Consider the following 72,089-nt stretch of genomic DNA (forward strand, 5'->3'; position numbering starts at 1 on the left):
CCCCTCAGGCCCAATAAGGCCCATTACTTCCCCGGGGGGGTCCGGTAACCCCTCCGGCACTCCGGTTTTATCCGAAATCACCCGGAACAATTCCGGTGTCCGAATATAGTCGTCCAATATATCGATCTTTATGTCTCGACCATTTCGAGACTCCTCGTCATGTCCATGATCACATCCGGGACTCCGAACAACCTTCGGTGCATCAAAATACATAAACTCATAATAACTATCATCGTAACGTTAAGCGTGCGGACCCTACGGTTCGAGAACAATGTAGACATGACCGAGATACGTCTCCAGTCAATAACCAATAGCGGGACCTGGATGCCCATATTGGCTCCTACATATTCTACAAAGATCTTTATCGGTCAGACCGCATAACAACATACGTTGTTCCCTTTGTCATCGGTATGTTACTTGCCCGAGATTCGATCGTCGGTATCCAATACCTAGTTCAATCTCGTTATCGGCAAGTCTCTTTACTCGTTCCGTAATACATCATCTCACAACTAACACATTAGTTGTAATGCTTGCAAGGCTTATGTGATGTGCATTACCGAGAGGGCCCAGAGATACCTCTCCGACATTCGGAGTGACAAATCCTAATCTCGAAATACGCCAACCCAAGAAGTACCTTTGGAGACACCTGTAGAGTACCTTTATAATCACCCAGTTACGTTGTGACGTTTGGTAGCACACAAAGTGTTCCTCCGGTAAACGGGAGTTGCATAATCTCATAGTCATAGGAACATGTATAAGTCATGAAGAAAGCAATAGCAACATACTAAACGATCGGGTGCTAAGCTAATGGAATGGGTCATGTCAATCAGATCATTCAACTAATGATGTGACCTCGTTAATCAAATAACAACTCTTTGTTCATGATTAGGAAACATAACCATCTTTGATTAACGAGCTAGTCAAGTAGAGGCATACTAGTGACACTCTGTTTGTTTATATATTCACACATGTATTATGTTTCCGGTTAATACAATTCTAGCATGAATGATACACATTTATCATGATATATGAGGAAATAAATAATAACTTTATTATTGCCTCTAGGGCATATTTCCTTCAGTCGCAATTGCATGCATTATAACTTGGTTGCAACTCGAGTTTCATTTTTTGCTATATGAGGAGAGGGGCCAGTTGCATGTCCCATACTAGGACACGAAAAAGCATATCTTCTTACTTGGTCACAACTGGGGGACCTTTGTTTTTGTCGGAGGGGGTAGCGTCGAGAGAGATGGGCCTAGTTGCATGTCCCACAATAGGCACGCAATTGCATGTCTTCTAACTTAGTTGCAACTGGGTGGGCCTTTGTTTTTTGTCGGAGGGGGCGGCGTTGAGAGAGAGGGGCCAGTTGCATGTCCCACATAGGCACGCAAGTGCATCTCTTGTAACATGGTCGCAACTAGGGACCTTTGATTTGTCGGAGGGGCGGTGTCGAGAGAGAGGGGTCCAGTCGCATGCCCCACACTAGCCACGCAATTGCATGTCTTTCAGCATGGTCGCAACTGCATGTCTTATAACTTGGTTGCAACTCGGTTTCAATTTTTGTTGTACGGGGAGAGGCACCAATTACTTGTCCCACAACAGGCACGCAACTTCATGTCTTCGAACTTGGTCGCAACTGGGGACATTTGTTTTGTCGGAAGAGGCGGCGTCGAGAGAGGGGGGCCAGTTGCATGTCTTATAACTTGGTCGCAACTCGGCTTCCATTTTTCTTGTACGGGGAAAGGGTCTAGTTGCATGTCCCACAATAGGACACGCAACTGCAGTCTTCTAACTTTGTCGCAACTAGGGACCTTTGTTTTGTCGGAGGAGGCAACTTCAAGAGAGAGGGGGCCAGTTGCATGTCCCACACTAGGCACGCAACTGCATGTCTTCTAACTTGGTCGCAACTGGGGACCTTTATTTTGTTGGAGGGAGAGGCGTCGAGAGAGAGAGAGGGCCAGTTGCATGTCCCACACTAGGCACACAATTGCATGTCTTCTAATTCCGGCATCGTCGCAATTGCATGTCTTATAACTTGGTCGCAACTTGACTTCTATTTTTTGTTGTACGGGGAGAGGGGCCAGTTGCATGTCCCACACTAGGCACGCAACTGCATGGGTTCTAACTTGGTCACAATTGGAGACCTTTATTTTGTCGGAGGGGGCTAGTTGCATGTCCCGCACTAGGCACATAATTGCATGTCTTCTAACTTGGTCGCAATTGGGGGGCCTTTGTTTTTGTCAGAAGGGGCGGCATTGAGAGAGATGGGGCCAGTTGCATGTCCCACTACAGGCACGCAACTGCATGTCTTCTAACTTGGACGCAGCTGGGGGACCTTTGTTTTGTCGTAGGAGGCGGCGTCGAGAGAGGGGCCCGTGTTCAGTGATGCCAACAAATGGTGCAAATGGCATATTCTAACAGTTCGTCTGGTATGTCGTGCCAAAACTCAAACAATCACCATATAACTCATACATTTTTCTCGAGTAGCCATCTGCCCAGGATAAGCACAACACCTTGTTGATGTCCTCATCAGCAACTTTGAATGCATAGTAGAAATTTGTGTATAACACAAGCTGGAAGCTGCAGAGTTTTATAGATGGCCATGGTTATAACATATCAGAATAGAAGATGCATAAGAGATCATCAAAGTTTCACCTGTTCTTGTTGTCCTGTTTTTATAACACAAGCATCAGTGAAGTTTGTGTATTCCTGAAGTAGAGTTGAGAACATTCATGAAGTAAAGTTTGTGTTTTTGATAAAAGGAACTAAAACTGTCTGATGATTTGTGCTAGTGGCTATAATGTTTGTCCAGTTCATATCCTTAGTTTTTTCTGCCTTTTTGTATTTTTTGTTTTTTAGTCCCCTTGTTCACAACACTAATGTCACATATACATTTTGTGAATACAGCAGCACACGAGCACTGACACAGATGAGAAAGGAAGCGACCCTGAAAATAAAACAGACAACTGAAATGCAGAAGGCAAAAAGCAGTGTCTTGGAGATCCAGCGTTAGAAGAGAAAGGATATCATGAAGAAATCACTGACACGGAAGCATGAGAGGGTTCGCTTTTTGAAGAAGTTGCTACAATGGTTAGTAACCTTTTTCTATAAATATTCATGATTTTTTTAGTTTTATTTAGTTGAAACAGTGGGTTAACTAGGTAACACAGGATGTTAACTAGCTGTGTCGCCGTGTCTCCATACTCATGCTAAAGTTTAAACTAGCTAATACATGAACTTTTGTTAACTAGCTACTTAATGCAGGGAAGTTAACCAGCCGTGTCAACATGTCTATGTACTCTTGTTGAAACTAGGAAGAGGAGCATCTGCAAGCTGCTAGTCAACTTTAGTACTAAAAAACATCTATAAGTTGCTCTGATCAATTCCATGAACAATAGACAGCACGGTTCTGTTTAGCTAGCTCTGAACAGCAACTCCCCTCCTCGTATGTACATTCATAATTTTTTTGTATCGATATTGGTTGGGCCTGGCCTCCAACTTTTTTGTTCAATAACTTTTTTCGGATGTGTGTACAAACAAACAAACAAATCATAACCCAGCCCATCCCAAAGTAGCAAACAAACAAACAGGAAAAAGAAAATAAGCCCAGTTTCTAGCCGGATACAACCCAGCAGTACAAGAGCTAGTAAACAGGCCTAATCTACTCGTGATGACGTCAGCTGACTGAGACTTCGCGAAGTCTCAGTCGACTCAGACCTAGACAGATCCCTGTAAAAATCCTAAAATTTGAGTTGTTTGAAACGATCGTTCAAATTCGGTTTATTCGGCGTAACTGGTTTGATTTATTAGATTTTAAAAATATCAGTTTTTACAGAATGCTAACCAAAATATGGTACCTAAAAAATCAAGCAAAAAAAATAAAATAGACCGACCTACTTCGGTTTGGTTAATTCGGTATTTCGGTGCACGGGAGTAAATCAGATTTCGGAAAAGTAGAGTACATCCAAGCAAGAAGTTGTATGGTAGTTGCTCATAAGGCAAACACAGATTAGATCAGTGTCTTCGGGCTAATCGGTTGTTTAGCGACTGGAACTGAAGTAACAATCGAACACCAAAGTTCACTTAAACAAAAACAAAACAAAAGAGAAAGATCGGAAAAATGAAACTATTTGATTTATTCGGTTCGGTTCAGTTTCCGGTTGAAAGTGCCCACCCCTACTTCATGTAAAAAAAGGCATGCATGCAAAATTGTGAAATGAAAATAAATAATAAAGAACAAAAATTTAAATAATGAAAATAAGACAGAAAATAATGAAAATGGTTTAAATTCATTTGTAATAAACAAAAGAATTTAAATTTAAAGTTGGGGATGGAATTGTTTGAAATGTTAAAATGAAAATAATTAATGGAAACCATCAATTTAAATAATGAAAAAAGACAGAAAAGAAGAATCTAAAATAAAAAATATAAAGAAAATATTTAAAAAAGGAAAAATAAATAATTTAAAGTTGGGGCTGGAATTGTTTGAAATGTTAAAATGAAAATAATGAATGAAAACATCAATTTAACTAAACAAAATAGACAGAAAATAAGGGTAAGAGGCTGCAAAAAAATATAAAGAAAAAAATTAAAAAGTTTAGATGTAAATAATTGTTGAAGAATAAAATTGAAGTAATGAAAATATGACATAAAAGTTTTATAAGGACTTACATTTATTTGTAGTAATGAAAACAATTTCAGTTTCGGTTGGAATGACAATTCAAAAGTATCTGAAAAAACAATATAATGAAAAGAATTAAAAATAATAAGCCCACCCTAGTCACTAGGCTTCGCGTGGCATAGTCGGCCCATCCCGAATCAAGCACACACGGGCGATAATGACAAGCCTTTCTGCCGGCAGATGGCCCAGTGATTGGGGCCCAACATGCCAGCGACGGCGAGAGGAACGTCAGTTAGTTAAGAGGAGCTCGACGGCATAGGTGGGACTAAACTCGGCGAGGTGGGACTAAACTCCCACCCCTGTGCGGGGGGAGCAACTAGTTAATGGGCGCTCCTTCGGCTGCCTCGCAACGATCAGTTTCATTTGGCGCGCTTTCAGCCATTCGTCACATATCGCGCTTTGGACGCTTCTTCCAGATTTTTTTTTATTTTTTCGCACGCGTTTTCGATCTTTTAAACGGTTTTTTCGATGTTTTGGTTTTCCACCGGTCTTCCTTAGCTTTTCGATCAAAGAAAAAACTTTAGGAAAAAAAAATTTGCACGAAAAATACATGTTTTTTTTCTTTCACGAAAGTCACTGTTTTTTGTGCGAGAGGCACGGTTGTGCTTTATCGAGAGTCACGACCGTGCCTTTCGGAAACGGAAAAAACGTGTTTTCTATTTTTTTTTCTTTTGCGAGAGTCACGGTTTTGCTTCCGCGAGACGCACGGTTGTGCTTTCGCGAGATTCACGGCCGTGCCTCTCGGAAAGGGATAAACAAAACGCGTTTTCTGCTTTTTCTTTCTTTCGGGAGAGTCACGGTTTTGCTTCCGCGAGAGGCACGGTTGTGCGTTCGCGAAAGTCACGGCCGTGCCTCTTAGAAAGGAAAAAAATATGTGTTTTCTGTTTTTCCTGTTTCGCGAGAGTTACGGTTTTGCTTTCGCGAGAGGCACGGTTGTGCTCTCGCGAGAGTCATGGCCGTGCCTCTCGGAAACGGAAAAAATGCGTTTTTTGTTTTTTTTCCTTCTACGAGAGTCACGGTTTTGCTTCCACGAGAGGCACGGGTGTGATTTCGCGAGAGGCACGAGCGTGCCTCTTTCGGAGAGGAAAAAAACCATGCTCCCGGTTCGTTTTTTCGCTCGGTTTTTTCGTCCGGTTTTTTCGTAAAAAAAAGTTCGTGAAAAACTATCAACATGGGATCTAGTTTTGAAGATCTCAACGCGAAGAATCCAATGGTGAAAACGGTTCGAGATTTGGACGCACGGTTTAAAAGATAAAACGTTTTGAATAAACGGATCTACGAAAAAAGGAAAAATTAACAGGTTGCGATAAGTGGCGCGCTGCATGTGCGCCACTTATCGCGACCTGGAAAAGTGAAGTGTTCTTTGCAACAAGTACTTCTTAATTAGTGATTTCGCCGTGCGGGCGAGCTGAGCCTTGGTGCGCACTTGGGCCGGCCCAATAGCCGCCGAGGCAGGCGAGCAGTTGTGCACGCGTTGGGCCAATGCCATAGGCCTTTTTTTTTCTAGAATTCTTTTATTTTTGAAAAATTAACTCAAAATGTGCTGACTTAGAATTTTGCTTCTACTTTTTAATATATGTTGATTCATATTTATTTATTTATATTTATATTTATTCCTGTTTATTTTTTCATATTTTTTCACGTTTATTCATATATATGTATATTTATTCATGTTTATTCATATTTATTTTATTTTCAAATTAAAATTTGAAATTGTTTGAAAACCAATTTAAAGATTGGAAATTCATAACTTCAGTTATAGAACTTCAAATCAAAAGTATTTGGCATGGAGCCATGACTTGGTCATACTGTGATATGAAAAAAAGATGGGGCCATTTCTAGCTTGGCGGAAAAATGATATTGTCACCCCGTCTGGCCTATGTTTGTCACCATGTTCGCAACCAGTGCTTTTTTGGACTTTGCATAAATGATCGCATCTTTTCAGAACAGGCAGGCATGGCCATTTTAGGCAAGCATGCCTGATGGTAACGACATTGGACACCGTTGGCATGTTGTGACACGTGTAAGCTTTTATCGCCCTTTTTGACCGAAATAATTCAAAAATATGGATAACTTGTGGTAAGTGAAAACCAACTTGGATGGATGCTTGACTTGGTTATACCAGCAGATGGAAAAAACATGGGGTCATTTCTCACAAGTCGAAAATATCACGTGCGCACCGATTGTGAACTCCTGCTGCGCGGCGGCGGCGGCGGCCTACGCAGATGCCTCATCCCTCGCATCCGCGGCGTGCCTCCGGCCCTTCCTCTTGGCCGACTCCCTTACCCGCTGTTTGGTCGTCAGCGCCTTCTTCGGCTTGGTCGTCGCGGCGGTCTTGCGCGGGGCACGAGGCTTGCCTTTCCGGGGGGGAGGGGGCGACGGCGCCGAACGAGGCGAGGGAGGCGAGGCCGGCGGCGGCGTCGAGGTCGATGGCGTCCTCCATGGCTAGTTGAGGGGTCGGGGCGCGCGCGGGCGGGAGCGTTTTTGGAGAAAATGTGGGGAAATGGTGGTGGCTGCCACCGACAGGCGGGCTCGGGGAGAGGAGTAGGCGCGCGCGCGTCCGTCTCGTGTCCGCACCGATGCAAATCCGGCACAAAATTAGACCTGAAATGGTTCGCCCGCGGACGAAAAACGGACGCGCGTCCGTTTGGATCGGCGCGTTGGGCCGCTATTTTTGTCCGCGTCGACCCAAACGGACCGGGCGTACAAAATGGGTCATCCCATTGGAGTTGCTCTAAGCTCCAAGGAAGAAGATGATTCCGACACTGGACTATATCTCTGAATGCGATGCTACTTCACACAGATTGATTTTCATGACATCTATAATTCGATAGCTACATGAAAGAAATTGTACTGACATGTACAGATGGTAAGAATTATAAGGACAAAAAATCTACCATTTGTAAAAATGGTGAAAAAAATAAGGAGAAAAAAACAATTTTTGAGTTCATGAAGCTTTTTAAAATTCAGAGAAGCTTTTTAAAATTTTCTAGATTTTTGGAACACATGAACAATATTTTTTAACCGGCGATTATTTGTTGAAATTTGGGAAGAATTTTTGTAATTCAAGAACATTTTTGAGTTCATGAATAATTTTCAAATATGTGATTTGTTTTTAAATTTGATAACTTTTTGAGAAAATTTGCTGAACTTTTTTTGAATATTGTGAACATTTTCTACAAATTCACAAACATTTTGAGAAACTGCGAACATCTTTCTGAACTGGCAAACCATTTTACTGAAACTTGTGAACATTTTTCTCATTTTTTTGAAACATTAAAAAAAGATGAACATGAACAGTGTTTGAATACACATACATATTTTTGGAATATTCGAACATTTTTTCCTCAACATTTTTTATGAAATCGTGAACAGTGTTTGAATACGCGTACATATTTTCTAATTCATGATTTTTCGAATTCATGAACTACTTTTGAATTTCTTGAACAATTTAGAACTATGTTAACATTTTTTGAAATCACGAATTTTTTTAATCCATTAACATTTAAGATTGCTTGAACATTTTTTCATAATTCACAATTTTTAAAAATTTGAGAAGCTATTTAATCCTGAATTATTTTAACAAAGAATAAAACGAAAACAGAAAAAAATGGAAAAATGAAAAGAAAAATAGGGCACGTAGGGGCCCGCAACTGGGCCAACCCAAACATGTGCGCCGGGGGGAAGGGAGAGTGCACGTTTTGCACAATCCTTGACCGGCACCGCACCAAATTAATAGTGTGTCCCGCCATTGGCATGGGCCTCTCCTCACGCGCCCCCTCCCCAATCTCAAGGGGGCTGGTCGCAGCGAGAGTTCCCGTGCCCAAGAAAGCAAGTGCTCGGCGACAAGCCCCCGAGTCCTCCTAAGTCCGCTCAATGGATCTTTGATCATGATGGCACCAAGTCTGCTTCTCCGTGTACCCGGGGACCCCGTCTCCATTCCCGCCGACAGAAAGATTCCAACAAGTGATGTATATATGGATGTTGTCCAGATGAATTTTTCCTTTTTATCCAACCCACAGATGAAAATTAATAGACATATTTATGGAGCTTTAAGCTATAATTTGTTTTCTAAACGTTTTTGAAGGTTAAAGCGACAATTCTCCAATCGATGGAGATGAATGGCTTCGTAGAGCTCAGTGCCCCACTCACTGGTGACTGGTCGCCCTAATTTTCTAAACGTTTTCAAAGGTTAAAGTGACAATTTTCCAATCCATGAAATGACAGGCATATTTGTAGGTAGATGTATATAGGATTAGGGGAGTAATATTTTTTCCAAACGTTTTTTGAAGCTTGAAGCGACAGTTTTGAATCCATGGAGCTAAATAAAATGGCTTGGTAGAGCTCACTATCCCACTCACTCGTCACTCCCGCTGCCCCGAACCCCAACCCTAACCCTCGATCCCCTTCTTCCAGCCCCGCCGCCATGGCCGCGCCGCCGCTGCCGACCATTCCCGACGAGTTCCTGGAGGAGATCTTCATCCGCCTGCCCACCCCAGACGCGCTCGCCCGCGCCTCCGCCGCCTGCACCTCCTTCCGCCGGGTCATCAAAGGCCGCGCCTTTCGCCGCCGCTTCCGCACGCTGCATCGCCCTCCCTTCCTCGGCTTCATGGACGCGGGCGGATTCCACCCCGCCCAGGCGCCGCACCCCTCCGCCCCGCTCGCCGGCGCCCTCGCCCCCTCCTCCGCCGATTTCTCCTTCGTCCCGGCCGTCGTTTCTTCTTCGTCCTACTACGTCCCTCCGGGCGCCCAAGAAGACGACGGGGAAGGCCCCCGCTGGCGCCCCCGCGATGTCCGCGACGGCCGCGTCCTCCTCGATTGGAGATCCTTCTACCCCCGTTCCGTCCACATGTGGAGCTACCGCGAAGACTGTGCCCGCCGTCAGGTAAGCATCCTCATGGACTCCAGTGAGCTCGGTGACGAAGAACGCTGTGCCCGCCCGACGTGGACCAAACGGGAGCGGTGCAACGCTGCCGACTTCCACCTCGCCGTCTGTGACCCGTTGTCCAGCAGATACGTCTTGCTTCCAACCATACCCGAGGACCTCGCCGCCCAACCGCAGGATCGCCTCCATGGATTCGAGCCCGTGCTTGCTCCCAACACCAGGGACGACGGCGAGGAAGAGCCCTTCAAGGTGATATGCATAGCAAGATACATGACGAAGCTTGTCCTCTTTGTGCTCCCGGCCACAACTATGCGATGGTCTATGCTCGAGCCTCCCATTTCACCTTCGTTGGAACGCATGTCCTGTTTTGACTGCGCGTGTGGCTGCTTCTACTGGACAGAGCCTTATGGCTATAGTGACCATTTGATGGTGCTGGACACGCGCACTTTGAGGTTTTCCACTGTCGACCTTCTCACCGGCTGCCATCTGGAGCTCAGCGATCTGCCTGACGAGTGCTTTGCCCATCGTCACGCAAATGCCGTTGTGATGGGCCGAGAAGGAGTCCTTGAGATGTTTTCCCTTGTCGGTCAACATGGATCCTTTGCATAGTTTTAAATAGCGCGCTAAGCATCTTAGCGGCGGACCTCTTCCAAATGCTATAGCGTGCTATAGCGGAGCTATAGCGCGCTATTTAAAATGTTTGTTCATTTGTTTGGATCAAAGTCTCTTAGCGCAAGACCTTTTGTAAACGCTATAGCGTGCTATAGCGGAGCTATAGCGGGCTATTTAAAACAGTGATCCTTTGCCCTCTACCATACCTCTCTGAAGAATAGTTCACAGCAGTGGAAGCTAGAGAAGATCATACAGCTTCCTGGGCAGTATCATTCCATTTGCACAATGCGTGCAGCCGAGGGATTCTTGTTCTTCCGAGGCGCTCCAGAAGGTATTCATGTTGGGAATGTGGATTGCTACTCAATGGAGGTCAAGACTTATGAAATTACCAAAGTCTGCACAAAGATGGAGAATACCTTCAATCCCACACGTGCCCTCCCATACTTTAGCTTCCCACTGCTGTTATCAGAACCAACTATCTGATCAACTGGTAAGCCTAAATATTGCCATTGGGTTCATGCATTGCTTGTTCTGCTCACATGATTATGTTGAAAATTAGTTATTGTTCTATTGGGCCTGGCTACCTTGTGAAACTAGCTAGGAGAGGTACCTAATTGATGGTTTTAAGCTGATGTCTTAGTACTCTTTATTTACCTTGTTCTGTTTTCCAGAGCAGAGTTAACATGTTATGGTCTTCACTGCAATAAGATGGCTATAGGATTCTTGGGAAGCACGAATAAGCTTTTGCTCCTTTGTTCTTAAGCTATATTTTACTCTGTAATTTTGCAAATAGGAAAGATTCCCATGGTTATATAGAAAGTTAATTATTGTTCTATTGGGCTTGACTACCTTGTTTTTTTACGGAGGCTTGACTACCTTGTCAAACTAGCTAGGACAAGTAGTCAATTCATGGTTTTTTTATTGTCTATCTGCATGCATGTTTAACTCCCATGTATGTGATTGAGAATGCTAGCTGAGAAGAAAAATTACAGACTAGCTTCGACAGCTGGTTTTTATTGCTCCATATCTTTGGAGAGAAGATGGCTTTCGCACTTGCATCTTTATGTAGGAGTACATCGTTAGTCATACTTAGCACTTACTCCCTCCGTTCCGAATTACTTGTCTTAGATTTGTTTAGATACGGATGTATATAGCACTAAAATGAGTCTAGATACATTCGTATCTAGACAAATCCAAGACAAGTAATTTAGAACGGAGGGAGTACTACACATTGTTCATTCAGTTGAATGAAGATATTCAAAACAAGAATGTTGCATAACCTGTAAGTTGATGTTTGAAGGCTCTGAACCTTATTTGCCATGTTCTGTTTCCAAGAACAGATAGGGTTCACCTTGTTATGGTCTGCCAATTTTTGTGTATATTGCTTCCAAACTGCAAAATGAGCAGCGGGTGCACCTTTCTTCTTAAGCTATGTTGTACTCTGTGGTTTAGCACATGCGCCCTTCCTAAGAAATTGGGATAGGGAAATTTCCCATTGCATCAACTGCAGTTGCTTCAGTTTTCTAACTAAATGCATTTATGCAGATCTGAGCTTGCTTGCTAGTCGTTTTGGTCTTGCTTGGGCGATCTATACCTGGGGTTGGATGGCGGATGTTCAAGATTGTGCTGATGTGGTTTGATATGTCTGCATTAGTATGATTGTAAGCAGGATATGCTGTCAGCAAGTTGAGTTTGACCAACAGTGAGGTCTAAGACTCCGGTTTATATTATGTACTGATGTTTGTGCTGGAAGACTTCGGTTTATGTCCCCCCTTTTAATCCATCTCCTTAGTCTAGAACTCTAGATGAACACTGAATGTAAGCAGGATATGCTGTCAGCAAGTTGATGCTTTTATCTGCATGAGTGAATGAATTTGTTAATTTCTCTGATTAGGATGCTTCTGGTGAGTTCATCTGTAACCCTGCAATTTCTGGATGTTTTGCGCAAATGATGGCTGGCTGTAATAGAGATGGATATCATACAAGCATCAATTTTCCGAGCTCCAGGTTTCTCACAAAGTTGTTGTCAAATTTGAGTTGAGAGCATCAGGTCCTCTATGAATATTCTTGGAAATTCTAGAAACCTTCCTTTCCATGTTCAAAAGGCTGAAAACAGGAGCCATAAAAAGGCGCCTGATACACCCATGAATTTACCAGCTATTCTACCTTGACCACCATTACAATACGCCCACAAATTTGCCAGCTATTCTAATTTTTTCCAGACTTTTGTAGCAACTTATACAAACTTATCTACTAGCACCTAGCTCACCAGATGTGGTTCCTGGTTCCTATTGTGTGCCATCATTGGTCCGCAAAAATATTCATACTGACCCACAAAGTCCAAAGTATAATGTGCACAGAGTATTCACAGCTTTCAGCCTTAAATAGATCATAGAGGATTCACAAAGCTTAAATAGATCATAGAGCATTCACAGCTGCTGTGTTCAATGAAGTTATTTTTTCCACAACTATTATCCACACCACATGGAGGAGGAAAGACTATTCTTCCCTCGATGTGGCTCCCAAGTTTGAAACTTCAATCTAGTACTCTGATTCCCCTCCTAGGATGGGATGCAGGACACACACTGGTTTTTTTTTTTTTTGCCCAGACACAAATTTTCCAACAAAAGGTATGTTGCAAAGATTTGTTATCCACCTTGTATATACTACTCCCTCCGTCCCATAATGTGAGACGTTTTCCCTCTGTCCCATAATGTGAGACGTTTTCCCTCTGTCCCATAATGTGAGACGTTTTCATAATGTAAACGTTTTACATTATGGGACGGAGGGAGTAGCTAATTGTCTATGGCATGCAACGGCGACATACATATTCTAGTGGTTCAACATCGACCGTGTCCGACATATACCTCACACCCATCTTATTCTAGATTTTGGTAAGATTTTCTTTGATTTGAGCGTGGATAAGGGAAGGCAAAGAAATTTGGATTTATTAGTTTTTGGTAACATTTGATTTGATTTGTGCAATAATCCTAGATGCACAGAGCAACATACATTTTGATTTTATTTGGTCTGCTTGCTGCCACCATCATCACCTCCATCTTGATAATTCTTCGTCCCTCTTGGAGGCATGGGTTCTGCAGCTAAGTTAGTATTTGTATGTGGATAGATGTAGTATAAGTTGGGAACTTATGACTAGTACATGAAAATTTCCAGGGGTATTGTTGTGAGGTGGATGTGGAGTACCAAAATGAGTTGGTCAATTTCTGAGCACATACGGATGTCCTGTATTTGCGAGTTCGGCGCAATTTTTGCTTATCTACTCCTAATCTGGTACCCAAGCAAGTAACTTTTCCCAAGTGTGGTTTCTGAATCTCTGAATCTAAACTGTCCTGTAATCCCTTCCTTCCAGTTTCGGTTGCTTTTCATCAAAATACTGACAAATTATGTTTGAGGCTTGGCAATGGTATTGTTGATGGCCTGATAGGCATCGGGGAAGGTACCTTTACAAGCTTATTTGATGGTATCGATCTATTGTAAGTCTGTCAGTGACATATTCATGGTATGGGAATTGCTGTGAAGTGGACGAGCATGCTATTTTGTGGAGTAACAAAACGAGTTAGTGCTGTCCATTCACTCGAGCTCAATGCATTTATGTTTACCTATTCGAAAATCTTGTACGGTAGCGAGTAACTTTTCCCAAGTTTATAGAGAACTAGATCATACCCCGTGCGTTGCTGCGGGATTAGATGAATGAAATGGAAATATGACTTCAATGTTGATCAAATTTTTTTTTTGAAAAGGAGGACGACCCCCGGTCTCTGCATCTGGGCGATGCATACGGCCATTTTATTAATTATTGACACAAGACCGTACAGAGTCATACAACAATAAGTCTAAAGCCACCAAAACAAGCAACAACTGTCGCTATCCCTATCCAGTTGATGTAGGGGCGCTGAAAGTCTGGGCCTAATACCAAACAGACCACGCAGCCAAACCTAAACATCTAAAGACTTGAGGTCCCACCCAAGACGCCTGCCTGGTATGGGCACCCACCAGTCCGGCGTGCTTCTCAACCAGGACCCCTGCCGGGTATGAGGCTGCCGCAGCCGCCTGCCACCAATCCATCTTCAGAGCTGTACTGCTGCACCGACCTTGCCAAGCCTATCTGCCATCGACGCCATCATGACGCCAGACAGCTTCCACCTCCTGCACGAGTCCATCTCCGCGCATCAGACGCCGAGTCTCCACAGCGCCACGCCGCTGAGATCCGCCACCATCAATGTGTAAGATGAGGCACCGCTCCACCAAAGTCGCCGTCCTCTAGTCCCTCGAGCCCGTGTGCATCTCCAAGAATGACGCCCCCAGGGGGGAAACGACATCAGAGAGCCGCCGTCATCCGATCTACTGATCTAGGGTTTCCCCCGGAGGTAGCAGAGAGTGGCCTTGAACTTCTCCACGACGATGCCTTTAGGAAGGGAACGACGCAGACAGCGTCGCCATCGCCGGCCTTGGCAATAGCCAATAGCAGGTTTTCACCCGGATCTGGTCGAAGACCTCCATCCCTCGTGCACGGGTCGCCGCCATCCTTGCCGGGATCTGGATGATCCCGCTGCTAGATCTCAGCAAGGAGAAGCCCCCCACCGAGACCCGCCGGCCGAGGAGGGGAAGCCGTGACCGCGCCCGCAGGATCAGATCCGCGATGGATCCATGCCCGCTCCGCCGCCCCGGAATCAGCCCCGCGCGCAGCCGCCACCGCCTGCCGAGGCTCGCCGCCGCGTGCCCCGCGCCCCGCCACCGCTCGCCGAGGCCTGCCACCTCGCGCCAAACCGCGAGCGCCGCAGGACACCGCCGCCTACCGCCTAGATCCGCTGCCCGCGGAGGAAGGGGAGTCGGGAGAGGGAGTCCCCCCGCCGCCGCCGTCTGCCACGCGGGTTTCACCCGGCGGCGTCACCCGGCGGCGGCGCGAGGAGGGGAGAAGGAGAGGACGGCGGCGGCTCTAGGGTTGGAGAGCCCCCGAGTCGCCCAGGGCGGGGGCGACGCAAGGGACGCGAGTACCAAGTAGCATGATTAAATGCATTTAAGTTTGTGGTGTTGATGATGTTAGATATCCAATGGGATATTCATATTTACATTGACAATGTTGAACAAATAGACATGTGCACACACATAAAGAGATTTATCACTGATGTGTAGGGATTCCGTTCTTCAGTATTTAGGTTGGCTTGCAAGAGCACTGAAATAATTATCCTCTACGTACTCATAGGTTACAGCAGGTTGTTTAAGGCTCTTATATTTTTTTTTCATATGCACTGTAGTTTATATCAATAACTGAACCAAGATATGTTGTACTCAGGTTTCTGCTGAAACTTCAATCACAACTTATAATTAATTAAATACTGAAGTGATCTAGGAAATGAACTGAATGGTGTTTATTTACCAAATTATTTATCAAAAAAAAGTACTACACCTCAGATCGATGACACAGAAAAAATATCAAAAGCTCCAACATTTCCAACAGCTAGAAAATCAAGAGCGAACTATGCCACAGAAGCAAATATGGTAGCGGTGACGAACAGGGAGCTGCTGAATCCTTCTTTTAGGCCGATGGTGACAGCCTATATATATATATATATACCTAAATTGCCATCTTATCACTTTGAATTGTAGCATGCTTAATTTGGACATCTACCACACAATCGAGAAAGTTCAAGGGGCTGATAAAAATATCCTTTGATGGAAAGTATATGTCTCACATTGAACTGCTTTCTTCAGAACTACATATCAAACTCTTATGGCCATTGTGTTAAAAAATAAATCTTATGGTCATTATATGTTTACCCCATAAGGTACCATGTTCCTGGTTCGTCTGAATTTGACAGACTGGTGTAAGCACATTATTCCCCGCTTTTCACACCTACAGAAAACTACAAATATGATGTCAATGTTGGCCCATAATGCACCTTGAGGTAATGAGATGGCTTGTGCCGGGGATTTGGTGTTCTTCTCCCCTTTACAATTGAGGGGGGAAAAGGGAATTGGTGTTGGAGCTAGCTATCCTGAGAGACTACTTTAGTAATCTAAACACTCTTATATTTCTTTACAGAGGGAGTATAAAATATGCAAGTAGCTGTCAAGACATGCTATACCACAAAAATCTATTGCAAATTTTCCTTCTTCCAGGCGTGTTGTTGTACTATATGAAATCCTCATGTTCGCTTAAATGTCGATGTGTTGCAGACCATTGTTTTCGCCGTTGATCAGTAGCATTGAAATACAGTCCCCCAAATGATTAATGAGTAACTTGTCCAAGTCAACAAATAAGTCACTATGCAATGGTTCATCTAAACTGTCCTATCCTAAATCCCTTCCTTCTTGTATCGATTGCTTTTCGTTGGAATATTCATTGGCTACTGACTAACTAAATATGTTTATTGCAATATCAATGAATTACAAATACAAAAAATCATTTAAGTGAAAAAGAATACTATGCAATAATCTACTAAAAATGGATATTCTCAAATAATACTAAGAAAATAGTATTGATTTCTATTTATTTTAATATGTGCGCCTTTGTTTAGAGGATTCTATGTCTAATTATTCAAAAGTCCTTGGTGCAGTTGCGAAATCCACACAATTCCCTCTTCACGTATGGTTACCCGATGCTATGGAAGGACCCACTCCTATTTCGGCTCTTATACACGCAACAATTATGGTTGCTGCGGGAATTTTTCTTCTAGCTCGACTTCTTCCTCTTTTCATATCTTTACCTTTGATAATGAGTTTTGTGCCCAGGCAACGGCATCTGTGGTGGGCATGGTGAAGGCGAAGCATTGGACGATATATAAGATGGTTTATTCGTTGCTGGTTGCTATGCCCCGGTGACTGAAAAGACCATTGGAATAAGATTATTTTCTCCTGAAGAACCTTGATGCTATCCGTGGATATATAGTTATGCTGGTTCACTACTTCAGATTGCCAAGCTGCACTAGTTTTCCTTGATGATTGTTATTTATTTATTTATTTATTTTCTTCTCATTCATGTAAGTATTACTAGCTCTTCCTGTGATTGGTACACAGTAACTGTATACACATGATCTTCTCATTCTTTTTCTTTGCTACACATGTTCGATTCACACAGATTGGAAGAGAATAGTATATATTCCCTTCGTTCTATATTACTTGTCGCTGATTTAGTACAAAATCAGTGACGAGTAATATGGAACGGAGGGAGTATTTCTAAACGCAATGCTACTTCACACAGATTGATTTTCATGACATTAGATTCGCTACCTGCATGCAAGAAATCCGCTGTACATGTACAACAATGGTAAAAAAAATCTACTATATGTAAAGACGGTAAAAAAGAATAAAGAGAAATAAAAAATGGGGGCATTCCGAGAATTGAACTCGGGACCTCTCGCACCCTAAGCGAGAATCATACCACTAGACCAAATGCCCTTAGATGTTTAATTTTCCTAACGATCCCTCTTGATCCTACTCTAATTTTGTTTTCCCTTTTTGGATGGATCGGCTCGCTCGTCACGCAGGAGCTTAAACAAGTGGAGTAACAACTAGCGGCTGTTGTTGATTAATCAAGTAGCGATCTGAATCTGAGATTAAGCCACACCCACATCGATCCATCTCTGCCGTCAAGCAGCAGCTAGCTAGCTGCATGAGTCGATCCATCAGCATTGCTTGATTGATCTGGCATCCATGGACGACCGATCCTGATTTTGAGCCAGACTGTGCAGCGCACGTCCCGGCCGTCGTCCAATCATCAACCCATCTGTATGTTATCTGCACACCTGAACTGAACTTCATCTTGCTGCTTCTGAAGCTGAGTTGAGCTGAAGCTAAATTGTATGCGCAGAAGAAGAGATCAACGAGAGCTACACGGTTTCACGTACGATGAGCAGCAGGGCTAGGGACGAGGGGCTGCACGCACGATGAGCAGCATGGCTTAGCTTGTCTTTGTCAGTTTGTTATACTGCCTCAACTCTGAAATTTTTCAATAAGGGCCTCAACTCTGAAATGAACCGATGCTTCAAAATTTTGATCAAAGGAAGCCATGGAGATAGGGAGCTCTGATGGAGGCTTAAAGGATGGGATGTGTTGCAGGAAGACTGAAAACTATAGGGTGTGGTGCTCGGTGGCGGCTGCGAGGGTTTGTAATGGAGACCGACAGTGCACGACGATGGATATAACAACCCAAGTACACAACAACACTGGCAGCCAGGAAACACGAAGGGTCGGATTTATTAGATGAATTTAAACGAGTCAAATAAAGCAGCCATTCAGTGACAAATATTGGTCATTTTTTGTCTCTAGGACACAATATCACAGGCGGGTCATTTTTAGACTGCTCTGTAATGAGAATTCTGCCAAGCCACAAATTTTGTATCATTGATGCGCCTGAGTCGGACGGTCAGTGATAATGCTCATCACTAACGCGTGGTCAGTGGCCCATCAATGATGAGTGGTCAGAGCTTTCGAATCTATAGTAGTGAGAAGTTGTGTCGGCTCGGCATCTTGGAAGTACTCATATGGGTAAAGTGTGTGAGTGTATGTGTGTGTTGTTGGATATCTCGCACCTTCACTATCAAAGTCAGCCTTTTGTATTTGTTTACTATGTTCTTTTGTAGCGGACAAAGCATGGCAACTTATCTTGTTTTGTTTATCTCATCTTAGTCAATCACAACTGATCAAACATGGAAACTTTTTGATAGATGAAATGGATTCTTTCTTTTTCATGTACTTTTCGGCCTTGTTTTTTTGTTATCCGGTTCATGAAAGACTTTCAAAATCATAGTAATACAAGAGTTTGTGCAATAGGACAACAGTGCAACATTCACGGGCTCAATACGGGGCTTTTACATTGTCACTCTCTGAGTTGGCAGGGGTTGATTGGATTAAGGGGGGATATTGGGCCCCACACCCACCTGAAAATCAGGAGGCAGGTTTATTAAATGGAAGCAGCCCATAAAAGCATGTAAACAGCCGTGCGCTTAGCATTTTTGGGATTTGAGCCTGTTTCCTTCCAGCGATGTGGTTTTTGTTCAAGTATTTCTTTACTAGTTTGGTACAAAATTAGTGTATTTATGGGCCTCACCGATAGGAGCAAGGCTTGTGTCCGGCCCATTCATTTGGATGGCTTGATGGGCTTTGAAGGATGGCATTGCGAAGCGTGAAGCTTAACATCATGGGGAAATCATCAGCACGGTATGACATGTCTCGCTCCCGTGATATCGGGAGCGATATCGGAGGAACGTCATGCGCTATCGCGCCCAATTTGGTAGGTTTAAATGGACGCCAAATTTATAGATGGGCACAATTAAAGTCGGGTCAAAGATTTGCTAGATATTCGATCGCGTTCACAAGTACTAAATAAGGCAATCTTCTTCGTACCTGCCACAGTAAACTCTTACCAAATCACGGTAACCCCTCCACTATAAATCCACCCCTCCTCCCTCACCGAAACCAGCAACTTTCTTTTCCTTCGCTGGTTTTATCCTCTTGCTAGCAATGCCTCGCAAAGTGACCCTCCAGTACATCCCCCATGACTCGACCCGGCGTGATAGATTCAAGAAGCGCCTCAAGGGCCTGATGAAGAAGGCGGATGAACTAGCCATCCTGTGCGATGCCAAGACCTGCGTACTGGTGTACGAAGAGGGCAAGGCGGCGCCAGAGGTGTTCCCTTCCCACGCCGAGGCAATGGATATCCTGAATCAATTCAAAAGCCTGCCAGAGCTCGAGCCGTGCAAGGAGGCGATGAACCAGGAGAGCTTCATCACCAAGCGCATTGAGAAGCTCCAGGACCAGGTCGACAAGACGCGCCACGAGTGCGAGGACAGCGAGATCAGGTACCTCCTTTACAAAATCATGCATGGTGACCCCTCGGTCCTCGTTGGCCTCAACATCGAGCAACTCACCAAAGTTGGCTACAAAGTGGGCGTGCTTCTCAAGAGCATCACCGAACGCATGGCAAAAATCCATTCCCAGGCGCCACCGCCAGCTTCATGTGTCACCACCCGCAACATAGACATGGGGTCTCCCGGTGTTGTATCCGGCACCACCTCAGTAGCAGGAGTGCTGACTTGACATGGTGAGCTTCGGAGGGTGCCTTGACACCCTGGTCTAGAGTGGCTACCCCGGCACCAGCTTCTCTTGCAGCGATATGATGATGAAGATGCAGTTCTTTGATATGGGGTTCGGTTCGATTCGTTTCGCTCCCATGTACCAGGAGGCCAGCTACATGCGCCGATCTCATCTTTTTTTATTTGGCTTTGGTGGTTAGTATGAGACATCCAGTTAATTTCTTGAAATTGTTTTATCCGTCTATGTGCGTCGTTGTAATCATCGTGTTCTTTGAGCCAAATCATATTTAATTCCGATGTAATCATTGAAATTGTTATTCAGTTGATCTCTTCCCTAGGTTGTTTGTTTGATCTCTATTGTTTAGTTGGTCGTAAATCTTGAGTTGCACCTATTTTTTGTGTCAGCGCCATGTTTTCTTAGGCATAGTTGCACCAGCTACGTTGGGGCCTTTAGTTTCATGCTATTTTTGGTGTATGCTTTTTTGTGATAGGAACAAGTCGAAGATTTGTTCTCCTAGAGCAAGCTAAATGTGATGGATGACTAATTTTTGCCTGGATAGATATTTGTGAATTAATTATCTTTTGTGACTTAATTACATGGTGACAGCTCGCCAAACGCAAACATCAGAAATAGCGATGATCCACATTGTGCTCTTGTTAGTTGTAGTCTTGTTCTCTATTCTTCAGACCATCCTCTGTTGTTCTCTCCTTAGTTGGAGTCATGTTCTCTGTTATTCAGACCAACCTTCATTCTAGAGTCGCACAGGAGGACAACATTTGCTGGTCAAGACGATATCATGGCTGATCCAAGGTGACAAGGAGACATGCACTAATAGAAAAAGGGCCTTAGTCCCGGTTCAATCCAGAACCGGGACTAAAGGGCGTGGCCACGTGGAGCTCCACATTTAGTCCCGGTTGGTAACACCAACCGGGACTAAAGGAAATTTTATGATTTTTTTTTGAAATTTTTTTTGAATTTTTTTTTTCAAATTTCTGAATTATTTTAACCTCTAGTCTGTAATCACCACCCCTCATCACTTCTCAATTTATCCTCTAATCACCCCTCATCATTCCAAATCATCTAACTTCCCGAACGGTCACCCATCCTCCCACTCCCCCAGCCTGAGCACGCTTAACTTCCGGGTTCTATTCTCCCTCGTTCCAAGTCTGCACTTGTTGTTTTCCTGACAATACTAAGATGTCAATCCTATTAACCTTCAGGAATTTTGCTTGAGCATGAAGTGACACATTTCATAGTTTTATTTTGAAACTATTGTTTTAAAAAACAATAATTATTTAGTAACACTAATATTTCTTGAATAATTAGTTTGACATTGTTTGACCACAGTTTGACCAGATTTGACCAAAATTGAAATAATAGAAATAATTATTTAGTAACACTAATATTCTAGAATAATTAGTTTGACCATTGTTTGACCACAGTTTGCCCACTGTTTGAATTTATTTCGATTTTTTTCACTCTAGATCTTAAAAGCCCCGTAACTTTTTTTCTATTAGGTTTTTGAGGATTTTAAAAATGTTTAACGGGGTTCCCCCGTTTAAATTCGGATGTAACTTTTCAAGTAGATGATTTTTCATATAAAAAACTTTTTCATCCGAGTTAGTATGCAAAAGTTATGCCCATTTTTACAAATTTCAGAGAGATTTTGCAAATAAAGTGAAAATTCACATTTGCAAATTTTCTCAACAACTAGACCACATATCACATGGAAAACTTATTTTCTTTTATTTTTTTGACATTTCCATCATTTTCTTTTATTTTTTTAAAACTGAAAAGGCGATGGGGGGGTAGAGTTTGAAAATGGGACCTTTAGTACCGGTTCGTGGCACGAACCGGGACTAAAGGTCTCAACCCCATTAGTCCCGGTTCGTGCCTCAAACCGGGACTAAAGGTCTAATCTTTAGTCCCGGTTTGAGGCACGAACCGGGACCAATGGTTGTGGGCCAGGAGCGAGGCCCATTGGTCCCGGTTCATTCCACCAACCGGGACCAAAAGGTCCAGATGAACCGGGACCAATGGCCCACGTGGCCCGGCCGGCCCCCTGGGCTCACGAACCGGACCAATGCCCCCATTGGTTCCGGTTCTGTACTGAACCGGGACATAATGGGCTGACCCGGCCTGGACCAAAACCCTGTTTTCTACTAGTGATGGTGGCCTCTCACTCGCCTTCATGCAATCATGCTGGTGGTAGCCGAAATCTTGACTCGTTGTCGGCGCCATCCTGTGGCTTCCCTGAGGCTCTCATAGCACCTATGGCTAGGAGTTTCTCTGCACCTCTCCTTCCCATCAGTCCTCATCGTCTCACTTACCTGACCTCCTTGAGCATGTTAGTATGAGATTATGAGCTATTCCCATGATGTGTTGTGGTGTGAACAAGGTTATTTTCTCTCTCAAGATTTTCGAAATAGACCGATTACCGTATTTCCACTACTTCCCGAGAAAAATTGTTACCTGCTAATTTGACTGAAATTGAACATGAAAAAGGGTCAAATAACATCCATATGTTACTTCTAACTTGTAGCATCCCATTGTGCAGGGGTGGACCCAGAGAGGAAATGATCAGGTGTCCTAGCATATAATCACCCATAAATTCCATTTGAAGATGGGGTGTCACACACTAAACTTTGCAAGGAACTTACAAAAAAAAAGTTTTGCACCCGGTGTCCTGTGCACCCGGGTAGTTAAACATGGGTACGCCCCTGCCATTGTGTGGTGTTATCAATCCTTCGTGTGTGTGTGTGTGTGTGTGTGTCATGGTGTTATTATCGAATCCCGTCCACCTCATGTTTTTGCGTGCTCTCCCTCTCTCTCGTATGGGTCCTTATGGTTTTAAAAAAGCAAAAAAGGAACTTACAAAGAAAAAGTTTTGCACCGGGTAGTTAAACATGGGTACGCCCCTCCCTTTGTGTGGTGTTATCAATCCTTCGAAGACTTTTCGGAAAGCAGCCCTTCCGTCCCTACCGACAGAAAAGAAGGGCACCCAAAAACAATCGGTGGTACATAGCAGTTCCATATTAAGGTGGAAAGCCGAGTTTGAACCAAGTAGAACGTCAAATGTGATAGACTCACTCAACCGGCACTATATAAGATTATTTGATGCTCTTTTTCCACCAGCCTCGTCTCTTTGTAGAGAAGGGTATATATATCTCCGAATGCAATGTTGTTTGACGGATATTAATTTTCATGGCATCTGATTGGCTTAGCTATACGAACAAATTCTACTACTATATACATGTACAAAAGGAAAAAAAATCTACCATATGTAAAAAAGGTTAAAAAAAGAGAAAATAAGAGGGGCATTCCGAGAATTGAACTCAGGACCTCTCGCACCCTAAGCGAGAATCATACCACTAGACCAAATGCCCTCTGATGCTAAATTTTCCGAAAGAAATTATTTAGACACGGGCGAGGGTCAATAATCTGGATCGAGTCAGCCCGCATCCACCAACAAGCGCTAACTCGATCGATGAACTGAGGTACACACATGGTCTCATCGATCCCATCAACTACGGCCGGTGCGAGATGCCGATCGATGGATCGATCCACCAATGGCAGATAGCATCCAGGACGAGGACGAGTTTGTTTTGGGATGCATGGATCAGCTCGCGCGTCACGCAGGAGCTTAAACAACTGGATAAGTTGTGATTAATCAAGTACAGTAGCGATTTGAATCTGGGACGGCGTACGTTCAGTTCATCTCTTCCCTAGGTTGTTTGTTTGATTTCTGCTATTTAGTTGGTTGTAAATCTTGAGTTGCACCTTTTTTTTCTTGTGTCAGCAGACTTGGCACCATGTTTTCTTGGGCATAGTTGCACCAGCTATGTGTTAGACAATTGTTCGATTGCTGATATAATTGAAAAAAGAACCTTAGTCGTGTGTTGGGAGATCAAAGGTTGGGGCCTTTAATTTCATGTTATTTTTGGTGTACGCTTTTTTGGGATAGAAACGAGTTGAAGATCCGTTCTCCTAGAGCCAGCTAAATGTGATGGATGGTTAATATTTGCCTACATAAATATTTGTAAATTAATCTCCTTTTGTGACTTACTTACATGGTGACAACTCACCACACGCAAATACCAGAAAATAGTGATGTTCTACATTGTGCTCTCCTTAGTTGTAGTCATGTTCTCTATTCTTTAGATCGCTCTTCTTTGTGCTCTCCTTCGTTGGAGTCATGTTCTCTGTTCTTCATACCATCCTTCATTCATCAGACGCACAAGAGGACAACATTTGCTCATCAAGATGACATCGTGGCCGATCCAAGGTGACAAACAGACATGGTGGCCTCACTCACCTTCATGCTGGTGATAGCCGAAATCTTGACTCGTTGTCGGCGCCATCTAGTGGCTTCCCCGAGGCTCTCGGAGCGCCTATGGCCAGGAGTTTCTCTCCACCTCTCCTTCCCATCAGTCCTCATCATCCCACTTGTTGGAAATATGCCCTAGAGGAAATAATAAAATGGTTATTATTATATTTCTTTGTTCATGATAATTGTCTATTGTTCATGCTATAATTGTGTTATCCGGAAATCGTAATACATGTGTACATAGACCACAACACGTCCCTAGTAAGCCTCTAGTTGACTAGCTCGTTGATCAAAAGATAGTCATGGTTTCCTGACTATGGACATTGGATGTCATTGATAACGGGATCACATCATTAGGAGAATGATGTGATGGACAAGACCCAATCCTAAGCATAGCTCAAAGATCGTGTAGTTCGTTTGCTATAGCTTTTCCGAATGTCAAGTATCATTTCCTTAGACCATGAGATTGTGCAACTCCCGGATACCGTAGGAGTGCCTTTGGGTGTGCCAAACGTCACAACGTAACTGGGTGACTATAAAGGTACACTACAGGTATCTCCGAAAGTGTCTGTTGGGTTGGCACGAATCGAGACTGGGATTTGTCACTCCGTATGACGGAGAGGTATCTCTGGGCCCACTCGGTAATGCATCATCATAATGAGCTCAATGTGACCAAGTGGTTGATCACGGGATCATGCATTACGGTACGAGTAAAGTGACTTGCCAGTAACGAGATTGAACGAGGTATTGGGATACCGACGATCGAAGTCTCGAAATATGCCCTAGAGGCAATAATAAAGTTATTATTTATTTCCTTATAATCATGATAAATGTTTATTATTCATGCTAGAATTGTATTAACCGGAAACATAATACATGTGTGAATACATAGACAAACAAAGTGTCACTAGTATGCCTCTACTTGACTAGCTCATTAATCAAAGATGGTTATGTTTCCTGACCATGAACAATGAGTTGTTATTTGATTAACGAGGTCACATCATTAGTTGAATGATCTGATTGACATGACCCATTCCATTAGCTTAGCACCCGATCGTTTAGTATGTTGCTATTGCTTTCTTCATGACTTATACATGTTCCTATGACTATGAGATTATGCAACTCCCGTTTGCCGGAGGAACACTTTGGGTGCTACCAAACGTCACAACGTAACTGGGTGATTATAAAGGAGCATTACAGGTGTCTCCAAAGGTAGATGTTGGGTTGGCGTATTTCGAGATTAGGATTTGTCACTCCGATTGTCGGAGAGGTATCTCTGGGCCCTCTCGGTAATACACATCACATAAGCCTTGCAAGCATTACAACTAATATGTTAGTTGTGAGATGCAAACGTCACAACGTAACTTGGGTGATTATAAAGGAGCATTACAGGTGTCTCCAAAGGTAGATGTTGGGTTGGCGTATTTCGAGATTAGGATTTGTCACTCCGATTGTCGGAGAGGTATCTCTGGGCCCTCTCGGTAATACACATCACATAAGCTTGCAAGCATTACAACTAATATGTTAGTTGTGAGATGATGTATTACGGAACGAGTAAAGAGACTTGCCGGTAACGAGATTGAACTAGGTATTGGATACCGACGATCGAATCTCGGGCAAGTAACATACCGATGACAAAGGGAACAACGTATGTTGTTATGCGGTCTGACCGATAAAGATCTTCGTAGAATATGTAGGAGCCAATATGGGCATCCAGGTCCCGCTATTGGTTATTGACCGGAGACATGTCTCGGTCATGTCTACATTGTTCTCAAACCCGTAGGGTCCGCACGCTTAAGGTTACGATGAAGTTATATTATGAGTTTATGCATTTTGATGTACTGAAGGTTGTTCGGAGTCCCGGATGTGATCACGGACATGACGAGGAGTCTCGAAATGGTCGAGACGTAAAGATTGATATATTGGAAGCCTATGTTTGGATATCGGAAGTGTTCCGGGTGAAATCGGGATTTTACCGGTTACCGGGAGGTTACCGGAACCCCCCGGGAGCATATGGGCCTTATGGGCCTTAGTGGAAAGGTGAAAGGGCTGCCCATAAGGGCTGCGCGCCTCCCCCCTCCCCTAGTCCTATTAGGACTAGGAGAGGTGGCCGGCCACCCCTCTCCCTCTTTCCCCCTTGGGAATCCTAGTTGGAATAGGATTGGGGGGGGGAGTCCTACTCCCGGAAGGAGTAGGACTCCTCCTGCGCCCTCCTCTGGCCGGCGCCCCCCTCCCCCTTGGCTCCTTTATATACTGAGGCAGAGGCACCCCAGAAACACACAAGTTGATCCACGTGATCTATTCCTTAGCCGTGTGCGGTGCCCCCTGCCACCATATTCCTCGATAATACTGTAGCGGAGTTTAGGCGAAGCCCTGCTGTTGTAGTACATCAAGATCGTCACCACGCCATCGTGCTGACGGAACTCTTCCCCGCCACTTTGTTGGTTCGGAGTCATCGAGCTGAACGTGTGCTCGAACTCGGAGGTGCCGTAGTTTCGGTGCTTGATCGGTTGGATCGTGAAGACGTACGACTACTTCCTCTACGTCGTGTCAACGCTTCCGCAGTCGGTCTGCGTTGGGTACGTAGACAACACTCTCCCTCTCGTTGCTATGCATCACATGATCTTGCGTGTGCGTAGAATTTTTTTGAAATTACTACGAAACCCAACAGTGGCATCCGAGCCTAGGTTATTTATGTTGATGTTATATGCACGAGTAGAACACAAGTGAGTTGTGGACGATACAAGTCATACTGCCTACCAGCATGTCATACTTTGGTTCGGCGGTATTGTTGGACGAGACGACCCGGACCGACATTACGCGTACGCTTACGCGAGACCGGTTCTCCCGACGTGCTTTGCACATAGGTGGCTTGCGCGACTGTCTCTCCACTTAGTTGAACCAAGTATGGCTACGCCCGGGTCCTTGCGAAGGTTAAAACGGAGTCAATTTGACAAACTATCGTTGTTGGTTTTGATGGCGTAGGAGATTGTTCTTACTTAAGCCGTAGCCACGTAAAACTTGCAACAACAAAGTAGAGACGTCTAACTTGTTTTTTGCAGGGCATGTTGGTGATGTGATATGGTCAAGACATGATGCTGAAATTTTATTGTATGAGATGATCATGTTTTGTACCGAGTTATCGGCAACTGCAGGAAGCCATATGGTTGTCGCTTTATTGTATGCAATGCAATCGCGATGTAATGCTTTACTTTACTAAACGGTAGTGATAGTCGTGGAAGCACAAACTTGGCGAGACGACAACGACGCTACGATGGAGATCAAGGTGTCACGCCGGTAACGACGGTGATCACGACGATGCTTCGGAGATGGAGATCACAAGCACAAGATGATGATGGCCATATCATATCACTTATATTGATTGCATTGATGTTTATCTTTTTTTATGCATCTTATCTGCTTTGATTGATGGTAGCATTAAAGATGAATCTCTCACTAAATATCAGAGTGTTCTCCCTGAGTATGCACCGTTTTGCCAAAGGTTCGTTCGTGGCCCAGACACCACGTGATGATCGGGTGTGATAAGCTCTACGTTCCATCTACAACGGGTGCAAGCCAGTTTTTTGCACACGCAGAATACTCAGGTTAACTTGACGAGCTGCATATGCAGATATGGCTCGGAATACGAGACCGAAAAGGTCGAGCGTGAATCATATAGTAGATATGATCAACATAACGATGTTCACCATTGAAAACTACTCCATATCACGTGATGATCGGTTATGATTTAGTTGATTTGGATCACGTGATCACTTAGAGGATTAGAGGGATGTCTATCTAAGTGGAGTCTTAAGTAATTTGATTAAATTGAACTTAAATTTATCATGAACTTAGTACCTGATAGTATCTTGCTTGTTTATGTTGATTGTAGATAGATGGCTCGTGCTGTTGTTCCGTTGAATTTTAATGCGTTCCTTGAGAAAGCAAAGTTGAAAGATGATGGTAGCAATTACACGGACTGGGTCCGTAACTTGAGGATTATCCTCATTGCTGCACAGAAGAATTACGTCCTGGAAGCACCGCTGGGCGCGAGGCCTGCTGCAGGAGAAACACTCGATAGTTCAGTGTGCCATGCTTTACGGCTTAGAACCGGGACTTCAACGACGTTTTGAACGTCATGGGGCATATGAGATGTTCCAGGAGTTGAAGTTAATATTCCAACAGAATGCCCGGATTGAGAGATATGAAGTCTCCAGTAAGTTCTATAGCTGCAAGATGGAGGAGAATAGTTCTGTCAGTGAGCATATACTCAAAATGTCTAGGTATTGTAATCACTTGATTCAACTGGGAGTTAATCTTCCGGATGATTGCGTCATTGACAGAATTCTCCAATCACTGCCACCAAGCTACAAGAGCTTCGTGATGAACTATAATATGCAAGGGATGAATAAGACTATTCCCGAGCTCTTCACAATGCTGAAAGCTGCGGAGGTAGAAATCAAGAAGGAGCATCAAGTGTTGATGGTCAACAAGACAACTAGTTTCAAGAAAAAGGGCAAAGGGAAGAAGAAGGGGAAACTTCAAGAAGAACAGCAAGCAAGTTGCTGCTCAAGAGAAGAAACCCAAGTCTGGACCTAAGCCTTAAACTGAGTGCTTCTACTGCAAGCAGACTGGTCACTGGAAGCGGAACTGCCCCAAGTATTTGGCGGATAAGAAGGATGGCAAGGTGAACAAAGGTATATGTGATATACATGTTATTGATGTGTACCTTACTAATGCTCGCAGTAGCACCTGGGTATTTGATACTGGTTCCGTTGCTAATATTTGCAACTCGAAACAGGGACTACGGATTAAGCGAAGATTGGCTAAGGACGAGGTGACGATGCGCGTGTGAAACGGTTCCAAAGTCGATGTGATCGCGTCGGCACGCTACCTCTACATCTACCTTCGGGATATATTAGACCTAAATAATTGTTATTTGGTGCCAGCGTTGAGCATGAACATTATATCTATCTTGTTTAATGCGAGACGGTTATTCATTTAAATCAGAGAATAATGGTTGTTCTATTTATATGAGTAATATCTTTTATGGTCATGCACCCTTGAAGAGTGGTCTATTTTATTGAATCTCGATATAGTAATACACATATTCATAATGTTGAAGCCAAAAGATGCAGAGTTGATAATGATAGTGCAACTTATTTGTGGCACTGCCGTTTAGGTCATATCGGTGTAAAGCGCATGAAGAAACTCCATACTGATGGACTTTTGGAACCACTTGATTATGAATCACTTGGTACTTGCGAACCGTGCCTCATGGGCAAGATGACTAAAACACCGTTCTCCGGTACTATGGAGAGAGCAACAGATTTGTTGGAAATCATACATACAGATTGTATGTGGTCCGATGAATATTGAGGCTCGTGGCGGATATCGTTATTTTCTCACCTTCACAGATGATTTAAGCAAATATGGGTGTATCAACTTAATGAAACATAAGTCTAAAATGTTTGAAAAGTTCGAAGAAATTTAGAGTGAATTTGAAAATCATCGTAACAAGAAAATAAAGTTTCTACGATCTAATCATGGAGGAGAATATTTGAGTTACGAGCTTGGTCTAATTTGAAACAATGCGGAATAGTTTCGCAACTCACGCCACCCGGAACACCACAGCGTAATGGTGTGTCTGAACGTCGTAATCGTACTTTACTAGGCATGGTGTGATCTATGATGTCTCTTACAGATTTACCGCTATCGTTTTGGGGTTATGCTTTAGAGACGGACGCATTCACGTTAAATAGGGCACCATCGAAATCCGTTGAGACGACACCTTACGAACTGTGGTTTGGCAAGAAACCAAAGTTGTCGTTTCTAAAAGTTTGGGGCTGTGATGCTTATGTGAAAAAGCTTCAACCTGATAAGCTCGAACCCAAATCGAAGAAATGTGTCTTCATAGGATACCTAAAGGAGACTGTTGGGTACACCTTCTATCACAGGAGAATGTATACCCGAAGGCAAGACATTCGTTGCTAAGAATGGATCCTTTCTAGAGAAGGAGTTTCTCTCGAAAGAAGTGAGTGGGAGGAAAGTAAACTTGACGAGATAACTATACCGGCTCCCTTACTGGAAAGTAGTACATCACAGAAAACTGTTTCAGTGACACCTACACCAGTTAGTGAGGAAGCTAATGATAATGATCATGAAACTTCAGATCAAGATATGCTACTAAACCTCGTAGATCAACCAGAGTAAGATCCGCACCAGAGTGGTACGGTAAACCTGTTCTAGAAGTCATGCTACTAGATCATGATGAACCTATGAACTATGAAGAAGCGACGGTGAGCCCAGATTCCCCAAAATGCCTAGAAGCCATGAAATCTGAGATGGGATCCATGTATGAGAACAAAGTATGGACTTTGGTTGACTTGCCCGATGATCGGCAAGCAATTGAGAATAAATGGATCTTCAAGAAGAAGACTGACGCTGACGGTAATATTACTGTCTACAAAGCTCGACTTGTTGCAAAAGTTTTTCGACAAGTTCAAGGGATTGACTACGATGAGACCTTCTCACCCGTAGCGATGCTTAAGTCTGTCCGAATCATGTTAGCGATTGCCGCATTTTATGATTATGAAATTTGGCAGATGGATGTCAAAACTGCATTCCTGAATGGATTTCTGGAAGAAGAGTTGTATATGATGCAACCGGAAGGTTTTGTCGATCCAAAGGGAGCTAACAAAGTGTGCAAGCTCCAGCGATCCATTTATGGACTGGTGCAAGCCTCTCGGAGTTGGAATAAACGTTTTGATAGTGTGATCAAAGCATTTGGTTTTATACAGACTTTCGGAGAAGCCTGTATTTACAAGAAAGTGAGTGGGAGCTCTGTAGCATTTCTGATATTATATGTGGATGACCTATTGGAAATGATATAGAATTTCTGGATAGCATAAAGGGATACTTGAATAAAAGTTTTTCAATGAAAGACCTCGGTGAAGCTGCTTACATATTAGGCATTAAGATCTATAGAGATAGATCAAGACGCTTAATTGGACTTTCACAAAGCACATACCTTGACAAAATTTTGAAGAAGTTCAAAATGGATCAAGCAAAGAAAGGGTTCTTGCCTGTGTTACAAGGTGTGAAGTTGAGTAAGACTCAATGCCCGACCACTGCAGAAGATAGAGAGAATATGAAAGATGTTCCCTATGCATCAGCCATAGGATCTATCATGTATGCAATGCTGTGTACCAGACCTGATGTGTGCCTTGCTATAAGTTTAGCAGGGAGGTACCAAAGTAATCCAGGAGTGGATCACTGGACAGCGGTCAAGAACATCCTGAAATACCTGAAAAGGACTAAGGATATGTTTCTCGTATATGGAGGTGACAAAGAGCTCACCGTAAAAGGTTACGTTGATGCAAGCTTTGACACTGATCCGGACGATTCTAAATCGCAAACCGGATACGTGTTTACATTAAACGGTGGAGCTGTCAGTTGGTGCAGTTCTAAACAAAGCGTCGTAGCGGGATCTACATGTGAAGCGGAGTACATAGCTGCTTCGGAAGCAGCGAATGAAGGAGTCTGGATGAAGGAGTTCATATCCGATCTAGGTGTCATACCTAGTGCATCGGGTCCAATGAAAATCTTTTGTGACAATACTGGTGCAATTGCCTTGGCAAAGGAATCCAGATTTCACAAGAGAACCAAGCACATCAAGAGACGCTTCAATTCCATCCGGGATCTAGTCCAGGTGGGAGACATAGAGATTTGCAAGATACATACGGATCTGAATGTTGCAGACCCGTTGACTAAGCCTCTTCCACGAGGAAGACATGATTAGCACCAAGGCTCCATGGGTGTTAGAATCATTACAGTGTAATCTAGATTATTGACTCTAGTACAAGTGGGAGACTGAAGGAAATATGCCCTAGAGGCAATAATAAAGTTATTATTTATTTCCTTATAATCATGATAAATGTTTATTATTCATGCTAGAATGGTATTAACCGGAAACATAATACATGTGTGAATACATAGACAAACAAAGTGTCACTAGTATGCCTCTACTTGACTAGCTCGTTGATCCAAGATGGTTATGTTTCCTAACCATGAACAATCAGTTGTTAATTGATTAACGAGGTCACATCATTAGTTGAATGATCTAATTGACATGACCCATTCCATTAGCTTAGCACCCGATCGTTTAGTATGTTGCTATTGCTTTCTTCATGACTTATACATGTTCCTATAACTATGAGATTATGCAACTCCCGTTTACCGGAGGAACACTTTGGGTACTACCAAACGTCACAACGGAACTGGGTGATTATAAAGGAGTACTACAGGTGTCTCCAATGGTACATGTTGGGTTGGCGTATTTCGAGATTAGGTTTTGTCACTCCGATTGTTGGAGAGGTATCTCTGGGCCCTCTCCGTAAGCTCATCACATAATCCTTGCAAGCATTACAACTAATAATGTTAGTTGTGAGATGATGTATTACGGAACGAGTAAAGAGACTTGCCGGTAACGAGATTGAACTAGGTATTGGATACCGACGATCGAATCTCGGGCAAGTAACATACCGATGACAAAGGGAACAACGTATGTTGTTATGCGGTCTGACCGATAAAGATCTTCGTAGAATATGTGGGAGCCAATATGAGCATCCAGGTTCCGCTATTGGTTATTGACCGGAGATGTCTCGGTCATGTCTACATTGTTCTCGAACCCGTAGGGTCCGCACGCTTAACGTTACGATGACAGTTTTATGAGTTTATGCATTTTGATGTACCGAAGGTTGTTCGGAGTCCCGGATGTGATCACGACATGACGAGGAGTCTCGAAATGGTCGAGACGTAAAGATTGATATATTGGAAGCCTATGTTTGGATATCGGAAGTGTTCCGGGTGAAATCGGGATTTTACCGGAGTACCGGGAGGTTACCGGAACCCCCGGGGCATATGGGCCTTAGTGGGCCTTAGTGGAAAGGGAAGGGCTGCCCAAAGGGCTGCGCCTCCCCCCTCCCTAGTCCTATTAGGACTAGGAGAGGTGGCCGGCCCCCTCTCCCTCTTTCCCCCTTGAATCCTAGTTGGAATAGGATTGGGGGGGAGTCCTACTCCCGGAAGGAGTAGGACTCCTCCTGCGCCCTCCTCCTGGCCGGCGCCCCTCCCCCTTGGCTCCTTTATATACTGAGGCAGAGGCACCCCAGAAAGACACAAGTTGATCCACGTGATCTATTCCTTAGCCGTGTGCGGTGCCCCTGCCACCATATACCTCGATAATACTGTAGCCTTCACAGATGACTTAAGCAGATATGGTATATCTACTTAATGAAACACAAGTCTGAAACATTTGAAAAGTTCAAAGAATTTCAGAGTGAAGTTGAAAATCATCGTAACAAGAAAATAAAGTTTCTACGATCTGATCGTGGGAGATATATTTGAGTTACGAGTTTGGTGTTACATTTGAAACAATGCGGAATAGTTTCGCAACTCACGCCACCCGGAACACCACAGCATAATGGTGTGTCCGAACGTCGCAATCGTACTTTACTTAGATATGGTGCGATCTATGATGTATCTTACTGATTTACCGCTATCGTTTTGGGGATACGCTCTAGAGACGGCCGCATTCACGTTAAATAGGGCACCATCAAAATCCGTTGAGACGACGCCTTATGAACTGTGGTTTGGCAAGAAACCAAAGTTGTCGTTTCTGAAAGTTTGGGGCTGCGATGCTTATGTGAAAAAGCTTCAACCTGATAAGCTCGAACCCAAATCGGAGAAATGTGTCTTCATAGGATATCCAAAGGAAACTATTGGATACACCTTCTATCACAGATCCGAAGGCAAGACTTTTGTTGCTAAATTCGGAAACTTTCTGGAGAAGGAGTTTCTCTCGAAAGAAGTGAGTGGGAGGAAAGTAGAACTTGACGAGGTAACTGTACCTGCTCCCTTATTGGAAAGTAGTGCATCACAGAAAACTGTTTCAGTGGCACCTACACCAGTTAGTAAGGAAGCTAATGATGATGATCATGAAACTTCAGATCAAGATACCACTGAACCTCGTAGATCGACCAGGGTGAGATCCGCACCAGAGTGGTACGGTAATCCTGTTCTGGAATCATGCTACTAGATCATGATGAACCTACGAACTATGAAGAAGCGATGGTGCCAGATTCCGCAAAGTGGCTTGAAGCCATGAAATCTGATATGGGATCCATGTATGAGAACAAAGTATGGACTTTGGTTGACTTGCCCGATGATCGGCAAGCAATTGAGAATAAATGGATCTTCAAGAAGAAGACTGACGCTGACGGTAATATTACTGTCTACAAAGCTCGACTTGTCGCGAAAGGTTTTCGGCAAGTTCAAGGGGTTGACTACGATGAGACCTTCTCACCCGTAGCGATGCTTAAGTCTATCCGAATCATGTTAGCAATTGCCGCATTTTATGATTATGAAATTTGGCAGATGGATGTCAAAACTGCATTCCTGAATGGATTTCTGGAAGAAGAGTAGTATATGATGCAACCAGAAGGTTTTGTCGATCCAAAGGGAGCTAACAAAGTGTGCAAGCTCCAGCGATCCATTTATGGACTGGTGCAAGCCTCTCGGAGTTGGAATAAACGCTTTGATAGTGTGATCAAAGCATTTGGTTTTATACAGACTTTCGGAGAAGCCTGTATTTACAAGAAAGTGAGTGGGAGCTCTGTAGCATTTCTGATATTATATGTGGATGACATATTACTAATTGGAAATGATATAGAATTTCTGGATAGCATAAAGGGATACTTGAATAAGAGTTTTTCAATGAAAGACCTCGGTGAAGCTGCTTACATATTAGGCATAAAGATCTATAGAGATAGATCAAGACGCTTAATTGGACTTTCACAGAACACATACCTTGACAAGATTTTGAAGAAGTTCAAAATGGATCAAGCAAAGAAAGGATTCTTGCCTGTATTACAAGGTGTGAAGTTGAGTAAGACTCAATGCCCGACCACTGCAGAAGATAGAGAGAATATGAAAGATGTTCCTTATGCATCAGCCATAGGATCTATCATGTATGCAATGCTGTGTACCAGACCCGATGTGTGCCTTGCTATAAGTCTAGCAGGGAGGTACCAAAGTAATCCAGGAGTGGATCACTGGACAGCGGTCAAGAAACATCCTAAATACCTGAAAAGGACTAAGGATATGTTTCTCGTATATGGAGGTGACAAAGAGCTCATCGTAAATGGTTACGTTGATGCAAGCTTTGACACTGATCCGGACGATTCTAAATCGCAAACCGGATACGTGTTTACATTAAACGGTGGAGCTGTTAGTTGGTGCAGTTCTAAACAGAGCGTCGTAGGCGGATCTACATGTGAAGCGGAATACATAGCTGCTTCGGAAGCAGCGAACGAAGGAGTCTGGATGAAGGAGTTCATATCCGATCTAGGTGTCATACCTAGTGCATCGGGTCCAATGAAAATCTTTGTGACAATACTGGTGCAATTGCTTGGCAAAGGAATCCAGATTTCACAAAAGAAACCAAGCACATCAAGAGACGCTTCAATTCCATCCGGGATCTAGTCCAGGTGGGAGACATAGAGATTTGCAAGATACATACGGATCTGAATGTTGCAGACCCATTGACTAAGCCTCTTCCACGAGCAAAACATGATCAGCACCAAGGCTCCATGGGTGTTAGAATCATTACTGTGTAATCTAGATTATTGACTCTAGTGCAAGTGGAGACTGAAGGAAATATGCCCTAGAGGCAATAATAAAGTTATTATTTATTTTCTTATATCATGATAAAGTTTATTATTCATGCTAGAATTGTATTAACCGGAAACATAATACATGTGTGAATACATAGACAAACAGAGTGTCACTAGTATGCCTCTACTTGACTAGCTCGTTAATCAAAGATGGTTATGTTTCCTAACCATACAAAGAGTTGTTATTTGATTAACGGGTCACATCATTAGTTGAATGATCTGATTGACATGACCATTCCATTAGCTTAGCACCCGATTCGTTTAGTATGTTGCTATTGCTTTCTTCATGACTTATACATGTTCCTATGACTATGAGATTATGCAACTCCCGTTTGCCAGAGGAACACTTTGTGTGCTACCAAACGTCACAACGTAACTGGGTGATTATAAAGGAGCTTACAGGTGTCTCCAAAGGTACATGTTGGGTTGGCGTATTTCGAGATTAGGATTTGTCACTCCGATTATCGGAGAGGTATCTCTGGGCCCTCTCGGTAATGCACATCACTAAGCCTTGCAAGCATTGCAACTAATGAGTTAGTTGCGGGATGATGTATTACAGAACGAGTAAAGAGACTTGCCGGTAACGAGATTGGAACTAGGTATAGGATACCGACGATCGAATCTCGGGCAAGTAACATACCGATGACAAAGGGAACAACGTATGTTGTTATGGGTCTGACCGATAAAGATCTTCGTAGAATATGTAGGAGCCAATATGGGCATCCAGTCCGCTATTGGTTATTGACCGGAGATGTTCTCAATCATGTCTACATTGTTCTCGAACCGTAGGGTCCGCACGCTTAAGGTTTCGATGACAGTTATATTATGAGTTTATGCATTTTGATGTACCGAAGTCCCGGATGTGATCACGGACATGACGAGGAGTCTCGAAATGGTCGAGACATAAAGATTGATATATTGGAAGCCTATGTTTGGATATCGGAAGTGTTTCGGGTGAAATCGGGATTTTACCGGAGTACCGGAGGTTACCGGAACCCCCCGGGAGGTATATGGGCCTTAGTGGGCCTTAGTGGAAGAGAGGAGAGGGGCAGAATGGGCCGCGCCCCCTCCCCCCCTAGTCCTAATAGGACAAGGAGAGGGGGCCGGCCCCCCTCTCTCTCCTCTTTTCCCCCCTCCGCCAATCCTATTCCAACTAGGAAAGGGGGGAGTCCTACTCCGTAGGAGTAGGACTCCTCCTGGCGCCCTCCTCCTGGCCGGCCGCCCCCCTCCCCCTTTGGCTCCTTTATATACGAGGCAGGGGGGCACCTCTGAACACACAAGTTGATCCACGTGATCGTTCCTTAGCCGTGTGCGGTGCCCCCCACCCATATTCCACCTCGATTATATCGTTGTAGTGCTTAGGCGAAGCCCTGCGTCAGTAGACATCAAGATCGTCACCACGCCGTTGTGCTGACGGAACTCTTCCCCGAAGGTTTGCTGGATCGGAGCCCGGGGATCGTCATCGAGCTGTACGTGTGCTAAGAACTCAGGAGGTGCCGTGAGTTCGGTGCTTGGATCGGTCGATCGGGAAGACGTACGACTACTTCCTCTACGCTTGCGTCAACGCTTAAGCTCGGTCTGCGTGGGTACTTAGACAACTCTCCCATCTCGTTGCTATGCATCACCATGATCTGATTGTGCGTAGGAATTTTTTTGAAATTACTACGAAACCCAACAGTTTTGAAATTACTACGTTCCCCAACAGTTGATGTTATATGCACGAGTAGAACACAAGTGAGTTGTGGGCGATATAAGTCATACTGCTTACCAGCATGTCATACTTTGGTTCGGCGGTATTGTTGGATGAAGCGGCCCGGACCGACATTACGTGTACGCTTACGCGAGACTGGTTCTACCGACGTGCTTTGCACACAGGTGGCTGGCGGGTGTCAGTTTCTCCAACTTTAGTTGAACCGAGTGTGGCTACGCCCGGTCCTTGCGAAGGTTAAAACAACACCAACTTGACAAACTATCGTTGTGGTTTTTGATGCGTAGGTAAGATTGATTCTTGCTAAGCCCGTAGCAGCCACGTAAAACTTGCAACAAACAAAGTAGGGGACGTCTAACTTGTTTTTGCACGGCATGTTGTGATGTGATATGGTCAAGGCATGATGCTAAATTTTATTGTATGAGATGATCATGTTTTGTAACCAAGTTATCGGCAACTGGCAGGATCCATACGGTTGTCGCTTTATTGTATGCAATGCAATCGCCCTGTAATGCTTTACTTTATCACTAAGCTGTAGCGATAGTCGTAGAAGCATAAGATTGGCGAGACGACAACGATGCTACGATGGAGATCAAGGTCTCGCACCGGTGACGATGGTGATCATGACGATGCTTCGGAGATGGAGATCACAAGCACAAGATGATGATGGCCATATCATATCACTTATATTGATTGCATGTGATGTTTATCTTTCATGCATCTTATCTTGCTTTGATTGACGGTAGCATTATAAGATGATCTCTCACTAAATTTCAAGATAAAAGTGTTCTCCCTGAGTATGCACCGTTGCCAAAGTTCGTCGTGCCTAGACACCACGTGATGGTCGGGTGTGATAAGCTCTACGTCCATCTACAATGGGTGCAGGCCAGTTTTGCACACGCAGAATACTCAGGTTAAACTTGACGAGTCTAGCATATGCAGATATGGCCTCGGAACACTGAGACCGAAAGGTCGAGCGTGAATCATATAGTAGATATGATCAACATAGTGATGTTCACCATTGAAAACTACTCCATTTCACGTGATGATCGGTTATGGTTTAGTTGATTTGGATCACGTGATCACTTAGAAGATTAGAGGGATGTCTTTCTAAGTGGGAGTTCTTAAGTAATATGATTAATTGAACTTAAATTTATCATGAACTTAGTACCTGATAGTATCTTGCTTGTTTATGTTTGATTGTAGATAGATGGCCTGTGCTGTTGTTCCGTTGAATTTTAATGCGTTCCTTGAGAAAGCAAAGTTGAAAGATGATGGTGGCAATTATACAGACTGGGTCCGTAACTTGAGGATTATCCTCATTGCTGCACAGAAGAATTACGTCCTGGAAGCACCGCTGGGTGCCAGGCCTGCTGCTGATGCAACTGACGACGTTAAGAATGTCTGGCAGAGCAAAGCTGATGACTACTCGATAGTTCAATGTGCCATGCTTTACGGCTTAGAACCGGGTCTTCAATGACGTTTTGAACGTCATGGAGCATATGAGATGTTCCAGGAGTTGAAGCTAATATTTCAAGCAAATGCCCGGATTGAGAGATATGAAGTCTCCAATAAGTTCTACAGCTGCAAGATGGAGGAGAACAGTTCTGTCAGTGAGCATATACTCAAAATGTCTGGGTATAATAATCACTTGATTCAATTGGGAGTTAATCTTCCGGATGATTGCGTCATTGACAGAATTCTCCAATCACTTCCACCTAGCTACAAGAGCTTCGTGATGAACTATAATATGCAAGTGATGGATAAGACTATTCCCGAGCTCTTCGCAATGCTGAAAGCTGCGGAGGTAGAAATCAAGAAGGAGCATCAAGTGTTGATGGTCAACAAGACCACTAGTTTCAAGAAAAAGGGCAAGGGGAAGAAGAAGGGGAACTTCAAGAAGAACAGCAAGCAAGTTGCTGCTCAGGAGAAGAAACCCAAGTCTGGACCTAAGCCTGGAACTGAGTGCTTCTACTGCAAGCAGACTGGTCACTGGAAGCGGAACTGCCCCAAGTATTTGGCGGATAAGAAGGATGACAAGGTGAACAAAGGTATATGTGATATACATGTTATTGATGTGTACCTTACTAGAGCTCGCAGTAGCACCTGGATATTTGATACTGGTTCTGTTGCTAATATTTGCAACTCGAAACAGGGACTACGGATTAAGCGAACACTGGCGAAGGACGAGGTGACGATGCGCGTGGGAAATGGTTCCAAAGTCGATGTGATCGCGGCCAGCACTACCTCTACATCTACCATTGGGATTAGTATTAGACCTAAATAATTGTTATTTGGTGCCAGTGTTGAGCATGAACATTATATATGGATCTTGTTTGATGCGAGACGGTTATTCATTTAAATCAGAGAATAATGGTTGTTCTATTTATATGAGTAATATCTTTTATGGTCATGCACCCTTGAAGAGTGCTCTATTCTTATTGAATCTCGATAGTAGTGATACACATTCATAATGTTGAAGCCAAAAGATGCAGAGTTGATAATGATGGTGCAACTTATTTGTGGCACTGCCGTTTAGGTCATATTGGTGTAAAGCGCATGAAGAAACTCCATACTGATGGACTTTTGAAACCACTTGATTATGAATCACTTGGTACTTGCGAACCGTGCCTCATGGGCAAGATGACTAAAACGCCGTTCTCCGGTACTATGGAGAGAGCAATAGATTTGTTGGAAATCATACATACAGATGTATGTGGTCCGATGAATGTTGAGGCTCGTGGCGGATATCGTTATTTTCTCACCTTCACAGATGACTTAATCAGATATGGGTATATCTACTTAATGAAGCATAAGTCTGAAACATTTGAAAAGTTCAAAGAATTTCAGAGTGAAGTTGAAAATCATCGTAACAAGAAAATAAAGTTTCTATGATCTGATCGTGGAGGAGTATATTTGAGTTACGAGTTTGGTTTACATTTGAAGCAATGCGGAATAGTTTCGCAACTCACGCCACCTGGAACACCACAGCGTAATGGTGTGTCCGAACGTCGTAATTGTACTTTACTAGATTTGGTGCGATCTATGATGTCTCTTATTGATTTACCGCTATCGTTTTGGGGTTATGCTTTAGAGACGGCCGCATTCACGTTGAATAGGGCACCATCGAAATCCGTTTTGACGACGCCTTATGAACTATGGTTTGGCAAGAAACCAAAGTTGTCGTTTCTGAAAGTTTGGGGCTGCGATGCTTATGTGAAAAAGCTTCAACCTGATAAGCTCGAACCCAAATCGGAAAAATGTGTCTTCATAGGATATCCAAAGGAAACTATTGGATACACCTTCTATCACATATCCGAAGGCAAGACTTTTGTTGGTAAATTCGGAAACTTTCTGGAGAAGGAGTTTCTCTCGAAAGATGTGAGTGGGAGGAAAGTAGAACTTGATGAGGTAACTGTACCTGCTCCCTTATTGGAAAATAGTACATCACAGAAAACTGTTTCTGCGACACCTACACCAATTAGTGAGGAAGCTACTGATAATGATCATGAAACTTCAGGACAAGATACTACTGAACCTCGTAGATCAACCAGAGTGAGAACCGCGCCAGACTGGTACGGTAATCCTGTTCTGGAAATCATGCTGCTAGATCATGATGAACCTACAAACTACGAAGAAGCGATGGTGAGCCCAGATTCCGCAAAATGGCTTGAAGCCATGAAATCTGAGATGGGATCCATGTATGAGAATAAAGTATGGACTTTGGTTGACTTGCCCGATGATCGGCAAGCAATTGAGAATAAATGGATCTTCAAGAAGAAGACTGACGCTGACGGTAATATTACTGTCTACATAGCTTGACTTGTCGCAAAAGGTTTTCGACAAGTTCAAGGGGTTGACTACGATGAGACCTTCTCACCCGTAGCGATGCTTAAGTCTGTCCGAATCATGTTAGCAATTGCCGCATTTTATGATTATGTAATTTGGCAGATGGATGTCAAAATTGCATTCCTGAATGGATTTCTGGAAGAAGAGTTGTATATGATGCAACCGGAAGGTTTTGTCGATCCAAAGGGAGCTAACAAAGTGTGCAAGTTCCAGCGATCCATTTATGGACTGGTGCAAGCCTCTCGGAGTTGGAATAAATGCTTTGATAGTGTGATCAAAGCATTTGGTTTTATACAGACTTTCGGAGAAGCCTGTATTTACAATAAAGTGAGTGGGAGCTCTGAAGCATTTCTGATATTATATGTGGATGACATATTACTGATTGGAAATGATATAGAATTTCTGGATAGCATAAAGGGATACTTTAATAAGAGTTTTTCAATGAAAGACCTCGGTGAAGCTGCTTACATATTAGGCATAAAGATCTATAGAGATAGATCACGACGCTTAATTGGACTTTCACAAAGCACATACCTTGACAAGATTTTGAAGAAGTTCAAAATGGATCAAGCAAAGAAAGGGTTCTTGCCTGTGTTACAAGGTGTGAAGTTGAGTCAGACTCAATGCCCGACCACTGCAGAAGATAGAGAGAAAATGAAAGATGTTCCCTATGCTTCAGCCATAGGCTCTATCATGTATGCAATGTTGTGTACCAGACCTGATGTGTGCCTTGCTATAAGTTTAGCAGGGAGGTACCAAAGTGATCCAGGAGTGGATCACTGGACAACGGTCAAGAACATCCTGAAGTACCTGAAAAGGACTAAGGATATGTTTCTCGTATATGGAGGTGACAAAGAGCTCATTGTAAACGGTTACGTTGATGCAAGCTTTGACACTGATCCGGACGATTCTAAATCGCAAACCGGATACGTGTTTACATTAAACGGTGGAGCTGTCAGTTGGTGCAGTTCTAAACAAAGCGTCATGGCGGGATCTACATGTGAAGCGGAGTACATAGCTGCTTCGGAAGCAGCAAACGAAGGAGTCTGGATGAAGGAGTTCATATCCGATCTAGGTGTCATACCTAGTGCATCGGGTCCAATGAAAATCTTTTGTGACAATACTGGTGCAATTGCCTTGGCAAAGGAATCCAGATTTCACAAAAGAACCAAGCACATCAAGAGACGCTTCAATTCCATCCGGGATCTAGTCTAGGTGGGAGACATAGAGATTTGCAAGATACATACGGATCTGAATGTAGCAGACCCGTTGACTAAGCCTCTTCCATGAGCAAAACATGATCAGCACCAATGCTCCATTGGTGTTAGAATCATTACTGTGTAATCTAGACTATTGAGTCTAGTGCAAGTGGGAGACTGAAGGAAATATGCCCTAGAGGCAATAATAAAGTTATTATTTATTTCCTCATATATCATGATAAATGTGTATTATTCATGCTAGAATTGTATTAACCAGAAACATAATACATGTGTGAATATATAAACAAACAGAGTGTCACTAGTATGCCTCTACTTGACTAGCTCGTTAATCAAAGATGGTTATGTTTCCTAACCATGAACAAAGAGTTGTTATTTGATTAACGAGGTCACATCATTAGTTGAATGATCTGATTGACATGACCCATTCCATTAGCTTAGCACCCGATCGTTTAGTATGTTGCTATTGCTTTCTTCATGACTTATACATGTTCCGATGACTATGAGATTATGCAACTCCCGTTTGCCGGAGGAACACTTTGTGTGCTACCAAACGTCACAACGTAAATGGGTGATTCTAAAGGAGCTCTACAGGTGTCTCCAAAGGTAGATGTTGGGTTGGCGTATTTCGAGATTAGGATTTGTCACTCTGAATCTCGGAGAGGTATCTCTGGGCCCTCTCGGTAATGCACATCACATAAGCCTTGCAAGCATTACAACTAATGTGTTAGTTGTGAGATGATGTATTACGGAACGAGTAAAGAGACTTGCCGATAACGAGATTGAACTCGGTATTGGATACCGACGATCGAATCTCGGGCAAGTAACATACCGATGACAAAGGGAACAACGTATGTTGTTATGCGGTCTGACCGATAAAGATCTTTGTAGAATATGTAGGAGCCAATATGGGTATCCAGGTCCCGCTATTGGTTATTGACCAGAGACGTATCTCGGTCATGTCTACATTGTTCTCGAACCGTAGGGTCCGCACGCTCAACATTACGATGAGAGTTATTATGAGTTTATGTATTTTGATGTACCGAAGGTTGTTTGGAGTCCCGGATGTGATCATGGACATGACGAGGAGTCTCGAAATGGTCGAGACATAAAGATCGATATATTGGACGACTATATTCGGACAGCAGAATTGTTCCGGGTGATTTCGGATAAAACCGGAGTGTCGGAGGGGTTACCGGAACCCCCCGGGGAAGTAATGGGCCTTATTGGGCCTGAGGGGAGAGAGAGGGCAGCAGCCCAGGAGGTGGCGCCCCCCCCCCTCATGGGGAGTCCGAATAGGACTAGGAGGGGGGGCGGCCCCCCTTTCCCTCTCCCTCTCCCTCTCTTTCCTCCCCCCTCCCTATTCCTAGTTGGACTAGGAAAGGGGAGTCCTACTCCCACTAGGAGGAGGACTCCCCCCTCTCCTTGGCGCACCCAAGGGCCGGCCGGCCTCCCCCTTGCTCCTTTATATACGGGGGCAGGGGGGCACCCTAGAACACACAAGTTGATCTTCGTGATCGTTCCTTAGCCGTGTGCGGTGCTCCCCTACATGATATTACACCTCGATCATATTGTAGCGGTGCTTAGGCGAAGCCCTGCGACGGTTAAACATCAAGATCGTCACCACGCCGTCGTGCTGACGAAACTCCTTCCCGAAGCTTTGCTGGATCGGAGCCCGGGGTGCATCATCGAGCTGTACGTGTGTCAAGAACTCGGAGGTGCCGGAGTAACAGTACTTGGATCGATTGGACCGGGAAGACGTACGACTACTTCCTCTACGTTGCGTCAACGCTTCCGCTTCGGTCTACGAGGGTACGTAGACAACACTCTCCCCTCTCGTTGCTATGCATCACCATGATCTTGCGTGTGCGTAGGAATTTTTTTGAAATTACTATGTTCCGCAACAGCGACCATGTTGGGAAAAGACATGCAGTTGCGTGCCTAGTGTGGGCCATGCAACTGTCCCCCCTCTCTCTCTCAACGCCGCCCCTCCGACAAATCAAAGGTTCCCAGTTACGACCAAGTTAGAAGATATGTAGTTGCGTGCCTGTTGTGGGACATGCAACTGGCCCCTCTACCAGTACAACAAAAATAGAAACTCGAGTTGCAACCAAGTTATAAGACATGCAGTTGCATGCCTAAAGTTGAGCGTGCAACTAGGCTCCTCTCTCTCTCTCGACGCCGCCCCCTCCGACAAAAACAAAGATCCCCACAGTTGCGACCAAGTTAGAAGACAAGTACTCTGAACTTAATCCGAATCAAAAAGATCCTCTCATATCTACTGAATTAGGCACACAAACATTTCAATCAGTAAAAAAATTTGGACAAAAAATATCCCCTCAGACTCTATGCTTAAATCTAGTAATCATTCTCTTATATTCAGAAAAACAAGAGAGTTTTGAACATGCTATTGATTAATACAGTTTCAGCCAGAAATATGACAAAAACAAATGAACATGCCCCCTCCTACCTAGTGACATATTCAGTAACAAATCTTTCTCTTATTACAGGGGAAAGATTTCAAAAAACATGCTACTCATTAATAAAAAAGGGTTCCATATGAAAAATCTGAAAAAACAAAATAAGGATACCACACTCTCTATTGATAGATTCAGTAAATTATCTCTATTGTTTCTAGTAAACAAAAATAGGGTTTCATTAAAATCTAAAAAACTAAAACTAAAACAACAGACTAAGCCACTCCATTCAACAAAAAAATAATCAAAACATACTACTGATTTCACAAAAATGCTACTCATTTTGATGGGTTTGGGTTCAGTAATATATATGAGGGGGTGGGGTTCAGTAATTTCACAAACATGCTACTGATTAAGAATAGGGTCCCATAACAAAATCTAAAAAAAACAAAAGAAGATACCCACTCCCCTAATGATAGATTCAGTAAGTATCTCTCTTGATTCCAGTAAAATAAGTAGGGGTTTCATTAAACAATCTAAAAAATAGCAAAAACAACAGACTGAGACACTGTATTCCACAAACAAAAAAGGAATCCTCAGCCATTCTACTGATTTCACAAAAACATGCTACTGATTTCAGGGGGGTTGGGTTTGGGTTCAGTAACAAAAAATGAGGTGGTCTGGGTCAGTAATAATCCTCAACACATACAAAAAAGAGGGAGAATTCCTTATTTAACATCGTCTTAAAATTTGTTGCCTTATTTGACATTGAGAAAAATTGTCATCCTTATTTAACATAGAGTTTAAATTTTATGCCCTTTATGACACTATCATCCATTTTAAGCCTTAATAGTGTTAAAAGACACATGAAAAGACCTATTTACTCTTCATGTGATATGTGATCAAAATTTTACGTGTATGTGTGTATCCGTCTGACTCGTTTGGAGCCTTGGTCCCAACCTTGATGGCATTGTAGCCAAGTGGTTTCCGGCGTACACACGTACGAGGCTAGCTCAGAGTATTTTCCAAGCTATACGTACTAGACGAAGCTAGCTAAGCAGCCGATCTCCCGCTGGCTGGCTGATGGCCACAACACGAACACACGAGGTAGGTGATGGGCACATGATCTTGTCGGTTCTGTTTATTTTCTTTCGTTCAATCTCAACTCTATTAACTTACTGACTTGTTGTATACTACTATCGATCGTGTACAGGAACTGGTTTTTTCACACAAAAAAGTACAAGCACTGACTACAATATTAATCGTATTGACTTGTGTATATTATCGATCGAGTATGTACTGTGCCTCGTTCCCGCTCCTCCCTTTTGCACTTGATGGCGGTGGATGCTGCTGGTTCCGGTGCTTCTGGGGATGGTGGTGCAGATTGGGACCGGGGGAAACCCTAGGCCGACTGGTTCGGCTCGACAGCGGCGTCGGCTTCGGGTGACGCATCCTTCCTGAAGGCGGTGTCGTGGTCCTTATTCTTGTCACCTCCGGTCCTCTCCCGGGTGAAAACCCAAAATCCGGTCTGGATTGGGCAGCGATGGCGCCATGGGCATCATCCCCTCCTTGGAGGCGTTGCCTGGGGAGCTAGGACTCGGGTGTGGGCTCATGAAGGTGGGGGCTTTGGCCGCCGGCTGGATTTCTGCAGCTGCTCGCGGCGGCTGTCATGTTGTGCAGAGTGTCCCTTGTATCTTTAGGGCGTTTCCTGTTTTTGGTGTTCGCGTCGGAGGAGCGGCGTGGCATCTGCCACGTCGACAACGGCGAGTCTCAGCGGCATGGAGGAGTAGAGGTATCGCCGGTGGGCGTGTGATGATGGACGAGCGCAGGATGGTGGCGCTGTCTGGCGTCGTGGTGGCGTCGGTGGCAGAGAGGCCTAGCACGGTTCATGCAACAGTTCAACTCTGAAGATGGATTGATGGTACGTGGCTGCGGCGGCCTCATACCCGGCAGGGGGCCTGGTTGAAGAGCACGCCGGACTGGTGGGTGCCCATACCCGGAAGGAGTCCTAGTTGGGACCTCAGGTCTCAGATGTTAGGTTTGGCTGCGAGGTCTGTTTGGTATTAGGCCCAGACCATCAGCGCCCCTTCATCAGTTAGATAGGAGTAGCGACAGAGGTTGCGAAGATGGTGGCTTTGGTCTATTGTTGTACGACTTTGTAAGGTCTTGTGTTAATAATCAATAAAGTGGCCGTATGCATCGTCCAGATGCAGAGGCCGGGGGTATTCCTCCTTTTCGAAAAAAATGTACTGTGCCATGTACTAGTATTGATGTACACCGGCCACCCTGCTAACCCGTGCGCCCTGCCGTTGCCAAACGCGCTGCCCTCAGCCGCCGTATGCCTCCGCATAGCTGAACCACGCACCTTGCCTGCTACAATTTTGCTGGCCCCATGCCGCTCGCTGCGCGCCACGCCGCGAGCTGCATGAGATCTGTGCCCTCTAACATGTCCGCATCATGTCCTCGCGTGCAATTTATTATGCACCGCCGACGTCTTTATATGGAAGTACTGAAGCTAAACTACATCCAGACAGAGCCGTATAATGAAGCTAAACTACATCCAGACAGAGCCGTATAATGAAGCTAAACTACCACATAACAATTTTAATCACATATCACATAAGGGGTAAATAGGTCTTTTGTGTCATTTAACATCGTTAAGGCTTCAAATGGATACAAGTGTCGTAAAAGGCATAAATTTTAGACACGGTGTCGGATAGGGAAGAAAAAGTTTTTCGGTGTCAAATAAGGAAACAACATTTAAAACAGTGTCATTTAAGGAATTTTCTCAAAAAGAGGACACTCTACATATCACTGCTTGAATAAAAAAAAAGGATCGATTCTATGCTTCAAATCAGGTCTACTGCTCTCGCCCAACAAAAACAAGAAAATGGAACCCAAAACTCCCTCAGATCTACTACTCTCGTCCAACAAATCAAATGGAAAAACAAAGATGGAAGAAAAAGAGGGGGTAGCACTTACTCCATCAGCAGCGTCCCCCATACTCTCGTTGGACGTTGAGCAGCACAGCAATTCCTTCGTTTGCTGTAGAGATCTTCAGATTTTGACAGAGGTAAAAAGTGATAGAGAGAGAAGGGGGGAGAGGGGAATGGATAGAGACGAATGACTGCAGCTTCCCCTCATCTAATTTACCACCGGTGGCCGCTTCCCCTTCCCTGTAACAAAACGTCAAAAAGAAGAAAGCGGACCGAGAAAAAAATCAAGATAGAAACAGACAAACAAAAAAGCCCAGCCCATGAAAAAGCAAAACGCTCACCCTCAGCCGCGCTTCGACTTAGAAAAAGGCGAACGGACTGGTCCGAGCCCACCACGCCTTAGACAGGCCGAAAAAAGGCACAAAAACGACCCAACGTGAATCTACAAGAAACAAACGGATCGGACGGCTCGCCAGTCGACTGTCTCAGTCGACTGATTTTTAGCAGCTCCCGTTTGGTCCACGTCGGGCGGTCACAGCATTCTTCGTCACCGAGCTCACTAGAGTCCATGAGGATGCTTACCTGACGGCGGGCACAGTCTTCGCGGTAGCTCCACATGTGGACGGAACGGGGGTAGAAGGATCTCCAGTCGAGGAGGACACGGCCGTCGCGGGGGCGCCAGCGGGGGCCTTCCCCGTCGTCTTCTTGGGCGCCCGGCGGGACGTAGTAGGACGAAGAAGAAACGACGGCCGGGACGAACGAGAAGTCGGCTCCGCAGGGGGCGAGCGGGGCGGAGGGGTGCGGCGCCTGGGCGGGGTGGAATCCGCCCGCGTCCATTAAGCCGAGGAGGGGAGGGCGATGCAGCGTGCGGAAGGCGCGGCCTTTGATGACCCGGCGGAAGGAGGTGCAGGCGGCGGAGGCGCGGGCGAGCGCGTCCGGTGTGGGCAGGCGGATGAAGATCTCCTCCAGAAGCTCGTCGGGAATGGTCGGCGGCGGTGGCGTGGCCATGGCGGCTGGGGTGGAGGAAGGGGATCGAGGGTTGGGGATAGTGGGAGCGACCAGTGAGTGTTGGAGAGTGAGCATCCAGATCTAGACCTCGTACGGCTTCAAAAACATTTGAAAAACAAGTTGTGGTTTAAAACGCCATAAATCTGTTCGTAAAATTTCACTGGTGGATTGATAAAAGGGGAAAAAACATCTGGGCAAGCTCCCTGCATACAAGACAAATTAAACACAAACATGTTAATGCACATAAATCACCCGCAAAAAATAAAAATAAAAAAATAATGCACATCAATATACACATATAGATGTTTTATTTTTTTGGAATCTTTAAGAAGTTGTTTCCAAAAATAAAATTAAGATTGGCACACGTGTACTGAGACCCGTGAGCCATTCGGATTTCCATGGCCACGTAACAGTTTTCTGGTTATTGTCTGCCCTATGTTAGACTTAGAGGTGCATGTGTGGTCTCGCTTTCACGAGTGAAGCACTGCATGTAGGCTGACGGCTCTACGAGTTTTGCTATTGAAATGATATGATTGATCAATTTTGGACTGACATGAGAAAATGCTACAGCGTACCGTGAAGTTGTGATCTTGAATAATAAATTTCTCTTGTTCCTTTACGGTTTTTTGCCCTCTTCTCGAGTAAAGTGGTGTTTTTCCATTAGATTGCTTTTGCGTGTGTATGAAGAAGGAATACAACATATACGTAATCTAGATTGAGTAAGTTACACTCGTGAAAACTAAACACAACACCGTGGTTCAGTTTGTATGGACAACTGAAAACAACAATGACTAAAGTTGATGAAATGTTCCTTTGTACACTCGACATACATACTGTTTGGTACATGTTTTTCTTTTGTGACACACATTAACCATCGAATGAGAGGCGATGAGCAATGACTGATACAAAGTTGACGCATTCATAGACTCAGGGGCGGAGCCAGAACTTTTTTGGAGCCTGGGCAAGTTGAGCCTAAGTGTATAATCTAGAATTCGAAAATCGGCTATTTGGATGCGCATCATAATATACCACCAAGTGAAAACATAAATATAATAGTCACACAAAATGTAATTTTGAAATGCACTAATATATAATATCAATATCAGTTTCATATAGTAAATAAAGTTGAGACTTGACAACAAAAGATACATAACCAGCCTTCCATAGAGACAAACTCGTCATGTTGGCAACAAAAGTAAAACTATACATACCAGATGTCACCAAATGTGATTGTGCCATTTCTTTCACCATGACAAAAGCATCTCTCACTTGTTCATTTTTTTTTCCAAAAGAAAGACATACAACCAGCATTGCATAGAGGCAAACTCACCATGTTGCCAAAGTTCTACAAGGCACTACAAGATTAAAAATGGATTTGTGTTAAAACAAATTTAGTTGTGAGATCTGAATATATTCAAAATGAAAAGCAAGAATGGAGATGGTCAAATGGAATGGAACATACCGACATTGCACTAAGGAAAATCACGAGGCAAATGCCCTTTCCTAGAACTCATTTCAGTAAATGTTCAAATAATATCCTTATCATCAACTGACTTGAATAACTCCCGCTCGGTGTAACATATCCATATTATTGATCTTGCTGCACAGTTTATTCTTAATAATCTTCATGGCTGAAAAAGCTCTCATAGCAGATGCCGATGACACCGGCAATATCAAAGCCAGCTCAATAAGTTTGTATACCAATGGAAATACCAAATGTTTCTCATTTTGAACCATCTTCATGGCCAAACCTTGAACATCACCACAACTAGGAAAAGAAGCATGCCTTTTCACTTGACTTATATAAGTGAGAAGTTGCTCTCCTATTGTTCCACGGTCATCAGGATAAAAAAGAAAATGAGCTACAACAAGTAACAAGTTCATAGTACGGAACATTGCAGCAACTACTTGTATTGTATTATTCCCTCCTGAAAGAAATATAAGATCATTTAGATCTAAAGTAGTGGCAAAAAGTCCATATACAAGGGTTTGTATATATGCACTGATTATGAAGATCAATGCATCATAAGGAAAAATACTTGTAGATCCTATCTGAATCTATATGCAGAACTGCATATGGCACCTAAGTATGAACTATGATGCAAGTACGGGATAGTTTGGTGGAGGATCTCAAAGAAATACTGCGATTTTACAGTATCCAGCACCCACAAATACAATTTTCTCTTGTCCCAACAAAAAAATCCCCAAATTTAAACCCTAAGTCTATCAATGAATCAATCCCTGGCCGGCTAGACAAGACCAATTATTCAGAGATGAGAGGAAGGAGGGGTTGAGGAACGAGGTAGAGTGCCTCGGTGTTTGGAGTCCGCTCGTCGCCAGCCTTGCTTCTAGCCGTCTCCAGAGCAGCCGCCGGCCTCTGTCGCCAGTCCGTGCGCTGGCTGCCTATGAGAAACGAAGGGACAAGGAGTTGGAGCGATCGATCTGTGGACCGTACAAATTCGCTCGCGTCTTGCACTCGTGAAACAGAAGTTGTTTGGGTCTGGGCTGCAGACTGTTGTACTATTGGGTTGTGAACCTGTGAGAGACGATGGCCCAGATTTGTTTTGCCCGGGTAAATCCAACTACCGAACAGATTTAGCCCTTTATTATCGCTAGGATCGCTGCCATCGAGGAGCCAGCGAGCCCGGGCAAGTGCCCAGGGTCGCTGGGCGGTGCCTCCGCCACTGCATAGACTTGAGTGTGGGCGATGACAACTGGATGCATAGACATGATCCTTCTTGTTCTCCCTCCACCTTCTCTTGTCGTCATTCTTGACAGAGGTGATGTAGGACTATTCTTAGGTGAATTAAGTCAATGTGTAGTTCCATTGTTCCCCATTGGCGAGCCTATGTGGCAGGTTATAGCAAGTAAAGCTAGTGCCTAATTATTAACATACCATCTAGACTAAGGGTAGTTTCAACTGTTTGTATGTAAGTATGTACTAGCAAATCAGCCCGTGCGTTGCAACGGGAGATTTTTTTTTCATAATCTTCAATGGCCTGACCAAATTTTCCTGCATCACCGAGAGACACCATGACTCTCATTTTTGTGAAATCGTGAACAGTTTTCAAACTTGTGAACATTTTAACAGATTTTGGAACATTTTTTAGAATTATGAAAAAAACTAAATTCGTTAACATTTTATATTATTTGCAAACATTTTTTAAATTGTGAACATTTTTCTTGAATAGGCGAACATTTCTAGAACCGACGAACATTTTTTTTTGTAAATTGGTGGAACAATTTCTTGAATGCATGATCAGTTTTTGGATCCGCGAACATTTTATGAATCAATAAACTATTTTATCAGTCATGAACATTTTTTGAATTTTTAGGGTAATTTTCAATTCATGAACATTTTTTGAATTGGCAAAACTTTGTGCAATCTCATTAACAATTTCAATACACGAACTTTTTTTAAAAAATGATGAACATTTTTTGTTATCCCAAACATTCGTTTTCAAAGTTGGTAAATTTTTTTAAGGTGCAAACATTGTTTTTAAATCGCGAACAATATATGAATCCACAAACATTTATAAATTATTAAACATTTTATTTCAAAATTCATTTTTTAAATTTTCGGAACTTTTCTAAAGTTTCAAAATATTTAAATTAGAAAAAAGAATGACAGAAAAGGAAAATTAAAAATTTAAAGCAAAATTTGAAAAAAAAACAAGGCACCCCGACATGGGCCGGCCCGAACAGGTGCTGTGTCTTCTCCGAGCGTGCATAGCGTAGTATGGAAGGTTCCTACTACATGGGCCGGCCCAGACAGGGATTATTTGAAACTTTTTTTTATCACTCATAGGTTTAAACCTATTTGGCGCGTGAGGGTGCCGCCCACAATCAAGATTTTCTTGTTTTTTTTAGGGTTTGGCCAAAATTTATTCATCAAAATCCACAGAGGGTGGGATACCAGCTGTGTCATGGGGCTGGCCCAGCCACACATGATGACCCGAGGCCAGATTAAGGGAAAACCTAGCTAATCTATATGCCTCATAGTTGTTGGCACGACCTTCAAAAATAAATTTACATGAAAAAGATAGAGCTCTAGCCCTGACTTCGTTGGTAATAGCTGCATAATTGCACAAAGTACCCTGGTTGATGTCCTGGACCACTTGCTTGGAGTCACTGGCAACAACAAATTGATTAACTTGGAGATCTTCAGCTAGACATAGTGCCTCGCGGCATGCAATCATCTCCATTGTCGCCGGATCGTCCACTCCAGAGATCACAATAGCTGAACTACCCAGATAATTTCCTTCATTATCACGGCACACCGCGGCTGCCGATCCTCTTCTACCCCTCCTGATTCCAGCATCAACGTTGAACTTTATATATTGAGGACGTGGGGCTCGTGGTCATCTCGCTGCACTTCTTGCTGGAGGTGGTTGAGCCGCTACATGTTGGACATGCCGGCTCTCCCCTAGCAAAGCTAGCTCTTCCAAGAATCTGTTAATGAACGAGAAGATGGCATGTGGGCTTTGAAAAATTCCTTCATGAATAGCCTTCCGTCGCGATGTCCAAATCGCCCATAAGGTTACTGCCATTTTGATGAACATCTCATGCGGCAGAGCTTCTAGTTGCGTGAACAACCAGTTTTTGGCCGAAGGTTCAGCGTTCGCAACAAGGTTCATCGCCATATCCTCATCAACCAATGCCCAAGTGCATCGTGAGGAGGTACATTCAAGCAAGGAGTGGCGCCATGAATCTGCACCTCCGCAAAGCCCACACGAGCTGTCCATCGTCATATGGCGGTGACAGCGTACGTCCTCGGTCAGCAGGGACTGCTTGGCTAGCCTCCATAGGAACATGCAGATTTTGCCAGGAACCCGCGTTCGCCATAAGGATTTCCATGCTCCCTCAGCTCTACTGCCTGACGAGCTTGCCGTCCCATACAACCAAGCTTCTCTTCTGTTCCTCGTCGAGACAAGCATATTATATGCAGATTTAACCGAGAAAACTCCATTCCTCTCATAGTTCCAGCTCCAGAAATCATCAACATTGCGCGTACACAACGGGATACCCAAGATGACCGGAATATCCAGGGGCAAGAAAGTTTCCCGCACGCGCTCCACGTTCCATGTGGCACTCATAGGATTCAGCAGCTCAGCTACAACAGTTGGCCTGTTTGGTGTCAGACAGCCATACGGGTGGCACTCATAGATTTTCTTGTGGCAGGCTATACATGGCCGGGTTGCGTGCGGCTGATCGGATCAAGAAAAGGAATGGGCCTGGCTTGGAATTTTGCTCCCTTTGCGGAGGTTTGGAAAACATTGATCGGTTGTTCTGGTTCGGTTTCTCTGCCATGTGTTGGATCCTATGAACTATCCAGAATAAATTTCTCATTAAACAGATGTTTCTTAACAAAGTTGTGGACTGCATCTTCAAATTTTCTATCTTTTTTGCAGTAGTGGAAATCTCTGATTAAAGATGGCGACGTGGCGATTGTGGAGCTCCTCATTTCTTTTGCTGGCGCCTCACCAGCTGATCTTCTAGCTGGGTCCCAGGATCCTCCACAGTAGTTGGTGCTTACCATGGTCGTCATTATCTTTCTTCTTCTTCCGAGTGCTCCCTCCTTAGAGCATCTCCAGCCGCGCCCCCAACAAGGCCCCCAGCGCCGAAAAATCGGTCCAGTCATGCCCCCAAAGGCCCAATTTTTGCCGGATCGGATCGAACTTGGCGCCGGCAGACCCAGGCCGAACCCGGCGCACTAGGGGGCACTTGGAGGCGCCGGCCGAATCGTTTTTGGCTCGAAAATTGGCGGGCCCTCCTTGGCAGCGACTCGACTCTTCTCGTCGCTTCGTTGGCCTCATCGCCTCGGTTCCTGCGGCGGAATCAATGCCAAAGCCGCCCGGTCAGCCTCCTCCATTGATGCTTCACGGGCGGCGCAGTGAAGACCGGACGACGCGCGCCCCTCGCCCGCCACGCGTACACACGGCGGCTCCGCCTATATAAGCCGCCCCTCCCGCACCGGTGAGACGCACAGACTCTCCACCGCCGACGCCCCCGTTCCTCGACGCCCTCGTTCCTCCCTCTCTTCTCGCCGTTTCCAGTTCACCCGATGGCCGAGCGCTTTCCAGGCGATGGCGCGGAGGGGAAAGCCTTCGGTCGCCGCCACCTTCATGAGGACGAAGCTCGGCATCTCTATGAGGCCGAGTACCCGGTCCCATCGGACATGTGGGTGCCCCCGGCGTGGAGGATCAGCGCCGGCGGGGTCCCGGTGCCACCGCCGCCCACCGGGGCGGCGCGTCGTGCGGAGATCGCCCGTATCCGGTCCTCTCTGCCGCTGGCGGCGATGGAAGGGCCGAGGTACATCCCCGACAGCCCGCTGTGGGAGCAGTACTTCCATCGCCGCCACGCCGAGCAGCTCGAGGCCACCAATGGCGTTGTGCCCTCCGGCAGGCTCAACTCCGACGGTCGCCGCCGATGGTGGGGCGCGCCTGGCTGCACGCTGGAGGCCATCCTCGAGTACATCGAGGGCGGCAACACGCCTAAGCTGGAGTACCCCTCTCCCCCTCCTTCTCCCGCCGACGGGGGAGCTCGTGGACGCCGAGAAGCATGGACCCGGCGTCCTCCTCCTCATCCGGCCGCTCGTTTGGCTCTCCCTCCCTCCTCCCCGTCAAGCCGGAGCCCCAGGACACGCCGATCAGCTAGCGCACCCGCCGCTCTGGCGTCCGCATCGCCGAGTCCTCCCCCACCTCTGCCCGGCTCGTCAGGCCGAAGGTGGAGCCCGACCTCCCCGCGGAGTACGATGCCATAGTCCGGTGCGGCTTCTCCGACGAGGCCGCCCTAAAGTGGGCGCGGGACGACTACCTCCGCGACGAGATGGTCCGGCATGTTGGGGAACGTAGTAATTTCAAAAAATTTCCTACGCACACGCAAGATCATGGTGATGCACAACAACGAGAGGGGAGAGTGTTTTCTACGTACCCTCGTAGACCGGAAGCGGAAGCATTATAACAACGCGGTTGATGTAGTCGTACGTCTTCACGGCCCGACCGATCAAGCACCGAAACTACGACACCTTCGATTTTTTGCACACGTTCAGCTCGATGACGATCCCCAAACTCCGATCCAGCAAAGTGCCGGGGATGAGTTCCGTCAGCACGACGGCGTGGTGAAGATCTTGATGTTCTACCATCACAGGGCTTCGCCTAAGCACCGCTACAATATTATCGAGGATTATGATGGAGGGAGCACCGCACATGGCTAAGAGATCAATGATCAATTGTTGTGTCTCTGGGGTGCCCCCTGCCCCTGTATATAAAGGAGTGGAGGAGGGGGCCGGCCAAGGAGGGTGGCGCGCCCAAGGGGGGGAGTCCAACTCCCACCGGGAGTAGGACTCCCCTTTTTCCTATTAGGAGTAGGAGAGGGAAGAAAGAGGAAGGAGGGAGGAAGGAAAGGGGGGCCGGCCCCCCTCCCAATTCGGATTGGGCTTGGGGGGGGGCCCTCCCTTGCTCCTTTCCCCTCCTTTCCACTAAGGCCCAGTAAGGCCCATATACCTCCCGGGGGGTTCCGATAACCTCTCCGTGATCCGGTATTGTCCCAATCTTACCCGGAACCTTTCTGGTGTCCAAATATAGTCGTCCAATACATCGATCTTTATGTCTCGACCATTTTGAGACTCCTCGTCAAGTCCGTGATCACATCCGGGACTCCGAACAACCTTCGGTACATAAAAATATATAAACTCATAATGAAACTGTCATCGTAATGTTAAGCGTGCGGACCCTACGGGTTCGAGAACAATGTAGACATGACCGAGACACGTCTCCGGTCAATAACCAATAGCGGAACCTGGATGGTCATATTGGTCAGACCGCATAACAACATACGTTGTTCCCTTTGTCATCGGTATGTTACTTGCCCGAGATCCGATCGTCGGTATCTCAATACCTAGTTCAATCTCGTTACCGGCAAGTCTCTTTACTCGTTCAGTAATACATCATCTTGCAACTAACGTATTAGTTGCATTGCTTGCAAGGCTTAAGTGATATGTATTACCGAGAGGGCCCAGAGAAACCTCTCCGACAATCGGAGCGACAAATCCTAATCTCGAAATACGCCAACTCAACATGTACCTTTGGAGACACCTGTAGAGCACCTTTATAATCACCTGGTTACGTTGTGACGTTTGGCAGCACACAAAGTGTTCCTCCGGTAAACGGGAGTTGCATAATCTCATAGTCATAGGAACATGTATAAGTCATGAAGAAAGCAATAGTAAGATACTAAATGATCGGGTACTAAGCTAATGGAATGGGTCATGTCAATCACATCATTCTCCTAATGATGTGATGCCGTTTAATCAAATGACAACTCATGTCTATGGTTAGGAAACATAACCATCTTCGATTAACGAGCTAGTCAAGTAGAGGCATACTAGTGACACTTTGTTTGTCTATGTATTCACACAAGTATTACATTTCCGATTAATACAATTCTAGCATGAATAATAAACATTTATCATGATATAAGGAAATAAATAATAACTTTATTATTGCCTCTAGGGCATATTTTCTTCACGGCAGCGCCGAGCCCTGCAGGAGATAGCCGCCCGCCAGCGTCGCCGCGAGGACGAGAACGACGTAGTGATCCTCGACAGTGACGAGGACGAGGACGCCCCCGGACCGTCCTATCCGCCGCGCCAACCTGGGGAGGGGTGCAGCAGGGACGACGGCCGCGGAGGAGGCGACGACGACGACGGCGGCGGCGGCTACACGCAGTTCTACAGGCTCCTCGGCATGTAGAGCTTCAAGGGCGGCGGGCGGCGAGGAACGACGAGGGCGAGGCGGGTCTAATAGTATTTTTTTTCTTATTTTGTAAAATATTTTTATACATGTATGAACTCGCCGAAGTTTGGTTGAATTTGCACCCTGTTTGTGCCGGATTTTTTTTAAAATAAACCTGGGCGCGGCGACTGCGGAGCATCACGCCCCCAGCTCGCGGTTAGTGCCGATACGCCCCCAGGCGACGATTCTTAGCGCCTCCTGGAGGGTCAACGGCTGTAGATGCTCTTAGTTAGCTTTGGGCTTGCGTGCCTTGTTGCCGGTTGTGGCAAGTTTGCTACATTCTGTTTACTTTGTGCTGGTGTGACCTTTTGCTACTTGCGTGTTGTCTTACTACCTCGTTGGCTCTGTTGGGATTTATTAATTTAAAGTCGGGTCTCGGTCTTTTCTCTAAAAAAAGAAGTGGGAATCCGGTAACAGCTCTGTTACGAAAATCTTGAGAGAGTAAATTAACCTTGTTCGCACCACAACACATCATGGAAATAGATCATAATCTCAAACTTACTTGCTGAACGAGGTTAGGTAAGTGGGACAATGAGGACCGATGGGAAGGAGAGGTGCGTAGAAACTTCTGGCCATAGCCGCTCTGGGAGTCTCGGGGAAGCCACGGGATCGTGCCGAGAATGAGTCAAGATTTTGGCTACCACCAGCATGAAGGCGAGCGAGGCCACCATGTCTCCTTGTCACCTAGGATTGGCAACGATGCCGTCATGATGAGCAAATGTTATCCTCTTGTGGGTCTAAAGAACAAAGGATGTTCTGAAGAACAGATAACATGACTCCGACTAAAGAGAGCACAACAGAGGATGGTCTGAAGAACAGAGAACATGCGTACAACTAAGGAGAGCACAATCTACAGCATCGCTATTTCCAATGTTTGTGTGTGGCGAGCTGTCAAAAATATTTATCGAGGCAAATATTAATCATCCATCACATTTAGCTGGCTCTAGGAGAACGGATCTTCAACTCGTTCCTTTCCCCAAAAAATACACCAAAAATAGCATGAAATTAAAAGCAATTGTCTAGCACGTAGCTGGTGCAACTATGCCTGAGAAAACAAGGTGCTGACCGACGATTTTCCGACTGTCTACTACAACAAGTTTTGCCCGGCTCCGGTGAGGGAGGGGCGATGATAGCGGCGCGCCTTCGGCTCGCTTCAGTGCTTGTAGTCGTCCCTAGATAGTTTACGGATCTAGATGTAATTTTTATTATTTTTGGTATTTGTTATACTATCATAACTGATGATGAATAGGTCGGAAGTTTTTCCACAAAAAAACAAGGTGCTGACAAAAAAAAGGTGCAACTCCATACTTACATCCAACTAAACAACAAACAACCTACAGAAGAGATCAACTAAATAACAATTCCAATGACTACATTGGAATTAAATATGATTTGGCTCAAAGAACACGATGAATACAATGAAGCACATAGACGAATATAAGAATTTCAAGAAATTAACGAAATGTCTCATCCTAACCACCAAAACCAAATAAAAAAAATGAGATGAGATCGGTGCACGTAGCTCGCCTCCTGGCTTACATGGGAGGGAAAGGACTCGAACCGAACCCCATATCAAAGGACCACATCTGTATCATCTCACTGCTAGAGAAGCTGGGGCCAGCATAGCCATTGTGGACTAGGGCGTTGAGGTCCCCTCCGGAGCTCACCATGTCAGGCCGTCTCTCCTGCTGCTGAGGTGGTGCTGGATACAACGCGGGAGACCCCATGTCTATGATGCCGGTTGCGGGAGTCCTGGATTAAGGGGTCCTCGGGCGTCCGGCTTGCTATCCATGGGCCAGACTGATGGGCTGTGAAGATACGAAGACCAAAAACTACACCCGTATTCGGATGGGACTCTCCTTGGCGTGGAAGGCAAGCTTGGTGACCGAATATGTAGATTCCTTTCTTTGTAACCGACCTTGTGTAACCCTAGATCCTCCCGGTGTCTATATAAACCGGAGGACTTAGTCCGGAAAGACAAATACTCATCACCATAGTCATACATGCTAGACTTCTAGGGTTTAGCTATTACGATCTCGTGGTAGATCAACTCTTGTAATACTCATATCCATCAAGATCAATCAAGCAGGAAGTAGGGTATTACCTCCATAGAGAGGGCCCGAACCTGGGTAAACATCGTTTCCCCTGTCTCCTGTTACCATCGACCTTAGACACACTGTTCGGGACCTCCTACCCGAGATCCCCCGGTTTTGACACCGACATTGGTGCTTTCATTGAGAGTTCCGCTGTGCTGTCCCCAAAAGGTTCTATGGTCCCTTCAATCGTCAACAATGACGCTGTCCAAGGAGAAACCTTCCTCCCCGGGCAGATCTTCGTGTTCGGTGGCGTCGCACTGCGGGCCAACTCGGTTGGCCGCCTGGAGCAAATCGATAGCTACGCCCCTGGCCATCTGGTTAGATTTGGGAGACTGAATTACGTTGCGGACATCCATGGAGATTTGATCTTCGCCGGATTCGAGACCGCGGCGACCTCTCCTGGCCACCTTGACGAACATGACCTAAATCGGTCGTCAGACCGCATCGAGGAGATAGCTCCTATGACCACTCCGGCCTTAGATCCAGAGCGCATTGCGGCATCCAAGGATCGGAGGCTCGACCCCACCACGGAGGCCACAGATTCCTCGGCGTTGGAGCCGCACATGGACTTAACCTCGCGCAATATCTGTGCCATCGGAATTCTGGAGTCGTTTCTGGCTATAAGTTCCGAACCATGTGAGCCTGCGGACACTGAACTCGATCTCTCATCGATCTTCGAATTCAGCGCCGCAGACATCTTCCAGCACTCGCCTTTGGGCGATATGCTAAACCGATTAAAAATCCTGTCCTTGGCGGGGGACTCACAGCCGAACTCTGTCCGGTCCGGACCGGGGGTTGATGATTGGGAATTTTGCTTCCCACCCGCCACCCACTTCATAGCCACTGTCGAGGACTTAACCGACATGCTTGATTACGGCTCCGAAGAAATCGACAGTATAGACGACGATGCCGACAGGGAGCAAGGCCAAGACCCGCCATTCACTGGACGGTGGACGGCCACTTCCTCACATGAGGTATACATGGTAGATACGCCCAAAAATAACAGCGGCGATGACAAGGAAAACCCAGTGAAGGAGGACCCTCCTAAGACACAACCAAAGCGCCGACGTCAACGACGCCGCTTTAAATCACGCAGCAGCAGAGACAACAATACCGGCACAGGAAATGACAACACTCCGGATGGCGCCGGAGACATAGAGGAGTCCGAGGAACAAACGGCTGAACAAGACCATCGGGAAGAGGGGTAATTCTTCCCTGACGAACAGGCCACAGAAGAAGACTCGGAGGATGGTAGTTACCATCCGCTCTCGGAGGAGGAGGTGAGCCTCGGCAACGAAGACTTCATCGTGCCTGAGGAACCTCTCGAGCAGTAGCGCTTTAAGCTTCAGCTAATAGCCACTACGAGGAGCCTGAAAAAGGAGCAGCAGTAGCAGCTTCAAGCTGATCAAGACCTGCTCAATGACAAATGGACCGATGTCCTGGTAGCCGAAGAATACGACCTTAAACGACAAGCCAAAAGTTACCCGAAGCGCAAATTGCTACCTCAGTTCGATGATGAGGCGCCAGAACCCACACCAGCATCACGCAATGCGGTTGATCGGCTATCGCGCGACCGGGATAAAACGACAACCCGAGCCGAAAAACGGATAGTCCCACCTCGCCGTAAAGGCAGGGATAAGACAACTCGGGGCTATACATATGACCTTTGTCAAGACCTGGACAGTAGAGCGGGACATACAAGATCGATCTACGGATCGCGAGGACGTGCCTTGACACGCGACGATGGCTACCTATTCGGACGTGACAAACCTAGTCATGCTCGAGCCGATAACTATAGAAGGACTCCATCGGAGCTATGTCGCGACGCGGCTCGATATAGAGGCGCCGCACACCCTCTTTGCTTCACTGATGAAGTAATGGGCCATGAATTCCCCGAAGGATTCAAACCCGTCAATATTGAATCATACGACGGAACAACCGATCCCGCAGTATGAATCGAGGATTTTATTCTCCACATTCACATGGCCCGCGGAAATGACCTCCATGCTATCAAATACCTCCCACTAAAACTCAAAGGGCCAGCTCGGCACTGGTTAAATAGCCTGCCTAAAAATTCCATCGGCAGCTGGGAGGTGGAAGAAGCCTTTCTCGACAACTTCCAAGGTACATATGTCCGGCCACCAGACGCCGATGACTTAAGTCACATAGTTCAACAGCCCGGGGAGTCAGCCAGGAAATTCTGGACTAGGTTCCTAACTAAAAAGAACCAGATTGTCGACTGTCTGGATGCAAAAGCCCTAGCGGCCTTTAAATACGTCATCCGCAATGAATGGCTCGCCCGCCACCTCGGCCAAGAAAAGCCGAAATCTATGGCCGCCCCCACGGCCCTCGTGACCCGCTTTTGTGTGGGTGAGGACAGCTGACTGGCTCGTAGTAAAAATACGGCCAACGAGGCAGGCCCCTCTGAGGCCAAAAACAGCAACAGCAAGCTCCGACGCATCAGACACAAACGCCGAAGCAATGCGATAACACCGATGAAACTGCTGTAAACGCCGGATTCAGCGGCTCCAAGTCCGTTCAGCGGAAAAAGCCGTATCAAAGAAACAATCAGGGACCATCTAGCATGGACCGTATACCTGACCGTCCGTGCCAAATCCATGGCACCCCGCACAAACCAGCCAATCATACCAACAGAGATTGCTGGGTTTTTAAGCAAGCCGGCAAGTTAAACGCCGAGAATAAACAAAAGGGATCGCAGAGCGAGGACGATGACGAGGAGCCCCTGCAGCCAACCACAAGGGGACAGAAGAAGTTTCCCCCTCAAGTCAAAACGGTGAACATGATATATGCTACACACATCCCCAAAAGGGAGCGCAAGCGCGCACTAAGGGACGTTTATGCGATAGAGCTAGGCGCCCCAAAATTAAACCCATGGTCATCATCCGACCAGTATCCGGCACGGCGGATCAGCTGCACTAGTCCTAGACCCAATCATCGACGGATTGCACCTAACGCGAGTCCTCATGAACGGTGGCAGCAGCCTCAACCTGCTCTATCAGGACACAGTACGCAAAATGGGCATTAACCCATCACAAATCAAACCTACAAGGACTACCTTTAAAGGAGTCATACCAGGCGTAGAGGCCCGCTGTACGGACTCAGTGACACTAGAGGTTGTCTTCGGATCTCTGGATAACTTCCGAAGCGAGGAGTTAATCTTTGATATCGTCCCCTTTCGCAGCGGCTATTACGCACTTCTCGGACGAACCGCACTCGCTCGATTCAATGTGGTACCTCACTACGCTTATTTCAAGTTCAAGATGCCTGGCCACGTGGCGTATAACAATTAATGGAAATACGGAATGCTCCCACCATACCGAGGAGCACACAACGGCCTTAGCAGAAGAAATACAACACGACCTTTTCCAGCAGAACTTTAGTTCAGTAGACAAGCCCCTGGACACCATTAAAAGAGTCCAGACTATTCTACAGCAAGACAGTCCGGCTCGTCAAGAGCTTAATTAGCAATTTGGCCCCTATCCCAATCCCGATCAAACAGCGACATTCATACCGCACGTACATAACTATGCACTCAAAATCCCATGGGTATCAACGGAGGCATAGCTAGCTCACGATCCACAGTGCGGCTCGACCGACCCTTGGATTCGCACACCTTCACCTTTCCTTTTCATTTTGGGTTTTTCTCTTTTCGAGGCTTCTTCTGATAACCCGATCATCGGACCGATCACGGAACGGACACACCAAGGAGGCAAGGAGCTTTGGCGTACACGGGAATCCCTAGGTGGTCTCTGCTAACAATTGCTATACCTGTTTTACATACCCACACGCAGCTCGCTCTTGGTCATGGCATGTTAAATAGCCTTACTTGCTTATCGTATTACTTGTACAAGTACGCCCCGACGTATTAGTCACATTACAATGGTAAATAAATGGTAGCGTTAGCTTATTACTTAATTTTCCCTTTTTCCTTACCTTTGTATTTATTAGTCATTGCACACATACACTCTGGTACATTTTACTTCACCAGGGGCTTTCGCGCCCCGCAATACGGCAATAAAGTCCGAACACCTTTTTCAGTGCAGTTCGGTACCCCGAACTTATAGCATTATATGCATCGGCTCCGAATCATGTCTTTGGTCAATAGTTGGGTTGCCCGGCTCCTGTGCTTACTACCTTACGTTCCACTATATCGGCTAGGGTAGTAAAGGGAGAACTACTGCGATTGTGTCCCGGTTCTTCCGGACGAGTGCCTCAGTAGAGAAAGCCAAAAACTGACTGTCATGATGCAGCGCGAGCCGGTCAGCTATTCGAGAGGTTTCAAATCCTTAGAGATTTTTTCCGCTTTATGCCACTAGTAGAAAAAGGGTCAAACGTGAACCACATTAGTGCCGGTTTGAATTTGAGCCGTCACTAATGGTACCATTAGTGCCGGTTCGAACGACTATGCATTAATGCCGGTTCGTGTTGAACCTTTAGTACCAGTTCGTGCCACGAACCGGTACTAAAGGGGTGATGGCAGGCTGGCGTCAGGCTGGGGCCCCACGATTACCTTTAGTACCGGTTCGTGGCACAAACCGGTACTAAAGGGCTAACCTTTAGTACCGGTTTGTGCCACGAACCGGTAGTAAAGGGGTCTGACCTATAGTACCGGTTTGTGACACAAACCGGCATTATAGGGCAATTTTCAAACTCTTCCCCCCCCCCCCCCCCCGTGTGTCGCCATTTCAGTTCTGAAAAAATCAAAAGAAAATGATAAAAACTTCAAAAAATAAAATCCTTCGAGAGGTAGTTATATTACTACATCCACTAGTTAGAAAAATTTGAAAACTTAAATTTGGACATGTTTTGCAAAAAGTGTAGGGAAAATGTAAAACGGCTATAACTTTTGCATACGATGTCGGAAAAAAACGTATAATATATCAAAAAATTCAGCACGAAAATCCGCATCCGATGGAAACGGCCTACGACCTGTTTGCAATTTTTTAGAATCCTCAAATTCCAAAAGGAGAAAAAGATATGGTCAAATTTAAGTTTTTAAAAAAAATTGTTAAATCTGGTCAAACTACTTATTCAAGAAGTATTAATGTTACTACATAATTATTCAAGAATATTAGTGTTACTAAATAATTATTTCAATTTTTTGAATTTTTGTCAAATCTGGTGAAACTATGGTCAAACTATGGTCAAACTATGGTCAAACTGTGGTCAAACTATGGTCAAACTGTGGTCAAACTATGGTCAAACTTATTCAAGAAATATTAGTGTTACTAAATAATTACTGTTTTTAGAATAATAGTTTCAAACTCAAATAGTGAAATGTGTGACTTCATGCTCAAGCTAAACTCCTGAGGGTTAATAGGATTGGCATCTTACTATTGTCAGGAAAACAACAAGTGCAGACTTGGAAACGAAGGAGAATAGAACCCGAAAGTTAAGTGTGCTCGGGCTGGAGTAGTGAGAGGGATGGGTGACCGGTCGGGAAGATAGATGATTTGGAATGAGGGATCCACACTTGAGCAATTGAGAGAGGTGATTAGAGACTAAATCACCAAATAATTCAGAAAAACTAAAAATCGGAAAAAATAATCAAAAAAAAATTCCAAAATTTTCAAAAAAAAAAATTCAACGAAAAACCTTTAGTACCGGTTGGTAACACCAATCGGTACTAAATGTACCCCATACGAGGGCGCGAGCTCACGCCACGTGGTGGCACTTTAGCGCCTGTTCGTGCCGAACCGGTACTAAAGGGGGGGGGGGCTTTAGTGCCCACCAATTAGTGCCGGTTATGGAACCGGCACTAAAAGCCCTTACGAACCGGTTTTAAAGCTCCGTTTTCTACTAGTGTGCGAGGAATCGGTTTCTTATCCGATCAAGTGCGTGTAATGCCCCAAGTTCGGCCTTCCGAATACCAGGGGCTTCGCCAAAATTCTCATTGTCAAACTCCTATGGCTAAGTGAGGGCGATAAAGGCCGTATAGTCTGATTGCCTTGTTCATTGCGCTAAACACCTCCTTTAAGGACCAGAATATGGAGTAAAGAGTGTTTAATTTATCCCGAACATCCCCGTACTATCTACGTGGGGGCAAAAGCCGACGACTGGCCAACCCTCAGATTTCATAAACGACCGCACAGGAGGTAAAATTTTAAAATCACAAGCATTATATTACATAACATCATTGTTCCATATTACAGGATAGGATGGGAATATAACATCCTTCGTACATTGTTCCGCCGCAAGGCGGGATCCCTCCAGGACACCATCAAAATATAACTCGGGACAGCGTGCTCCTTGCCCTCAGGCGGGCCCTCGGTCATTAGCTTCTTGGCATCCATCTTCGCCTAGTGTGTCTTGACGCGTGCAAAGGCCATCCGTGCACCTTCGATACAGACCGACCGCTTTATAACCTCAAGCCATGGGCAGGCATCAACAAGCTACTTCACAAGTCCGAAGTAGCTGCTGGGTATTGGCGCGGCAGGCCACAGTCGGACTATCAGCTCCTTCATGGCTAGCTCGGCCGCCTTGTGCAGCTCGACCAGCTATTTCAGCTGGTCGCTGAAGGACACCGGATGTTCTGGTCCAAGATATTGAGACCAGAACAATTTCTCCGTAGAACTCCCTTCTTTGGCTCGATAGAACTCGACAGCATCTGATACGCTACGGGGCAAATCCGTAGACGCTCCTGGAGAGCTCCAAATTCGGGTAAGTAAAAAGAACGCTTCCTTCACAGATGTGCTTTGCATAATGAACGCCTTACCCGCCGCGATCTTCTTGGCCGCTTGGATTTCCTGAAGGGCGCTCGGCTCGAGCCTCTTGTGCGCTCGGGCGGGCGTTCGCAAGTTCGGACGCTTGCGTCTTAGAATCGCGCTCCAAGGACTCGTACTTCTTGACGGTGTCCTGGAGCTCTTGCTAGACCTCGCCGACCCGGTCCTCATGCTTCTCGCGCGCGGCGCGCTCCTTGGACGCTTTATCCTCGGCCTCAGCTAACGCCTTCTTGAGGGCCGCCACCTCGGTCGTGGCCCTTAACAAAGTTCTTGACGCTTTAGTCAGCACGAAACATTCATCCTTCCTAAAATATACGCGCAGGTTACTGCATACCTTGGCTGTCCCCCAGCTGCTTCTTTACGAGGCCGAGCTCTTCGTTGGCCCGCTCCAGGCTCTACTTCAGGCCGGAGACCTCCGCTGTATGAGCGGCAGCAGCCAGCAGCGACGCCTGCTTATTCACATAGACATCTTATGTTAGACTCCTGCAAAAATTGTTTTGATCCTCTATTCGGCTTTTTTTTCGAACACCGAACAGAGCATCAGGGGCTACTATCCACACTGTGATATTCTTTCTACGATTATTACCTCAAAGCTTGTTAAAAGGCTAGCGCAGGCCTCGGTCAGTCCGCTTTTGGCGGACTGAACCTTTTCGATCACCGCACCCATAAGGACACGGTGTTCATCCACAATGGAGGCGCCTCGCAGCGCTTCCAGCAGATTATCCGGTGCCTCTGGTTGGACAGAGGTCTCCGGCGGAACAGGCACACCTCCTCCTTTCGGGGAAGGCCGATCGCTGGACTCTGGAGCCGTGTTGGTCTCCGAAAGGGTATCCGGCTGAGGGCCAAATGGAACTTGGCCCCCATCACCAGTCCCCATGGGGCCTTTTTCCCCCATGTGTCTGGCGGCCGAGGAGTCATCCTGGGGCGCCACCCTGACGATCTCCGGAACCTCGCCCCCGGTCTGGGAAGGTCCTTTGGGACACCACCTCGTCAACACCCTTGGGCGAGACAGAGTGAGCGGGCGACGGAGACATGCTAGCCATCTCCTTTGAGTCTAGCGAACCCTCTGTCGAGGATCGCGGGGAGCCGTCGCGGGCCGGACTGTAATGGCATAATTTAAACACATTGAACTGGAAAGGCCAGGTATTTGGAGGTGCATAGGGTTTTTGGTACTTACGAGGCGACCCGAGGCTTGGTCCGAGGCATTCGCTCCGGACTGCTATCGACATCCCATGTGGAGTTATCCACAAGGGAGCCCTTCCCCCTCTTGGGCGCCTTCGCCTCCAGATTCGTGGAAGCCCCCCTTTCTTCCTTCCCCCTCAGGGGGAGCCGCCTTCTTCCTCCTCCTCGCCGTCGTCTTCGGTGGCCGAAGAGTCAGTCTCGTCTTCGGACGACATGTCCGAAGCACCCTTTCGGCGAAGGCCACTCCTGGTCCCTTTGGTTGTACTCTTGGTCTTCTTCTCCGGCACATCATAAGGCGCCGGAAACAACATCTTTGTCAGGAGTGGAGTCTCCTCATCTTCGGGTAGCGGAGCGGGACAATTAATCCGCCCCGCTATGTCGGTCTAGGCCTAAAAGAAATTGATAGGAAGGCTTAGACTCCTTCCTCAAAATATGCCAGTAAAAGCTATACCTTGAAAACATGAAAAAGCTTACCGAATTAGCCTGGCGCTTTAAGCTAAGCCCACAATCCACGGTCATAGGCGGTGGTGTCTTGCCGGCCTTGAAGAACACTTTCCAGATGTCTTCGTGCGTCGTGCTGAAGAGCTCTAGCATCGTCTGGTGCTTGGCCAGATCGAACTCCCACAAATAGCAGGTCTGGCGTTGGCACGGAAGGATGTGGCGGATGAGCATAACCTGGATCACATTGACAAGCTTGATCTTCTTGGTTATCATGTTCTGGACGCACGTCTGGAGCCCAGTCAGCTCATTCGAAGATCCCCAGGACATGCCCTTCTCTTGCCAGGAGGTGAGCTGCATCGGAACTCTGGATCGGAATTCGGGGGCCACCGCCCAGTTGGTATCGCGCCGCTCGGTGATGTAGAACCACCCCGATTGCCATCCTTTCACCATCTCCACGAAGGAGCCTTCGAGCCAGGTGATATTGGGCATCTTGCCCACCATGGCACCTCCGCGCTCTGTTTGTTAGCCGCTCACCACCTTCGGCTTCACGTTGAAAGTCTTCAGCCATAGGCCGAAATGAGGCGGGATGCGGAGAAAGGCCTCGCATACGACTATAAATGCCGAGATGTTGAGGATGAAGTTGGAGGCTCGATCATCGAAGTCCAGCCCATAGTAAAACATCAGTCCGCGAACAAACGGGTGGAGAGGGAATCCCAGCCCGTGGATGAAATGCGCGAGGAACACCACCCTCTCATGAGGCTCGGGGGTAGGGACGATTTGTCCCTTGGCCGGGAGTCGGTGAACGATCTCCTTGGCCAGGTATCCGGCCTCTCGGAGCTCCTTGATATCTCTCTTCTTAACAGAGGAGGCCATCCACTTGCCCCCAGCTCCGGATCCGGACATGGTTGGAGTGCTTTCTCGGGCGAGGAAAGCTAGAGCTTGGGCGCTAAAGCTCAAGAATGGAGGGGCAGAGGAAGGAGAAGGCGTGGGTGAATGAAGATGGATCCTTACCCCTTTAAAAAGGCCGCGAATGTTAAACGCCTCCCTACTCGCCTTAAAACTCGCCTATTCCCAAGGGTTGTGTAAACGGCATGGTTGGGTTGCCCGCACCCGTATTGATGAGGATCCCGCAATAAGGGGACACGATCTCTGCTTTGAGAAGACGTGCCAATGGCAACCGCGTCTCGAGACGTGGAGCGGCAGACGAAAAACTGTTTGAAATTACGACCGGACAGATATGATGTCATGTTGCAAAAAGTTGTCAGCAGATTGGGCTCGTGTAAAATTATATTCTCTCCGCGGTTGTGTGTGGTGTATGTGTTACAGGTCCGGACACGTCGATGCGTCCGAAGACTATCCTGGAGTTCGGAAAGGGGAACCCGCCTTGCAATGCCGAAGACAAATCTGCGCGCCGGACTCCTCGTCATTGAAGCCAGGTTCAGGGGCTACTATGGGAGTCCTGGATTAAGGGGTCCTCAGGCGTCCGGCCTGCTACCCATGGGACGGACTGATAGGCTGTGAAGATACGAGGACCGAAGACTGCACCCATGTCCAGTTGGGACTCTCTTTAGCGTGGAAGGCAAACTTGGCGATCGAATAGGTAGATTCCTTGCTTTGTAACCGACCTTGTGTAACCCTAGATCCTCCCGGTGTCTATAAACTGGGGGACTTAGTCCGGAAAGACAGATACTCATTACCATAGTCATACAGGCTAGACTTCTAGGGTTTAGCCATTACGATCTCGTGGTAGATCAACTCTTGTAATACTCATATCCATCAAGATCAATCAAGCAGGAAGTAGGGTATTACCTCCATAGAGAGGGCCCGAACCTGGGTAAACATCGTGTCCCCTGTCTCCCGTTATCATCGACCTTAGACGCACAGTTCGGGACCCCCTACCCGAGATCCGCCGGTTTTGACACCGACACCGGTGGCGACACATGGAGCTGGCGGCGGTGCCTGGGAATGGATTTTTGACATGTGTTCGCTGATGCTCTTGAGAAGCATGTCCACCTTGTAGCCAACTCTGGTGAACTCCTCGATGTTGAGGCCAACATGGCATGAGTGGTCACCATGCATGGTTTTGTGAAGGAGGTACCTGATCTCGCCGTCCTCGCACTAGTGGCGGGTCTTGTTGACCTGGTCCCGGAGCTTGTCAATGCACTTGGTGATGAAGCCCTCCTGGTTCATCACCTCCTTGCACTGCCCCATCTTCGGCATGCTTTTGAATTGATTCAGGATATCCACCGCCTCGACCTGGGAAGGGAACACCTCCGGCGCCGCCTTGCCCTTGCCGTACACCAGTATGCAGGTCTTAGCATCGCACATGATGGCTAGTTCGTCCGCCTTCTTCATCAGGCCCTTGAGGTGCTTCTTGAATCTATGGCGCCGGGTCGAGTCGTGGGGGATGTATTGGAGGGTCACGTTGCGAGCCATTGTTGGCAAGAGGATAAAACCAGTGAAGGAAAAGAAAGTTGCTGGTTTCGACGAGGGAGGAGGGGTGGATTTATAATGGAGGGATCACCGTGATTTGGTAAGAGTTTACTGTGACAGGTACGAAGAAGATTGCCTTATTTAGTACTTGTGAACACGATCGAATATCTAAAAGATCTCCCATCTGTAAATTTGCCGTCAATTTAAACCTACTAACTTGGACTTGATAGCACATTACCGTTCCCCCATATGACGGGAGCGAGACATATCATACGCGTGCTAATGGTTTCCCCGCGATGTATCTGCTCGTGCTGGAACGCTTCACACGCGAGACAATGATAACCTTCTTAGCCCATCAAGCCATGCAAATGAATGGACCGAACTTCCTATCGGTCAAGCCCATATAGACACTAATTTTGTACGAAACAAATAAAAATACCGACGCAAAAACCTCATCGCTGGAAGGAACAAAGAAAGCTTGGAGGAAAAATAAAAAATAAATAGGCTCAAATCCTATTGCACTAACTCTCATACTACTATGATTTTCAAAGTATTCGACCAACCGGCTAACCAAAAAATGAGGCCAGAAAATACATGAAAAGGAAAGTATCCATTCATCTATCAAAAGGTTGCCATGTTTAATTAGTTGTGGTTGACTAAGATGAGATAAACAAAACAAGATAAGTTGCCATGCTTTGTGGGCCACAAAAGAACATAGAAAACAAATGCAAAAGGTGAATGACTTTGATAGTAAAACTGCGACATATCCAACAACACACACATACACTCACCTTTTTAAACACACACACACACATGCTATCCATATGAGCACTTCCAAGATACCGAGCGTCACAACATCTCACTACTATAGATTCAGAAGCACTTACACCTCATCATTGATGGGCCACTAACCACGCGTTAGTGATGTGCATTACCACTGACTGGTCGACTCAGGCGCATCAATGATAAAC

The 72,089-nt window shown here is 45.6% G+C and overlaps 1 protein-coding gene, 2 non-coding genes and 2 pseudogenes across 4 annotated transcripts; 2 read left to right on the plus strand and 3 right to left on the minus strand.

Annotated features, from left to right (window-relative positions):
* The first annotated feature begins 9,054 nt into the window (after positions 1–9,054).
* On the plus strand, positions 9,055–12,169 carry LOC125521855. 2 transcript variants are annotated; one of them, XR_007289466.1, is made up of 2 exons: positions 9,055–10,668; positions 11,724–12,169. XR_007289466.1 is itself a non-coding variant. In XM_048686915.1 (2 exons), exons 1-2 carry the CDS (start codon positions 9,108–9,110, stop codon positions 11,727–11,729), a joined length of 465 nt encoding a protein of 154 aa, XP_048542872.1. In that variant the 5' UTR covers positions 9,055–9,107; the 3' UTR covers positions 11,730–12,169. The 2 variants fall into 2 exon arrangements, 1 of the variants encoding a protein (XP_048542872.1); XM_048686915.1 differs by having other exon boundaries at positions 9,055–9,566.
* A 5,356-nt stretch (positions 12,170–17,525) lies between these two features.
* Positions 17,526–17,597, minus strand: TRNAP-AGG. The gene has a single exon. It is a non-coding gene; the product is annotated as a tRNA-Pro (tRNA).
* Positions 17,598–19,654: 2,057 nt separating this feature from the next.
* On the plus strand, positions 19,655–21,048 carry LOC125519587 (annotated as a pseudogene).
* Positions 21,049–23,548: 2,500 nt separating this feature from the next.
* TRNAP-AGG lies at positions 23,549–23,620 on the minus strand. Its single transcript has one exon. It is a non-coding gene; the product is annotated as a tRNA-Pro (tRNA).
* Positions 23,621–59,758: 36,138 nt separating this feature from the next.
* LOC125518822 lies at positions 59,759–71,121 on the minus strand (annotated as a pseudogene).
* Positions 71,122–72,089: the final 968 nt, after the last annotated feature.

This window comes from Triticum urartu, chromosome 7, assembly GCF_003073215.2.
Source record: "Triticum urartu cultivar G1812 chromosome 7, Tu2.1, whole genome shotgun sequence".
NCBI classification, from domain to species: domain Eukaryota; kingdom Viridiplantae; phylum Streptophyta; class Magnoliopsida; order Poales; family Poaceae; genus Triticum; species Triticum urartu.

What these genes read in the sequence shown, in the direction of transcription:
- LOC125521855 (XM_048686915.1), top strand. Translation starts at nt 9,108, where the DNA reads ATGGCCGCGCCGCCGCTGCCGACCATTCCCGACGAGTTCCTGGAGGAG.